General features: G+C 31.9%; 3 protein-coding genes and 2 long non-coding RNA genes across 12 annotated transcripts; 2 read left to right on the top strand and 3 right to left on the bottom strand.

The window, feature by feature from the left end:
• Nucleotides 1–5,865: 5,865 nt before the first annotated feature.
• Nucleotides 5,866–7,260, bottom strand: LOC121119823 (uncharacterized). Its single transcript, XR_005864852.2, has 3 exons — nt 7,009–7,260; nt 6,719–6,955; nt 5,866–6,510 (listed from the first exon to the last, which is right to left on the bottom strand). It is a non-coding gene; the product is annotated as an uncharacterized lncRNA (long non-coding RNA).
• Nucleotides 7,261–7,298: 38 nt separating this feature from the next.
• Nucleotides 7,299–11,925, top strand: LOC121119824 (tubulin beta-4 chain). 5 transcript variants are annotated; one of them, XM_040714628.2, is made up of 3 exons: nt 7,299–9,047; nt 9,098–9,482; nt 10,057–11,925. In XM_040714628.2, the coding sequence occupies exon 3, from the start codon at nt 10,274–10,276 to the stop codon at nt 11,609–11,611; it is 1,338 nt and encodes a 445-aa protein (XP_040570562.1). In that variant the 5' UTR covers nt 7,299–9,047; nt 9,098–9,482; nt 10,057–10,273; the 3' UTR covers nt 11,612–11,925. The 5 variants fall into 5 exon arrangements, with proteins under 5 accessions (XP_040570562.1, XP_040570560.1, XP_071745260.1 ...); XM_040714626.2 differs by having other exon boundaries at nt 8,576–9,047; nt 9,109–9,482; XM_071889159.1 differs by lacking the exon at nt 9,098–9,482 and having other exon boundaries at nt 8,576–8,671.
• A 5,256-nt stretch (nt 11,926–17,181) lies between these two features.
• Nucleotides 17,182–20,512, top strand: LOC121119825 (tubulin beta-4 chain). Of its 4 annotated transcripts, none has more exons than XM_071889160.1 (3): nt 17,406–17,667; nt 17,729–18,102; nt 18,678–20,512. In XM_071889160.1, exon 3 carries the CDS (start codon nt 18,895–18,897, stop codon nt 20,230–20,232), a length of 1,338 nt encoding a protein of 445 aa, XP_071745261.1. In that variant the 5' UTR covers nt 17,406–17,667; nt 17,729–18,102; nt 18,678–18,894; the 3' UTR covers nt 20,233–20,512. The 4 variants fall into 4 exon arrangements, with proteins under 4 accessions (XP_040570563.1, XP_071745261.1, XP_071745262.1 ...); XM_071889161.1 differs by having other exon boundaries at nt 17,428–17,667; nt 17,718–18,102; XM_040714629.2 differs by having other exon boundaries at nt 17,182–18,102.
• A 576-nt stretch (nt 20,513–21,088) lies between these two features.
• Nucleotides 21,089–21,597, bottom strand: LOC121119826 (uncharacterized). Its single transcript, XR_011780574.1, has 3 exons — nt 21,468–21,597; nt 21,281–21,398; nt 21,089–21,219 (listed from the first exon to the last, which is right to left on the bottom strand). It is a non-coding gene; the product is annotated as an uncharacterized lncRNA (long non-coding RNA).
• Nucleotides 21,598–25,137: 3,540 nt separating this feature from the next.
• Nucleotides 25,138–40,447, bottom strand: LOC121119827 (uncharacterized). Its single transcript, XM_040714630.2, has 8 exons — nt 40,249–40,447; nt 31,007–31,304; nt 29,794–29,901; nt 29,633–29,734; nt 28,697–28,796; nt 27,104–27,259; nt 25,502–25,739; nt 25,138–25,443 (listed from the first exon to the last, which is right to left on the bottom strand). Exons 1-8 carry the CDS (start codon nt 40,264–40,266, stop codon nt 25,210–25,212), a joined length of 1,254 nt encoding a protein of 417 aa, XP_040570564.1. The 5' UTR covers nt 40,267–40,447; the 3' UTR covers nt 25,138–25,209.
• Between the last annotated feature and the right edge of the window lie 20,882 nt (nt 40,448–61,329).

Here is a 61,329-nt window from a genome sequence, read left to right on the forward strand (position 1 = left end):
ATTATATAAAGCTACGAATATATTTTTATGTCAACAACAACTTTGTGTAACCTATTTAACGATCCTTAATTCAGAAAATTTAGATTTTTTTATAGATTTATAATCATTGTATATGAGTCTGGGACTATATCAGGGACTGCTAAAGAGTTGTCCTTGGACTATATAAAGAGGAACTTACAACCTCTTTTTGAGTCATAAAAGTTAAAACCTATAGAGCTTAGTAGGTACGACTTTGAATTCCATTACTCAGCAGAAAAAGGGAGGTGAGAGAAGTGAGGAGTTAGAAAGACATTTCATTCATGGTCATTTGGATGGATCTCTCTTACGTAGCAATCGGATTTATGGATCTGCATCCATCCACCCTTTCTCCGTTCCTAGGAATATCCAATTCAAACGCCTTTTGATACTTTCTTCAATGTTAGTGTCTGTTCAAAGCTAGATCCCTTGAAAAAGTGCTTAATTCGGTGGATCTCGTCTCCTTTAATAGAAGGATCGTTGATTGTGGAAGTGTTTCTTCATGTCAAAGTCTGTGATAGTGACTTCTGGTCTCGTTAATCATTGTCCTTATACATAAATTCTTCCAGATCTTCTACGGAATCATCGTATACTTCTTTATAAAGGAACGAAGGAGTTCCATAAAACGATAGAAAGATCCATTGAGGAACACAGAGACAGAGATATCTCATCCTTCATCTACAGTCCCTTCATTGAAAGTTCACTTGAAAGTCAACTCTGCTTAGTCTCCTACTCTAAGCAAACTATTTCATTAATATAAGTCGTTCAATGCCTTTGATGTATATATATATAAAATCCAAAAATCACTATTCGCAATCAGACTTATATCAATTCCATTTATAAGTTGGACTTTGTGATATACGGTCTATACCGATAATTATATAACCCGGACACTTCTATCTCACACTTGATTTCTTTATTACTACGGAGTCACTTTTGTCATTATAAAACAAGTGCAAGATGGTTCTAGACTCGTAAAGATAATGTGACTCGATATTTTAGTCTTACAAAGCATATTCTATTCTGATATTACATATAAACACTTATTTGGAACTAGAGAGTTCCACAATATATATACATATATAATAATAATAAGTCCCGAATGAATAAACTAATGTCAATCCATCCTACTCTATATAAAATGATTATGTTGAGTTTATTTTTCAGAATTGATAAATAATAGTTTTTATTGGTCATAATTGTATTCCTAAGTCATAGTATATTTTGAAGGGAATGAAGTTTTACATATTACATTTTAAATTTCAAATTAGATAAATGTTTGACCTAGTTTGATTTTAACTTCAAAGTCAATTACAGACTAGGAGCTCCATGATAAATATCCAATCTGTTTGAATTTTTTTCTGATTTGTATCTAAACAAGTTCAAACTAATTTCACATGAATTGGAGAACGGTAACTTGCGTTTAAACACGGGTTGACTTGTTTGATTAAAATTACTCTACAATGTCAAGTATATAACTTAAAATTTTATTTTGTACTCAAATTCAAATGTGTTCTTTCCATGAACAAAAATGGATGCGCTACTAAATTACGTTGTTAAAAAAAGTGTTAATTTAATTGGTGATACAAAACATCAAATAATGGGTTCGAAACTTTCTTCGAATGGACAAGTTTTTAAAGTTTTATTTCATAACATTTGTGAAGTGAATATGTATGTGCACCAAAGCGCTAGTTTGACTGTTCATGATTGTATTATCTTCTGGGAATAAGTAAGAATACCAAACAATTTTTTATTTATTGTGTGAATAAAATAGTTCAGCTGTATCAATCTTGGATATGCATACAAAAAAAAAATCTAAGAAATTAACGGACATCCTTAAACAGCGTCAGGACCAAATTATTAATAATTTGGAAAATTAATTAGACATAGGACATATTGATGCATACCCATTAATAGAACAAGATATGGTGTTCTTCAACAACAGAGAAAACCAGGTCTACCAGGTCACTTGGTTGGAGTAGATAAAGAACTTTTGGAAAAGAGGAAAGATCAAAATTACGTATAGTAGAAGATCAAAAACGATTAATGTAGTATACTTCGTCATCTAATTCATCCTCTAGAACGACTATTGTTCTAATGATTTGAATCTTGATTCTAGTGAATCTGGAAATTTTAATGATCTTCACCCTATAATTAAAAGCATAGAGTCAATAACCACCCGAAAAATGATTAAGAAAGATTTTATTACTCCAAATTGAGTAGTTGCATTAGATAGGAGTAAATTAAGTATGAGATAAACAGTCTTTATTCTTGAAGCAACTATTGATTATTTAGGATAGAATATTCGTGAATTTCCTATTAGTAAGTATTCTATCCAAAGAATACGGAGTTATTGAAGAAAAGATGTGGGAACAATATAAAAATTGATTTTAAAGACAGAGAACCAGATATTTAAGCTTTATTTTGGGATGGAAAATTACTGCCTGCTTTGAATAAGTGGAAGATAAATGAAGAATATTTACCAATTGTTTTTACATGTGGAAATAAAGAACAAATTATTTCTGTTCTAAGGTTGGATCATTCTACTGGAAAAGAACAGACTCGAGCGGTCCGGAAAGCAATCCTAGACTGGGAACTCAAAGAAAATGTGCAAGTTCCAAGCTTTCATACCACAGCTTCAAGTACTGGTTGTCTTAATGGTATAGTTATGATCCTGGAGCAAAAATTTGAAATAGAAATCCTTTTATTTGCTTGTTGTCATCATCTTCATGAATTGATTTTAAAAAGTGTATTTGAAGTGAAAATCAAACATGTAACAAGTCCAAATATTCTTTCCTTTCAAAAAATTAAAAGATAATTGGGAAAATATAGATTCCTTCAACATAGACTCATTTCAATCATTAGTAGTACAAAGTGCCCTTTCAGTTTCTGAAATTGAACATTTATTAGAATGTTATTACAGTGAGCAATCAAAAGAAATTGTGAGAGATGATTACATGGAGCAGATAGATCTATGTATTATATTTTTTGGTAAAAACAATGATAAAAAAATTAAAATTAGACCTGCCGATGCCATGCATCAAACTTTTGGATGGCCAGAGCAATATACTCTCTGAAAATATCCTTATTAAGTTCCCACCTTAAAATAAATAAAGACGGTAAAATAAGGTTATTATATATATGTTATTTATTGAAACAATATACGTTAAGCATTGGCTTCAATGTATTTTAGCAGTATAATCACCATATATTAATTTATACTTGTTAAAATCATTAAAAGCTTATGAAAAAATAGACAAAACAATTCCAAAAGCTGCTTTAAAGAAACTTAGTCATCATTTATGGTATTCGACTGATGAAGCTGCTAACCCTTTTATTCTTCGATGATGATGTCGATGAAGACACTAAAGAAAACATAGTCAAAAATTTGACTAATGAAAATATCACGGAACAATGCAAAAGATGCGTTGCATTTAAGGGAGCATTTGATGCTATTTTGTTTGGTACGTGAATGTTTTAAATCTAGTGATAACTTTATTTATTGTTTCATTAACAACTCATCTATTATTATATGAAATTTGATATCAGATAAAAAATATGTGACTTCATATCGGTCTAAAGCATGTCCCTGTTTTTTCCCGTTTCAAAATTGATGATTCTTTTCTCAGTCAAACTCCATCTTTATGGGATAGTAATTCGGCTTACATTGAAGTTTGGAAAAAAAATGTAAATACTTAGAGCCGTTAATGATACGGCTGAGGGAGCAGTTAAGTTGATGCAAGACTTTCATGGGTTAATTACAGCGGATGAAAAACAAAAACAAATTCTACTACGTTGCGTTTATGAACACAAGATATATCCTGACTGTAAAATAAAAACACTTAAAAGAAAATATATCCAATAATATTAATTTATTGCTTTATTTAGTAAAAGTATTCCTAATATATGTTATAGAGTCCTATTATTTATTAATTCTGAAAAATAAACTCAACATAATCACTTTATTTAGAATAAGGTACTGGAGAAAGTTGAAACATGTTCTACTGAAATCAAGGTGCTAGATAGTGTTATCCACTACCTTGACTAAAATACTTCAAATTAGATAAACCAAAGTTTCACACAACAACATCTATTAACTAATAACTAATTGATATTGTTGTCCTGGAAGTATTTCTTCACTAATTTAGAATTCTGTTTTGGATCATTATCCTACTGGTACGTCCAGTTGTGGCAAAGAGGCAGTTTTTCAGCAGACTCCTTCAATTTTTTCATCAAGGATCTTGTTGTAATCCTCCTTCTTCATGATATCTTGATCATTGACGAGGTTCCCTGTGTGTGCTACTGAAAGAGAAGCATCCCCATTGCATTATGCTATCACCACCATGCTTTATGGTGGCGGCAGGGTTCTTCGGCTTGTAGGCTGCTCCTTTCTTTCTCCAGACATACTGAACATACATCTCAAGCAATTCCATTTGAGTCTTAGTTGTTGTCTGAGGGTCCTTGTTAACCTCTTGGCATAATTTATTCTATTAAGATATCTTGAAATAACTTTAAAACAAAGATCAACACGTTACATACATTTTCATTTACATTATTGTTACGGGTATGAATAATTTTGAACATCGCATTTTTTGGTGTTCTATCGATAAAATACCCATGAAATCAAAAGTTCCTTGAAATTTGTATTGATGGCATTCTTTCACTTGTTGGTACATAAACAAACTTGACAAAAATGCATTAGTTTCATCACAAAAATTAAGAGGGGTACGAATAATTTTGGGGACAAGTGTATTTGGAACAATTGGATCAATGCTTATAAATTATATGATGTTTTTATTTTCCCATTCATGCTTATTATTTGATTTTCATTTAATATTCTTAAGTTTCTGGTATCAATTCATTTCTTTATTTATTAAATATATATACGTAATATTAACATAATGATGTATTCTCTTAATTAAAATAAATGTATTAAAGAATTTAGTGGCAGGGTGCTCACAATGATGTTTTTCGAAAATGAAAGTTTTTCGTAAAATCGATACCAGTGGGCGGCGTATGGTTGTAGGGATCTGAATGAGTTACATATCAGAGAATAGGATATGTACGTTGTTGACTTATATTCGTTTGTAAACATATCACCAGTGAGTAGCCTCTCTGAATAATAATGATAATTATCCGTTCAAAGAATATTCGCTACTAGAAAGAGAAAGACTTTCAGACGAAGTTTAGTGACTTGTTGACAAAAGTCCTTTAATTTTATTAGTCATTATTATTTGAGACTTTATGAATGTGATTTTAATTTTTATTAAGTGATAATGAAATTAAAAGTATTCTTGACTCGAAGTGGTTCTTCCAAAGATGAGTTGGACCATCCAAGAAGTTAGTTACAAGAATCTATTCTTTTCATAAAATAAGAAACATGTGAAGTCCTTGTCGCTAGTAGTCCTTGAATTGCAATTTTGATTTATATTCATTACAACTAATCCATTTATTAGTCAATGTTACAATTAAAAGGTTAGGCAACAAGAAAATGTTTGTTTTTTTCTTCGGAAAGAGTTTCTAGATGAGTATGGACTGCCTCTCCTCATGTCGATGCTAATGACAACTAATTTCAATCTTCGGAATCTGTTTCTTTAGTGAGCAAGGACTAACTCACCAGGATAACGAAGAGTTATCAATCCTTTGGATCAGGATCTTTCAAGATAATACGAATAGAGTCCATTCATGAATTAATCATTCTCTTGAAGTTGTCAAAGGGGACCAACATTTCTTCTCTTGAAAGTCAAGATGATTTTTACTACTATTTTTATCGGAGCCCTCTGACCTCTTATGCAAAGGAAATTTATAACTATGTTTTAATATTTTAAATTAAATACTTAGGACTGATACTTATCACTTCAATTTTTATTTCTTTATGTTAATATTTAATACATACATGATGATATCCATATGGTTCTTATTAATTGTTTTTATTAAGTTAGAAGTTTAAATACAATTACTTATTTTAGAATCCATTGGTTGTGGCTAATACCAAATTATTTGATTTAAGTTTTATCTAATCCCTTTTTGAATATTCTAATATTATTGAAAATTAGACAAAAATAGGGATTTTCATACTACCCATACAATTTTATAATTTAGGAAGACGAAGTGTATCAAGAAAGTGATTATGAGGATTACAACAGTTCTTTTAAATATTTGATTAGAAATTCAGAAGATCCAAGATCATTCTTGTATTTGAGAATTTCGACTTAAAGTCCTCTGCCATGTAGAGGTCTATGATGTCAATCTGCAAGAACAGATTAATTTCTTTAAATTGATAATACATAATGTTCAACCATGTTTTTCCGACTGCTTTTCTGACTGATGTATTTTAAACATAATAAAAATTTCAATATCATCCTTGTTTTGGTGTAACTTTATCAATGTGAGAAATAACTTGTCCTCTCTCTCATAGTTTAGATGATCAACCAAGAGAAAAATACAAACATTTCAAGTGACTGAAGTTACTCAGTCCTGTGTAGTAGGCGATCACTGAAATAAATTGAATTGTTTACAGTCAAATTCATGCTCGTCTGCAAAATAGGGCTTGAATATTTTAAATTAAAAAAATTGAATAATGTAAAAAAAAAAAATATGTTTTACCATTTTTATTTTGTCAAACCATAGATACTGATTTAAAATACAACTTAAATATCATTTTGCAGAATATCCCAGGATACATAGTATTTTATTCATCTACCTGATAGATTATTGACAACGTTTTGGATCGAGAACATAGGTCGAAAAAGTTGTTCTTTGTTACAAGTAGTTTGAACGTATTTATTCTTTTTGGTCAACGGATCTGATTGATCATCTTCGTTTTGTGTTGGAGTTAAATTACCCTCGTTGATGTTCTCAGTCAATACCTCCTCCCCTAACACATCCAATCAGGAGTCATTAGCATGCCATTGTCATCGATATGAATTATGTTACGATTCTATAATAAAGTATGGGTTTATAAATTAAAATTTCTTAGGAAGATTTAAAGACCTTAAACTTGCCCAATTTTGATCAAGGGTAAATATTCCTCGGCTAGATTTTTACCTACTTATGACTAAGGAAAAAGAAATTGGACTGCATCTCGTTTCAAATGTCAATATGTTTTTTCTCCCACGGAAGCTAGAGTTTAGCTTACAACATACAAATACCGCAGTATTGTAATTTATAAATATGAAATATTATTAATATAGCTAGAGAATACAATGGCGTCACACAACAGCTGACGTAATCTTAAGCAATACTAGCGTCCTTAAGCAATCCATATTGATATTAGCCCAAGCGACAGTGAGTTATACCCCTGATGGATAAAGTATATATTTTTTAGTTTGCTCGTGCCCTAATTAGAATTTTTTGTTTTTCTTCTATTTTTATATGATCTAACGTCGATAATTGCCTGATATTGATATGGTTCGAACATGTCACTAAACCACACTGATTCGAACATTAAACCAATGAAGCTGTTCCAATTTCATCCACACCTTGGACTTATCAATAAATTTAACGCAAAAATGTTTTAGACAAAAATTAAGTTAAGAGAATGTTTATAAATTAAGAAAGATAATAATTTACTGCAAAACTTACTCTGTCAGTAACAGGCATATATTTTGATTCAAAACGATATGAATAACTTAAAGCCTAGCTGTTAAGTTTTACACAAAAAAAAAAGAACATGTGTTCTTGTTTCAGAACCGAATAACAAGTATTTAGCACATTTCCTGGCAAATAATGGAAAAACATGACGGTTAAGTGATGGAAGTATTACCTTTCTAAGCTGATAATTATAACCCTAATAAGCTATTATTATTCTTCATATTGACAAAAAGGTACGAATAATAAGCTTGCTTTGATTGATTCTCATGAAAATGGCTGTTTTAAGCGAGGGTTTTACATTGAGTGGGACCTTAAATAAAGGTAAAATCTTAGGCTCCGATATGTTAAGTAAAAGCGTGAATCCTAGGGGAAGTATCCCTTAAAAACAGCACAGGCTGTAGTAATTAATGTTAAAAAATCACTAAAATGCTGCTCGTCAAAGCAAATACGGTTATTACTATTTAAAATAGTAATAACTTATTTGTTTATAAATTAATTTGGGCTTATAACCTTTATTGTTCTAGATTCTATTCATATGTTACTCGACTAGTTACTATTTTATAAGAATCCACTTATCATATAATAAGCAAAAAATAAAAGAAAATAAAAATAATACTAATCTTTTTGTATTCAATATATTTGATATAATAAAAAAAAACCATTTAAGCAAAATTAAAAGAAAGGCAAATTCAATCCTGTGTTGGAGGCTGAACCAAAAATTTTAAGCCCTGAAATTTTGCATACTGTTTTTCATCAGACCGTATCAACTTTCTATCACTAACGATGTATCAATTTCCAAATAAGTGGTTTTGCTCCCTCAAATCTGTCCACCCTACTAATAATCAACGAAGGGTATTTACATTCTATTTTTTTATATATTGAGGTTACGTGAATCTGCAACATAATTCTTTTACCTAGTTTTTATTTCTTACTTTTTATTTCAACGATCTTGTCTCCTTTCCTTTTTAGTCTCTTTATATACGACTAAGGATCAACAAGAAATTGTATTCATTTTTTGTATGTATTTTGAAAACGGATTATCAGTAGATAAATTATGCTTAAGGTATGTAAGGTATGAGTCATACATTCGAAATTATTGATACTGGTTACGTCATAATGACGTATCAAGTGAGACGAGGGAATGTACAGCTGCAAACAAAATACCAAAACCAAAATATTTTTGAGGAAGGTGACTCACCTAAGGTGAGAGCATAGAAATGTTAGAACTGCGTGGGAATATATTTAATTCATGGCCATCTGGATGTATCTTTCCTACTGATCAATCGTATGCATGAATTTGCATCCATCCATCCTTCCCTTCCTAGGAACTCTTATTTGACCACTTATTTATCCCATCCACACGCTCCCTGATACTCAATGTCACTCAGAGGATCTCCCGTCTTTGTGCTTCACTCGATGGATCTCATCTCCTTATCAAGGTCTGTGATAGTTGCTTTCGTTAATCATTGTCATAAATAAAATCATCCAGATCTTCTACAGAATCATCATATACTTCTACACATAAGAACTAAGAAATTCCCTAAAGGACAGAATAATCGATTGAAAGGAAGAAAGAGTTCTCATCCTCTATCCACAGTCCCTTCATTGAAATTCTTGAAAATCAACTCTGCTTCGTCTCTTACTCTAAGATCACTATTTCATTAATAAGAGTCGTTCAGTGTCCTTGATGTATATAACGCAGAAATCATTCATCTCAATCACATTTCTATCAATTCAATTTATAAGTTGGACCTCGTGATAAACTTTCTATGTGGATAATTATATAAGCTGGATACTTCAAGCTCACGCCTGATTGCATCATTACTACTGAGTCACTTGTCATTGGGAAAGATGTGGAACAGGATTTTAGACTGGTAAAGATTGCTTCTTTTTTCGCGATTTTTTGGTCTGCAAAGCATTTTCTATTCTGCTATTACATATAAATAGTTATTTGGAACTTTTATGTGATTATTCGTTTAGTAAAATATTTAACGGACCTCTTAACTTCAGTGGACTTCTGTTGGAATATCTGAATGGCATTGCAATTCCCAAACTTATTGAGTCAGGCATCCTCTTCTAAACAGCTTAATTACTTATAAACATATTGGAATATTATTCTTGCTGAGATCTAGGATCTCCATCGAAATAAATAAATTATTAAGTGTTTGCCACACTAGCTTCATTTTCAACAGGGCAATTACGTGCAACAAAATTACGAAAATATCGATTATTTCGCTTTAATATTTTTAAGTGGTATTTTTCCCTAAAATTTGTAAGGAAAAATATATATATGAAATGAATGAATTTAATGACAGGGATGGTAATTGATATGGTTCGAACTTGTGAGTAAACCACACTAATTCGAATATTAAGCCAATGAAACTGTTTCAATTTTTTTTTTGCACTTTCTCTTTTTTCTAATTTCTCTACGGTTTTTTTTTCTTGAAGGAAAAGAAGTGATAGTTGAATTTATTGAAAAAGGAGAGGTTTTTGTAAAAAGGTCCTACAAAAAGGAGGTATTGCAGTCAAAATGGACCGAAGGCCGGATAATAATAATAAAAAGGAAGAATATGTGGGTGAAAAATTAAAAATTGTGCGTACCACATTAGTGATCACACCTTTAAGAAGCTAAGGAGTTACTGGAGGTCGTAAGTATCAAATAAAAATGAGAGAGATAGTTCACATGCAAGCAGGCCAATGCGGGAACCAAATAGGAACAAAGTTTTGGGAAATCATATCGGATGAGCATGGCATTGATCCAACAGGAACTTATCATGGAACTTCGGACCTTCAGTTGGAGCGTACCAATGTATACTATAACGAAGCATCTGGTGGAATGTATGTTCCACGAGCAGTTCTTGTGGACTTAGAGCCAGGGACAATGGACTCTGTTCGTTCGAGTCCTTATGGGAAAATCTTTAGACCAGATAATTTTGTTTTTGGACAATCTGGTGCAGGTAACAATTGGGCCAAAGGACACTACACGGAAGGCGCTGAGTTAGTTGAATCTGTTTTGGATGTTGTTCGAAAGGAGTCAGAATCCTGTGACTGTCTTCAGGGATTTCAGTTGACCCATTCTTTGGGTGGGGGGACAGGATCTGGAATGGGTACACTATTAATCTCTAAAGTCCGTGAAGAATACCCTGACAGAATTATGAATACATATTCTGTTGTTCCTTCACCTAAAGTCTCTGATACTGTTGTTGAGCCTTATAATGCAACTTTATCCATACATCAGCTCGTAGAGAATACTGATGAGACTTTCTGTATCGATAATGAGGCTTTGTATGATATTTGCTTCCGCACATTGAAACTGACATCGCCAACATATGGGGATTTGAATCATTTGGTCTCACTGACAATGTCAGGTGTTACTACTTGTCTTAGGTTTCCTGGTCAACTTAATGCTGATCTAAGAAAGTTAGCTGTAAACATGGTACCATTTCCTCGTCTTCATTTTTTTATGCCAGGATTTGCGCCATTAACTTCTAGAGGAAGTCAACAATATAGAGCCCTTACTGTTCCAGAGCTTACACAGCAAATGTTTGATGCCAAAAATATGATGACAGCATGCGATCCTAGACATGGTAGGTACCTTACTGTTGCGGCTATATTTAGAGGGCGTATGTCAATGAAAGAAGTTGATGAACAAATGCTAAACATTCAAAACAAGAATACATCTTACTTTGTTGAATGGATTCCAAATAATGTTAAGACAGCCGTTTGTGACATTCCACCTCGTGGCCTCAAAATGGCTGCTACATTTATTGGAAATTCCACTGCGATTCAAGAAATATTTAAGCGAATATCTGACCAATTTACGGCCATGTTCCGTAGGAAAGCGTTTTTACATTGGTATACTGGTGAGGGTATGGATGAGATGGAGTTTACTGAAGCTGAAAGTAATATGAATGATTTGGTATCGGAATACCAGCAATATCAAGAAGCTACAGCTGAAGACGAAGGAGAGTTTGAGGAAGAAGAAGAGGAAGAAAATGCTTGATTACTCTTATTTTACAGTGTACTCAAGTATTTCTGTATATTAATGAATTATTTTAATATCATGTTTCATGCTTAAATTTCTATCTTATGTTTCTTTATTAATAGTTTAATATGTCATTAATGTGGAGCTTGCATCTATTCTTAGTAAATTTTTAATATTATCGGGCAATGTATTTGAAACCCCTTTTTATAATTTTAGGAAGGCAATGAAAGGCCCAATTATATGGATTTGTTTACAAAAGAATTAATAAATAAAATATTACTAAGCAATATTATAATTTAGTATCGAAAATATACTATGTGGGATATACGAAATATGTATATGTGTTATGCATTATAAAAGTCGGCTATAAATAATATTACGATGATAGTCTGGAATTACTTAAGGGATAAATAGCAGTTGATATGATAGACTTATTTGTCTATTACCAGATGATTTTGGGCTTCCCCTTTTTCATTTCTGAGGAAAAGTTGCGTGATACTATTAAAGTAACGACGTCCTGTCTTTGTGCTGAGTAATGTAAATCGAAGTTATGCCTAAACGTATCCAAAGGTTTGGTGAATCAAATAGTAGTTGTAAATCCCCATATATATAGTACCAGGTTTAATGCAAGAGGAGTACTTTAGTCTTAAGAGCGCTCTCTAATAAAAAGAAACAAAATTCATTTTCACAAACCAGCGTTTATATTTTATTCAACTCTTAAAATAGACTGAAAATACACATAAATTATGATTTATGATTAGAAATGGGAATGGTGTAAGAGCGCAAGGAGAAGGCAGGAGCAAGAAATATGGTATTACTGAATTAGACCATTGTTAATATCGGCTGCCTGTTATATGATTTTGATGGGAGAAAATGAATTGCTGCTACATTTAAAATAGGAGTAGTGCAGGAAAATATTATAGTTAATTACTTTTTTATTTGATGGAAAAAATTCACAAGAAAATACTTGAAGTTATTGTACAAGGAAAGGTTTTGTCATAAGGTTTTCAAAAAATAGATGGCACTAATGCAGTAAAGACTGACTCAAAGATAATAATTACAAGTATTTTCTTGTGAATTGTTTCCATCAAATAAAAAAGTCGTTAATTTTAATATTTTCCTGCACTTTTCCTATTTTAAATGTAGCAGCAATATAAATGCAATAAGTGAATTAAAGTCCAAAGCATCACAATAGTAATAAACAAAACCTCTAAAGCTCACCTTTTTTATTTGGTTCCTCAAGGAATTTTGTATATTACTATTGTGATGCTTTGGACTTTTAATAATGCACTTAAGTACATGTTATTGATTCGTAAAAGTTAAAGAAATATGTTTTTGAACAGCAAAAAATCTTCAAGAGTCCTTGTTTCTTCTCCATATCACGAGGCAGATAAGTATCTACTTCATTGTTCGAATTATTTTGTCAAATTTTAATCCAAAACAACGTATTCATTTCATTTTGTGTGGTGGAGGATATCCACGTCCTTGAAGAAGGACTTTTATGAGAGGAATATATATTTAAAAAAAACTGATGCTTCATTATTTGGAATGGGTATATCTGTCTCCAGATTTAATAGGACACGATTTCTTGTAATTTACATAATACAAGATATTGACCAAAGAGTATACTAGTCACTACAATATCTTAAATTTCAAGCACGCTGAGGTTTTCAAGGAAATTTTTTCACTCCCAGCATAAGCTTACTCGTATCATATAGGAGTTGAAATTACTCGCTAAAGAAAATACTCTGATATATAATATTAATAGAATATCGACGATGTTATGGATCCAGAAATGCTAGCTCAATTATTCTGCTATAAACAAAATCTTATATTTCTTACGTGAATCCATGTATGATATCAATATAATTTTGAATAATTAAGATTATATCTTCATTTATATTGTTTTCATATTTGACTTGGAAAAAGCAAGAAAATTTAAGACTAAAGCACATGAACTCATTACAAGAAGGCGAATAACATCTTCCATAGGAACCTTCAAATTTAATCTACAAATTTCCAATTAACTGATATGATAAAACTAGTCCAATGATTAGAGACCTTGTAAAAATTGATTAAAAGTTTATAATAAGGTAGAAAATATTCAAATTGGCAGTGTCACTTTATTGAAATTTATAAAATTCATAAATGAGCTTGATAGCTTCTGATTCTTTTATATACTTTCACATTGATAATAAATTTTTAAAGGCTAAAGTATATATTTGAAACTTCTTGTTGGTTGTGTTCTATAGTTATTGAATAATAGATATTTTGTATCTTTATTTTTATTAATAAAAGAAGACATAATTAATGCTTTCAATATGTTATTTAAATTTTTTATACTTACCTAGTTTTTAGTTATAAACGAAAATTAAGTTTTATGTTAAAGTCATAATGCTTTTGGAACGTTGTTCAAATCCAGTTTTTCTTTCAGTTTAGATATAAATGACAATTTTTAATGTTTTTTCGGTGTTGCGATTAATTATGACATGGTTTGAGATTCGACTATGGGTTCACTGCCAAAATTAGGAAAATAGAAAGTTTCAAATTCTTATAAGTAATACACGTTTTCTAAATTATAATTTTATGCAGAACTTAAATCTGGAGTCAAATATACAAAATATGGAATGGTTCTTTAGATATACTCATTTTTGTAAAGGTTTGTCTATATTGAGTTTCTGGTGCTGTGTATTTTTTTTTTTCTTCAGAAGTATTAAGTAGAATGACTCAAATTGGGGATCATTTTCATAGAGAAGTATATCTTGGGCATGATCGATTAACTTTTTATGAATATCGCTTATTCCGTATTTGTGTTGCTGCCTCTCATAATGCGAAATTTCGCATAAAATTTTAAATGGGTAAATCGTAAAAAAAAAAAAATCTGCAAATATTACAGACGATAGGAGAAAATTAAACACATCAGCCTAAAATATACTATTTCAGATACAAACGATCAAATTTTCAAGTATATAGCTCTTAAAATTTTAATGTATCATCCATTTTAATGCCGGACGGTATTTTTTTCAAACGTCAATAAAATTTGGATAATAGGCATGATATTTTTTTTAATGTTCCGGTTCAAGAAATAGTATATATTAGGTATCAATTTAAAGCTGATTAAATATCAAATAAAATGATATATCAATCAACCCTGTAGTCTTTTCCTATCAGTGGATATGTCTATTTAAAGCGAGGAATTTATCAAAAAGTATGAATTTTCGATTCCGTTTGTCACTTGATACATATTTTTTAAAAGTCCATTGCACAAAAGTTATGGAAGAAACAAGAAACAGTTTTTTTTAAGTCCTGGCCACTATCTATCATTTGAACATAAATAATGGTTATTTTAATGTACATTGTAGATTCTATAAGTCTACAAAATTGGAATTTCAAAATTTTTATTTTTTTAGGAAAATTGGTCACAAATTCAAATTTATTAACTAAACGACACAAATAAAGGATTGAAACTTTAAAAATCATAATCTACAGATATTTTTACACTATAAAATACTTATTAAACAATTATCAATGTTTATTTTCCACGCTAAATATTTTTTTCACACTTTTGCCAGTGAATCCGGGGTCGAATCTGGAACCACTTCTTGAGACCACTTCTTATACATGTATTTTGAAGATTGAATGACAGTAATAAAACATTCTTCAAGAAGATGGGTTATATATATTTGGATGAGTATATATATTCATCCCAACAATCTTTGTATTTGAAATGAAGTTAAACTATAAGTTTCTTTAGATAATTAATTAATTTTCCATTTGAAAAATATTACAACATTGGTGAGGTTTTTTTAATTTATTTAAAAAAAAAAAAATTTAAATACAATTTTTGAAATCAAATAAGCTATTTCCATACTGTTATAAAAAATTTTTATTAATGCGTTTAAAATATTTATACAGATTCTTATAGTCAGACCCATCACCAGACCTCAATCTTAGGGGGAAGGGGGGATTTATTATGTTTGCCCTTACCCATCACGGAATTCGTTATATTTATATTAATATAATAGTATTTTAATTAATTTTTCAAATCCAAAATATTCAAATATAAGACTTGGAGCTTAAAAATTATGTTTAAATACCTGTTTGAAAATTCAAATACAACTATTTATTAATATCATTCATCAGTATTTTTATGAAATAGGGTAGGGTGTTTTAATTCATTAAATTTTAGCCCAACTTTTTGGAAGCAAAAGGATCTTTTAAGGACTTTGGAAAAAAAAATCTGGTTTCTGAATCCCTTGACAAAGTCATGTTCACATGTTTATAGAAGTCAAAAACTACCTTTGGAGGCTAAAACCTTACAAACATAATTTTTTTTTTTAAATACAAACAAAAAATCGAATTAACAGGGCACTCTAAAAATTGGACACCTTAGTACACACGCTTAAATATAAGCTTAGAAGAAGTTTACCTTTTTTGTAACCTTTACCCTTTGATATTACCTTAAAACCGTACTTTATAAATTTAAAATTTTATATGTCTATTGCTTTAAGCATAAAAAGACTTAAATGATCACGTCATTTGCGAGTTTGTTCTTTATTACTTTGACAATAGATGAAAAAAAATACGTATTCATGGGTGAAAAAGTAATTTTGGGGTAGGGTTTAAAACACCATTTTGCATCCGAAAAGTTGGTCTGAAATTGAATTTGATTTTAAATAGTTATCCTTTGTTATTATTAACAGAAAAAGATTTGCCTCTGAGGCTTCGTTGAATATATAAATTTCCGCTCATCCATATATCTAGAAATTTATGCTTAAATACATTTTTCGTAAAAAAAAAGTACGAAATCATCCGGTATTTAGCCAAATAAGTCTATCATATCACCTGATATTTATTTCTTAGGTATTCCCATACTATCATTGTGATATTATTTCCCCACAACTTTTAAAATGAATCACATATATACGAGATATTATATAAGATATATATAAGAATGTTTTTTCATTTACTTTTAATTTCAAAAAAACTCCTCATTTAGTAGTATATAGAGAGACTGAAAAGGAAAGAGGTGACAAGATAGTTGAAATAAAAGAGCAAACAAAAACAATGTATATGAATGAAGTTCAGGATTCACGTAACCTCGATCAATAAATACCCTTCCTAGATGATTAGGCTTATGTATTTTTGTTTTAAAGTAATTTTTATAATTTTTTAGAGCATAATTATGATTGATTATCATCTATGGTTTCAATTAATATTTTATTTTTCTGGTTTATTTTAAAGATAAGTACATAACCCTGTCCAAAATGTTGCTTAGACGCTATATTAGATGAATATTAGGCACACGACACAGGATAAGATTAAACTGCGCAAGAGATAAAAATAGCGCATACACAGAATTTTAGACGAATCAGAATTAGAGATAAGAAAAATTATTATTCATGGCTATATATGACACCTCTTTCCTTTATAGCCTCTTTGTAAACGACTAAATTAAACTCTAAAAACTATCAAACTTATATTAAAACAAAAATATAAAATGCTATTCTTCTATAATCGACATAATTCTTTTACATAGTTTTTATTTTTTACTTTTTATTTCAACGATCTTATCTCCTTTCCTTTTTAGTCTCTTTATATACGACTAAGGATCAACAAGAAATTGTATTCATTTTTTGTATGTATTTTGAAAACGGATTATCAGTAGATTAATATTATTAGTTCGTTTATTTATCAAAAAGGATAAATTATGCTTAAGGTATGAGTCATACATTCGAAATTATTGATACTGGTTACGTCATAATGACGTATCAAGTGAGACGAGGGAATGTACAGCTGCAAACAAAATACCAAAACCAAAATATTTTTGAGGAAGGTGACTCACCTAAGGTGAGAGCATAGAAATGTTAGAACTGCGTGGGAATATATTTAATTCATGGCCATCTGGATGTATCTTTCCTACTGATCAATCGTATGCATGGATCTGCATCCATCCATCCTTCCCTTCCTAGAAACTCTTATTTATCCCATCCACACGCTCCCTGATACTCAATGTCACTCAGAGGATCTCCCGTCTTTGTGCTTCACTCGATGGATCTCATCTCCTTATCAAGGTCTGTGATAGTTGCTTTCGTTAATCATTGTCATAAATAAAATCATCCAGATCTTCTACAGAATCATCATATACTTCTACACATAAGAACTAAGAAATTCCCTAAAGGACAGAATAATCGATTGAAAGGAAGAAAGAGTTCTCATCCTCTATCCACAGTCCCTTCATTGAAATTCTTGAAAATCAACTCTGCTTCGTCTCTTACTCTAAGATCACTATTTCATTAATAAGAGTCGTTCAGTGTCCTTGATGTATATAACGCAGAAATCATTCATCTCAATCACATTTCTATCAATTCAATTTATAAGTTGGACCTCGTGATAAACTTTCTATGTGGATAATTATATAAGCTGGATACTTCAAGCTCACGCCTGATTGCATCATTACTACTGAGTCACTTGTCATTGGGAAAGATGTGGAACAGGATTTTAGACTGGTAAAGATTGCTTCTTTTTTCGCGATTTTTTGGTCTGCAAAGCATTTTCTATTCTGCTATTACATATAAATAGTTATTTGGAACTTTTATGTGATTATTTGTTTTGCTAAAATATTTAACGGACCTCTTAACTTCTGTTGGAATATCTGAATGGCATTGCAATTCCCAAACTTATTGAGTCAGGCATCCTCTTCTAAACAGCTTAATTACTTATAAACATATTGGAATATTACTCTTGCTGAGATCTAGGATCTCCATCGAAATAAATAAATTATTAAGTGTTTGCCACACTAGCTTCATTTTCAATAGGGTAATTACGTGCAACAAAATTACGAAAATATCGATTATTTCGCTTTAATATTTTTAAGTGGTATTTTTCCCTAAAATTTGTAAGGAAAAATATATATATGAAATGAATGAATTTAATGACAGGGATGGTAATTGACTTGGTAATCGATATGGTTCGAACTTGTGAGTAAACCACACTAATTCGAATATTTAACCAATGAAACTGTTTAAAAATTTTTTTGCACTTTCTCTATTTTCTAATTTCTCTACATTTTTTTTTCTTGAAGGAAAAGAAGTGATAGTTGAATTTATTGAAAAAGGAGAGTTTTTGTCAAAAGGTCCTAAAAAAAAGGAGGTATTGCAGTCAAAATGGACCGAAGGCCGTATAATAATAATAAAAAGGAAGAATATGTGGGTGAAAAATTAAAAATTGTACGTACCACATTAGTGATCACACCTTTAAGAAGCTAAGGAGTTACTGGAGGTCGTAAGTATCAAATAAAAATGAGAGAGATAGTTCACATGCAAGCAGGCCAATGCGGGAACCAAATAGGAACAAAGTTTTGGGAAATCATATCCGATGAGCATGGCATTGATCCAACAGGAACTTATCATGGAACTTCGGACCTTCAGTTGGAGCGTACCAATGTATACTATAACGAAGCATCTGGTGGAATGTATGTTCCACGAGCAGTGCTTGTGGACTTAGAGCCAGGGACAATGGACTCTGTTCGTTCGAGTCCTTATGGGAAAATCTTTAGACCAGATAATTTTGTTTTTGGACAATCTGGTGCAGGTAACAATTGGGCCAAAGGACACTACACGGAAGGCGCCGAGTTAGTTGAATCTGTTTTGGATGTTGTTCGAAAGGAGTCAGAATCCTGTGACTGTATTCAGGGATTTCAGTTGACCCATTCTTTGGGTGGGGGGACAGGATCTGGAATGGGTACACTATTAATCTCTAAAGTCCGTGAAGAATACCCTGACAGAATTATGAATACATATTCTGTTGTTCCTTCACCTAAAGTCTCTGATACTGTTGTTGAGCCTTATAATGCAACTTTATCCATACATCAGCTCGTAGAGAATACTGATGAGACTTTCTGTATCGATAATGAGGCTTTGTATGATATTTGCTTTCGCACATTGAAACTGACATCGCCAACATATGGAGATTTGAATCATTTGGTCTCACTGACAATGTCAGGTGTTACTACTTGTCTTAGGTTTCCTGGTCAACTTAATGCTGATCTAAGAAAGTTAGCTGTAAACATGGTACCATTTCCTCGTCTTCATTTTTTTATGCCAGGATTTGCGCCATTAACTTCTAGAGGAAGTCAACAATATAGAGCCCTTACTGTTCCAGAGCTTACACAGCAAATGTTTGATGCCAAAAATATGATGACAGCATGCGATCCTAGACATGGTAGGTACCTTACTGTTGCGGCTATATTTAGAGGGCGTATGTCAATGAAAGAAGTTGATGAACAAATGCTAAACATTCAAAACAAGAATACATCTTACTTTGTTGAATGGATTCCAAATAATGTTAAGACAGCCGTTTGTGACATTCCACCTCGTGGCCTCAAAATGGCTGCTACATTTATTGGAAATTCCACTGCGATTCAAGAAATATTTAAGCGAATATCTGACCAATTTACGGCCATGTTCCGTAGGAAAGCGTTTTTACATTGGTACACTGGTGAGGGTATGGATGAGATGGAGTTTACTGAAGCTGAAAGTAATATGAATGATTTGGTATCGGAATACCAGCAATATCAAGAAGCTACAGCTGAAGACGAAGGAGAGTTTGAGGAAGAAGAAGAGGAAGAAAATGCTTGATTACTCTTATTTTACAGTGTACTCAAGTATTTCTGTATATTAATGAATTATTTTAATATCAAGATTTTAATTTCATGTTTCATGCTTAAACTTCTATCTTATGTTTCTTTATTAATAGTTTAATATGTCATTAATGTGGAGCTTGCATCGATTCTTAGTAAATTTTTAATATTATTGGGCAATGTATTTGAAACCCCTTGTTATAATTTTAGCAAGGCAATGAAAGGCCCAATTATATGGATTTGTTTACAACAAAAGTTAATAAATAATATATTACTAAGCAATTTTATAATTTAGTATCAAAAAAATACTATGTAGGATATACGAAATATTTATATGTGTTATTCATTATAAAAGTCGGCTAGAAATAATATTACGATGATAGTCTGGAATTACTTAAGGGATAAATAGCAGTTGATATGATAGACCTATTTGTCCATTACCATAGGATTTTGGGCTTCCCCTGTTTCTTTTTTTGCAAAAACTTTTAGCACTTTTTAAATGCTTTTCCAAAAAGTTCGCGTATATTTTATTGATGAGGAACATGGCAACCATGTCTTGAAAGCCAAGAAAGAGGAATGGAATTATAAAACATGAAATTGTTTTCGAAGGAAAGCCTTCCTCAATTCCATATATTCTCCCTACTGCATATTCTACTCTTTTCCCACAATAGACTTCATCAATCATGAGACAAACTTTTCTTTCATTTTCAGACAAATTTCTAATCCGTGCACCCAAATAATTAATCGTTCACTCCTCTAATCCAGGGTAAATAGACAAGGAACTTGTCAAAAAATTTAAATGGCGTTCTCTTGGAATAGAGAGAAGATCTTCTCGTTGACAGTACAGAGTTGGCGTGGTTGTTTGCCAAATTGAGGTCATCGTTAGTATGTTTGATGAATACTGCCTTCGCTTGCTAGGTAAAAGACATAGGTGAATTTGTTCATTAAAAAGTGACAACTTTTTTTTGCTCTTTCTCTTCCAAATCTGGAATTATGTTTTCTATAATCTTCCCTGCAATTTTAAGCACTTCAAAATTATTTTGTACATCACGATCTAGGTTTGTTTAAAACGCAACAAAATTAAGGACTTCTGAAAGTGTTTCGAATGTTTTCTTTTTGAAAATATGACTGAATTCATTTTGATTCACTTTTTCTCCATTGGCCCTAAAATGATGTTAACGTTAATATAATATTAAATTAATTCAAAATCTCAAAAATATATTTAAGTTTTACCATGCAGTAAAGGGTAGATCCTCATTAATTTCAAGGCTTAGAGGAAGTTCATGAACGCCCAAGGTAGAAGTTTTCATCCTGATGAGAAAAAAACTTACATTCTTGTTGTATAATAAATATTTGGCAGTGTTGCTTCTATTAGTTTTTTGTAGATCAGCCAAACCAATAATCTTGTCATGTTCGAAGAATTCTTGAATCTTATGATTCATTTGCTTGATTTGACTGATGCCTGGCTGATGCAGTTGCTCTTTCAGATCAAATTTTATTTATCTTTGGTGATTAAACCTTGAAGGAATAACACTTTTATTAAGTTTATTGGATAATTTATTTCCATCTGTTATTGGGACGTTCTCATAACCATTTAAGTTGAAATGCTCGCTGCAGAGGACTGAATGTGATGATGGGGTCTAATTGTGACTATGAACACTTTTTACCATTTCTCTCTAAGAGTCGGATTTTTGGGGACCTATGGAATAAAAAATTGGTTTATCGACCAGCGGATTTTCTTTTTGTTTGGCGGTAACCACTCCTGCAACCAACAGCTACACATTTATTGGCCATCCTAATCCTTCACATTATCTAATATGAAAAAATTAATTGAATGGATTAATTCATTAATACATTCAAACTGTATAAATGAAATTGGTCGCTGCACCTAGCAGCTGATTTTTTCTACCTCTAATCCTTTTCTTTTAGTAGTAATTGATACAAGAATTGCTGGAACGGAACTTTGGTCGTTCCTTGTGTGGAGCAACAGTTAGGATATGCAGCCATCAATGCTAGGATTCTTTTTAAAAAAATTAGAGGGAAAAAATGTTTGTATCAATTATTTATTTTGAAGTTAGTAGAAGAATTAGCAGTCTTGGATATGGAGACTTCGAATAATACAAATATACCAATATTAATACCAATACCAAAAATGGAGAAATTTGTCAGATTATTCTGTCGGTCTCTCGGGCTGAAATTTTCTCCACTTCCAATTGAACGAGCAAGAAAAAATAACATATGGTATTACTGAATTTAGACCATTGTTAATATCGGCTGCCTGTTATATGATTTTGTGGGGAGAGAATGAATTACTGCTATAAAGAGAAGAACTTTCTACATTTAAAATAGCATTAATGCAGGAAAAATATTAAAATTAACCACTTTTGAAGTGAACAAAACAAGAAGAAAGAGCACACGCATCAATTGTTTTTCCTCTTGTAATTGCAATACTTAGTTTTTTCTTTACACACATCCCATCTTTCTTTATCTTATACATAAGAGACCAAAAAAAACAACAGAAATAATGATCTTGGAATACATTGCACACGCCTGAAATATTTCATTAATACGACTACATTATTATTTCTTATATAAAAAATATTTACATAATTGACATCAGGGAGCACCCTGTATACATGTTCTAGGATTTTTCGCCCTCATATATATATATTGGCAAAAATATATCTTCTCACATATAATTTAAGTTTTAAAATGGGTCTCCCTCCCTTTGAAGTAATTTGTAATGTTTTTTTGTATTCATTCCCCAAAATACCTTGCTAGCTAAAAGAGAGACTTCTTGATTTTCGACAGTGGACATTTTGAATAGGATTAAATTTTGTATAGGAAAGTGGGATTCTCAACCTTTTTAATTACCAGGATTGTGCTTGCCACTGAACTTTCAAATGCGGCCCAAACAATTATCAGCTTTTTACAATCAGTGCTGTTATGGGACAAATATGTATACGGGGTATGTTCAAACAGTAAGGTGGATTTTTTATTTTTTTTATGTTAATACATTAAAAAATAAGATATATTTATTCTTTAAAACTATATCATATGTTTAGTTTGTTTGTGAGAGGCAAAATGGTCAGAAGTATTTTGTGTGTTCTGCGATTTTTTACTATATGTCCTGGGTTCTTCCATTTGGACGAATGTCATTTGGCTTTGATATGATAACCATATACCCATAATTGCTCACCAGTTATGACGCTTTTGAGCAAATCAGGATCATCATTGGTATCTGTGAACAGCTCATTAGTGATGGGTATATGGCAAGGTCGTGCCAGATATTTGATGGGATCGAAAATTTTATCGATCTGTCAGAGTGTCTTGTCGTTGCGTGTGAAACTATGATCACATATATATACCCGGACGATGAAGACTTCAAATCTTTACTGGAGAACTTTTACAACTGGGATTGAGAAACTCTCTCTTGTGCCAAAAGAATAGTTGCTTCCATCAGAAAATTTGAAAACTGCGCATCTCTAATTTCTCTTGGAAACATTTTGCAGTCGTTGAAAGGTATCACAGTAGAGGCTGCAAAGGATAGATCTGGATTTTTTCCTTGGCTTGTCAAAAATCGATAATTTTTAAGGAACTGATAATTCCTCACATCAGCTGTATATTGATCCCCCCCACCCTCTAAAAAAATTAAAGCTATCAATCGAATAATGGCCTCCTAGAGAGACAAAATAATTGAGATTACAGCTTTACTTTACGTAAAGAACACATAGGTCTGCAACTTGACTTGGACAAGCAAGCATACTATTTACAATGTCAACAAGGCTATAAAGGAAGGTATTGACATCGAGACAAGCTTCAACAGGATGTTGCATCACCACACACAGTTTTGGTTACATATTCCTTTTTAGAGACCAACATTTCATTCTGGCCGAAAACAATATGAACACCATGCTCGCCTCATGTCAGCCTGTTCGACTTATCCCTTTGTCCACATGTCAAAACCAGAGTTTTCCGGACAAAAGCACTGAATCTCAAAGCCCTCAAGGTTTTTGTTGATGAGTATTGGAACTCCATGATCCGTAATTACATTACTATCACACCTCAGAGCTTATAGTGGCGCATTTGCGTTTTGTTGGTTTCCCTCTCCAAGTGTATCACACATCAAAGTCGAATGGGTTCAAATCTGGAAATTAAGGGGCCACATATCTTTGTCTTTTTACCTCTCGAGCCCCCTGGACTTCATAAACTCTGTCAGAAAGTTGTATGGGATCCTCTTATATGAGAACAATCCCCCCTTTCGATGGTCTGATGATCAAGCTGGACAGGAACTATGGTTCCCTCTTTAAAGTGCGCCCTAGATTTCTTCCTCTCCTGAAGAGGTCTTCCTTATCCTTCTTTATCGTGGTCACCTTGAAAACCAGGCTCCTGGAGTACATCAAAATGTCCATAATCCTTCAACTTCGGCATTTTGCTCACTCATGATAACGACATTACGAAATGTTTATTTTTGTTTATTTATGCACAAAAATGGCTGAACCAGAATATCAAAATAATCATTAAACCTTCTTATATTAATGAAAAAATTAACCTTAATGAACGATCCACGTTTTGCTGCCCAACACTGTATATTTAAATAGAGGTAGATGCTTACAACAGAATGCTCTAAAATGGAATTATCATAAATTATATATAAAAAAAGAAAAATACTAAATGCCTTTCCTTTTGTAACTTTTAAAGTAAGTTTTTTCTCTGAGGTAATTTTAAAAATTAGAAATGGCAACACATGGACCAGCATCCGGTCAAAGTTTTGCTAATGTAGTTTCTAAAATTAAAATGGTTGAAATTCCAAATTAAAATATCTAGTTTTTAAAAATAACCCCGCCAGTTACATAATATCATGTAAATCAATAACCCCTCACCCCAAAAGATACTCAAAACCTTTCCTTGGTCAGAATATGTATTTATATTTTTATGTACATGACGTATTAAAATGAAAATGATGTCATTATGGTCATAAGATGGAGGACAATGTAGCATTGGAGTAATGAATAGATGGATCGTTGTTCTCTATGGATGATGCTATGGGCAGAATTGCTGCTTCCTCGTTTTCTCTTTGAATTTGCCTCTCTAGAAGTTTACTTCCCAAGAAACTGAGTACGTAGAAAAAGATAAACCCAAGTAACAATATAGACACACATAGTATAATGTGGGTCTGTGTCATGGGAATGATGACAAGAGCAGAAACCTGTAGAAGATAATATTTATAATTTATTGTATTCAAAGTAGCAAGTTGAGAGTTTTACCAGAGCAATGGTGTCTAAAATATAAATAAGAGACGCAAGGATATGTCGATGAAAGTGTGAGGAAAGGATAGATCCCAAAGGAGCAAAGAAAGTGACTACGACCACACAGACGGCCATATAATTCTTTGCCTCAATCTCTGCACCGCCATCCATCATAAAGTTCCGCCAGAATGTACCCACTATTGAATTTGCGGCCATGAGTACCACGGAAGTTGGAGTTGAAATTTTTTCACTCACCCTGATGAAATAAAAATTATGTAAGTAATATTGGACAGTTCACTCGAATCCAAGGAACACTCAATACAATATACACGACCACTTTTGTTCCTAGTAAAAAGATGTGTTTTTTTTGCTGACTCTTTATCTCAGGTGCAATCAAAACAATGCTTACATGACGGTCAAGATTGTACAGATCATATTTTCTCGGAAATGAATGAGTCAGTTCGGATCACTAAATCTAAATACTAGGGGTTTGGATCCAGATCCGGAACCAAAATTATAGGGATGCATGTCTCGAAGCATTTTTCCAGAAGTTCAGACCTAAATAAAATTGGTTCAGGAATAAGAATATATTTTTACTGACTACTCATGCCGAAACAATAAATATCCCAACGTTATTACTATTAAAACATAACGATTAGTTATTATTAGAATGGCTGCGTTATATTAGGTCGATTTTTGGTGAAGCATTTTATTGAAAAATAAATTTCAACCATCCACAGATTTTGACATAAATTCATTTTTTATTCAAAAAAATGAATATTCTATAAAAAAAATTATTTTTTTTTAAAATTTACTGTTGGATTTTTTTTTTTTTTTTCAACAACTGAGGATTTTTTAAATAATTTTCCTAAAAATATCATATTTGAAATTTTTTGTCCAAACAAATTAACTTTTTTTAAAAATCTGTGAATTTTTGAAATTTATTTTCAAAAAAAATAACTTTTTCAGTATATCAATGGATTTTTGAAATTTTTTCCGAAAAATTTTCATTTTATATTAACAACTGAGAATTTTTGAAATTTTTTTCAAACAAAGCTAATATTTGTTTTTTACATAAACTTTGTCCGACAATTTAATATTTGAATTTTTTTTTGCAAAAAAAATTGAATTTTTTGAAATAGTTTATCAAAAAAATTCCAAAAAAATTAATGCTTGAAATTTATTTTGCACAAAAATTTACTTTTAGCGTTTTAAAAAAACAAACAAACTGTAAAATATGGCTTATTTTCTGTTTGCTGTTGTCCATTTTTGAGACTTACACAAATAATAATGACTCAAAAAAATCTAAGCTCTAAACCAATTGCAGTTATACAACTCGAGATACACATTACTAAAGCCATTTATTAGAAAAATAATGGATTTCTGTTTACTACACTTTTATATTTTTGTATTCATGATAGTTTTGATCAAAAAATATTAATTCCTTAAAACATGAATTCGATGATTAGTACAATTTAGTTGCATCTTTCATTTCATAACTACTTTTTCCTAACAAAAATGGCCCTTTGTTGGTCAAAAAAAAAAAAAGGAAGGTGAAAAAGAGTACGCGTTTCATGTATAGCATATTCCTTGAATGGGGAAGGTAATGAATGAACTTACCTGAAGAGCAACGAGAGTATGGAAAAGGAACATATGTCAACTCCACTTCCAGCGATTGCACTAAATATACCACCAAAGAAGCCAACCACGGTCAAAACACATGCTTGCCAAATCCCAAAGTTGGGAATGGCATTATAGGTTTTTCTTTTGTGATTTCTGAGAAAAAAAAAAAGTTTTATAATACACAGGGGAACAAATAGGGGGTGTGGAATTTTGTACAAATGAATTGAAGACAATAATCGAATTTATCTATGAGCGCAGAATCAAAAACTCAGCTCAGCCTTTCTCTCAGTCATCTGAATTCTGAAATATCTGGGATCATACTAATTCGGGACTATTATCCTTCAGAGTCATTTTTTACCCTTAAAACAATCCCAAATTAAAAGTAGGATTAATAAATCTTAGGTAAAAGTATTTTTTTATTTTATTATAAATTGTTTTGATTGATTCTGTATCTTATTCTGAATTCGATATATTTCTATTTTTAGGTTAAAATTTTTTTTAAAACGACACTATTCTTGATACCCTTATAACTTATTCATAATAGATAGTGATGAAGAAGATAATATCTAATATTATAAAAAATATTCAATGTATAATTTAAAAAAAAAGGATCTATTTAAAAAATATGCATCTCCAAGGATGTTGGTTACATTTTGTATTTTTTAAGTGATTCCATTTTTAAATATTACATTTCTCTATTCATTTTTTTTTTTTTTTCAAATGACAAATTGAAAAAAAAGTAAAGCTTAAATCATAGAAAAATATTCAATGAATAATTTAAAAAAAGATGTTTTGCAAAAATCTAAACAATATGCATCTCCAAGAATTTTTATTCCTTTTTGTAGTGATCCCATTTTTGATAAATGGCAAATAGTCAATGTTATCATCATATTTTTTACAATTTCAATACCCATTTCATGACGGTATGCCTTGTAAGAGGAAGATCGAGGCAATCTAAGGAAGATACTAACTTGATCATCCATCTGAAAAGCTGTTCCAATTCGAATTCCAACTTCCATGAGGGAAGATGGGAGTTGAATTATCGGAGGAAAACTACCAGACCTCATAATGGAGTAGAGTGGATTCCTTCCTCGGGAATGAGAGACCAGAATGGAAACAATAAAGCGATCCATTCACGATGAGTAGATAATTTTAATATTTCAAAATGGGATCACTTAAAAAATACAAAATGTCAACTAACTATCCCTATCAACCTTTTGGGTGGGCCACAAATTGCACTCAAATTTGCCAAAATTTCATCGTTACAACAAAAGAATGAGAAATTGAGATATGTGATAGGTGAAAAGTACCATATCGGGCCCAATATAAGTCTCTTAAATCAAATAAAGGTTCTTAACTATATTTAACAGTCTTGAGTATCATAACTCATACCAGTAATTTGAATACTAAACTTATAATTGATTCAAATATTTCAATGAAATATTGGGCTGTATGTGTATAGATTTGTAAAGAAAAATAATAAATTGAGATTTTCTCCTTTTGTCTTATTTTTGTTCCAGATGTTTTTTATGTTAGCACACCACATATATATACATTATCATAAAAATAATTGATGCAAAAACTCCTTACATGTTGAGTAGAAAAAGAGCAAAAGCAAAACTGAACCAAATACAGACAAACCCCAATTTCTTGACTGGAGGACTCAACATTGAATCAAAAACTTCTAAACCTGAAAATGTAAAAATCCAATTATTCATATAATTCAATTATATATACAGGGTGCGCCATAATGCACTACTGTAAAAACTTGAATATTCTCCTCTTTATAAAATAAATTCACCCCCCACATCATGTTGTAACAGGCAACTAATTATAACAAGTATCTTAATTCAGTATTACCATGGCTCTTGCTCTCACCTTAGCCTTGCGCTCTACGAAATGCCCATTCCTAGCTATGTAACACCTTCTACTTAGATTCAATTAGATTATTACACTCTAGATGGTCCATTGAAATCTGAATACTTATAAATTCAATAATTCATTAAGTTTGAGCGATTGAAATTAATTCATATTTCTATAAATTAAAGCATACACTTTAGTTTCAAAACAAAATAAGTTTAAGCTCTCTAGCATACGGAAAAGTCAAAAATATGAGCTTTGAACGTGATCGACGAATTTCCAAGCAGTTAGGCGTCTCCAGGACTCCCATCTACTATGACAGCAAGTCTGAACCGTTGGAGAGGAAGAAAGGCTCTGTCAAAAAGGCCAAACTAGATTTCGAGGAGTTGATCACACCCTGTAGAGTGATTCATAGTACTGGTTGACAAAAAGTATTGGTGTAGCCACTAGGCTTTAGTTTTGGTTCTGGGGTCTTTTGGAGAAATCTAAAAAGGTGCTAAGAAATGTCATTCAAAAGACCTTTTCCTGTTCAAGCGCTCTTAAATGATCGGAATAGATAAACAACGCTCATTTCCTACTCAATTTTCAAGCCTGTTATATTTAAACACTTCTTCAGGCTCCTTTCAAATGTTTGAGACCTTCCGACGATCTTTTTGCAGAACTTACCAAAAACCATTCCAAAAGAGGATCCCAGCGTGCAAAAAATAATGGAATGATATTCTAGTTTAATCTTCATCCAAAAAATCGTAAATGAAGCACATGTCATCCCTAAAAATAATAAGCATGTATTCATCATAGATTAATGGAGCAGGATGTCGTCTACTCACCGACTGACTGAATCATGAGCGAAAAGTCTCTTGCAACTTTTGGATCTATTTTTAACGCCAAAGTCATGACTGGGAAGGCAACTGCACCGCCTCCTTCAGATGTCATTCCTAAAATGCGATAATATTAAACTACTATTATATGCTGTCAATAGAGAACATAACAAGTCAGGGGCGTCCGCAGAATTATATATTTTTTCATCTGGAGCAAAAAAGTTTCAAGTAAAAAGTAAACACTCCTTTAAATTGGGGATGGAGGTGTACAGACCCTCCAGCCCAGGCCTCGTGGACGCTTGTGCAAGTACATTAGAATATTTTTTTACTTTGAAATATTGCGGGCGAACATTCTTTAAAAATGTTACCATTAAACTTTGTTGTTTTTAACGATAGACGTCAAATTTTAATCTAACAATATATGTCTGGTATTGTTTGAATCTATTCAAAGGTTACACTTTCAAAAAAAAAAAAAATTAATAATGGCACCTTGATTCTCAATTAAACAATTACACTTCTTTTGACTAAGATTCACCTAATGTAATTTAATAGAAGTCAACGTTTCGGACGAGGTTATGTATTTTACTTTAGATTTAACTAGAAACATAAACTATTAATTAAAACCTTAGTTCATAGTATTTGAATCATAATTATACTCTAAAAAATTATAAAAGTTATTTTAAAGAAAAAAATACATAAGCCTAATCATTTAGGAAGGGTATTTAAATTCTATATTTATTGATTGAGGTAACGTGAATCCTGAACTTAATTCATATACATTGTTTTTGTTTGCTTTTTTATTTTAATCATCTTGTCACCTCTTTTCTTTATAGTCTCTTAAGTTATAAGCATAGATGAAAATAATACTATGTGTAATGGAAATTATTATTTGAATCTCGAGGAGAGAACATTGTTATACATTATACGAGTTAACTATCAAGTGTAACCAGGGATGTGTTTACTCATGAGTAAAATACTTGAAATTTTTAATTCTTCTAATTATACTTTCCAAAAAAATTGATTTTCGGTAAATAGCTCTAAATTTTTAAAATATATTTCGGAAAAATATATTATTTGAAATCTATTTTGTTTTCCTACAAAATAAATTTCAAAAACAAAGACCCCCAAAAAAAAAAAAAAAATAATAATAATATATATATATAATCCTGCGGACCCCCTGCATTGTGTCATATTTCTTACAACTCTATGAATAACAATTTACCAGCTACCGTTGCTCCAAGTATCATGGTAAGAGTCATGATATATCGATCAGGGAAGAGGGAAAAATAGTCATGTTTTATGGCGAGACACCACCAAGTAATTTGACAGATGAAAAAAGGTATTGCAATCCCAATGACTCTGCGATGAAGGATCATCATTTTTTTCCGCCATGAATCATTTTCTTCCACAGATACTTTGACACTTTTATGAAGAGATTGTCCTTCCCACAGATATTTCCTCAGTAACATACTTATTCTTTTGGTCCAGGGACTATCCTTGTCAGATACCATATGATTATTCTGAAAGAAAGAAAGGTTATTATTAATATATATATATATATATATTTATGAATTTCCAACCAAATCAGACCACATCGACAAAATTATCCAACATAGTATTAAAATAAAAATAATTTCCATTCTTCCCGCTTGTAAAAACTTCAAAAAGAGATACAAATACTGACTTAAGACACGCTATGTTTCATTGGGCAATTTATTTTTTTGCTAGTATATATATATATATTTTTTTTTTTCATAAAAAAAATGGATTCCCCGCATCTTAAAGTTTTTTAAGGATATGCAATCCCAAAAATGCACCCAAAAATTAAAAATCCAAAAAACGAATTATTGTACTAACGACAAAAAGGAGAATGTTTAATAAATACGAATTAAAAAAGGGAATTAGGTCAATGAAGGAAGAAGGTGTTTAGCTAGTCAGTTTTAGTATATACCTTCAATTTTTTGTTAAGGTTGAAGAATGAACATGACAAGTTTTCATTTGAAAATATTGATCTAATTAAAAACCCATTTAATAGATAAATGTATTGCAATGCTCATTTGCACTAAAAAAACTCGCTCTAAAGTTCTAAATCTTGTAATTAGATATCGTGGGATCAAACCCCCTAATAATTGTGTTAAAAATACGTAAAGATGAGTATTTTGCCTTCATGTGCTGATGTATCGGTTACGATATGTCAAAAGTTCGTAATAAAATTGAAACTGTCGGGGTTTTGGGCTAACGCGATAGGGAATTCTTTGTGCAGAATTGTCAAAGAAAATAAAATTACCCCTCAATTTTAAATGTAGAAGAAAAGAAATTTTACAACTTAGGAATTAAATAATAAAGACAACAGGTGAGGAAAAGAAAATTCATTCTTCAGATCACCAACTTAAAAAAAACCGGGCCAGCTAAAATATACACATGATTTACATCACTAAATATGAGACACTCTAATATTGACATTTGACAATAAATGACATAATATTTCATCTTTGTTTATTCAACCAATTTTTTCAAAGATTTTTTAATTGCACAATTATTTGTGGATTAAACATATTTTGCAAATAAAGATTAAACGCATTTGTATAAAAATGTCTAATGTTCCATTAGTAAACATAGAATACAATCTGGAGAATTCAGTCGTAATAAGGATTCCCCATCCTCAATTTGTAGGAAGTACATCCTGAGCTGGGACAACATTGAATTAAGGAATAGCTTTGTCAAAATAAAATAGGAGTTGTAGTCGATGTAAAGCCTAATAAACACTTCGTACCCGCATTATCAGGGGCGTCCGTAAGGGTGGACTGGAGGAGCTTCAGCTTCTGTTGTGTCGGTCCTTATTTAGGATTGGGGACTGCAGTTCAGTCTGGTCCAATTCAGTCCAACTTGTCGTTCCTTAAAGAAGGAAAAATCGATCCCTCGTGATGTCAATGAGAGTGTTTTTCCTTTTTGAATTATTCCGTTACATAATAAAATAAATTTGATAACTACGTAACAATATAATATGGTCGTATTAGAGTATATTCTCATGAAAAGTACAATATTTTTTTGTAAAATAAGTGCAATAATCTTAATACATATTTAATATATCTTATTTGCCTTAATAAAGCATCGATATTTGTATGAAAAATTCCAAGGACCGATAGTCCTAAGAACCGGTCACAAGGACCGACGCTCTTAAGGACTTAAGGATTGACGGCCCTAAGACTTGACCGGACAAAATAAATAAGAGCCAACACAACACTAGCTATAACCCCAAAAATGAAGGATTTTTTGTCTATTAACTAAAATTTTTTTTTTGAAGATGAAAACATTTTTTCCACAGAAAAGGGTAAAATTTTTTTATTAACATTTTTTCTTTTAAAAAAGGTCATTCGGGCTAATTATGCAGCAAAGTTGCAGCTCAGTTCTAAATTTCTCACAATTTAGTATTCGGAGTCATTCAAAAGAACTCATAAAAAGCTACAATTTGATGTTTGTTTTGTTTTGGTACAATAAAAATGTCCGAGCAACAAGCATTGTCTTACAAGAAGATCTTCCCAGTACACATTTTACTGAAAAGGAAAAATTATTGCTTCTCAGCAGAATCAAGAGCTCAGGTCGAGGGAACCTTCTGTACCAAACATCCAGCTCAGGTCATGGTCCTCGGCGTTGTAGCATCCGACGGCAACGAGATGTCTCCCTACTTCTTCAAGGCCAACGAGAAAGTCAACAAAGATGTCTACTATAAGGTTCTCGGGTAGTTGTCTTCCCATGTTTGAAGAGCATGTTCCCCAGGGAAAACTATGTGCTCACCCAAAATGTGTCTGGTACACACGTACAAGAAGGTGCATCATTTCTGCAAGTAGAAAATGGCTGCCTTCCGGCCTGCAGAATTCTTGCCTTCGTCCTCACCTGACATGAAACCCCTGGAGTTTGCTGTTTGTTGCATCTTGGAGGGCAAGACAAACAAGACTTCTCACCCGAATATTTATGCCCTGAAGGCCGTGATTAAATTGAGGAGTGGAACAACTTGTCTTCGGACTTCATCAATGAAAGCTTTGCTTCTGTTCGTATTGAAGTCATCATTCAGAATGGAGGGGGACATATTAAATAAAACGTGTAGAAAATTGTTGAGTTGCCAACTTTTGCTTCAAAAGTTTGCCATAAAAATGGCAGAAAATAAAAATATGTAGAAGTGAAAACGGCCATTTTCTAATTATCGATTATGTATTTTTAACGTTTTTTGCAACCTTGACATTTGAGCTTAGTCTCTCAAAATTTAATGGGCTCTTACTGTGACTATATATAATCTTCGTTAGATCAAAATCGATCTCTAACTTTTCCTGTAATCCTGGTGACAAACAGAGGCAAAATATAATCTCTGTTCAACTTCTTTAGCAGATGTAAAAATATTGGCGATTTTGAAAAGCGTCCAACACCACAGTTACTACTTTAAAAACATTATCTTTTTCGAATAGGTCTAAATGCTCATTTTGGTATTCTACGGCATTAAATGGCAATAATAAAAGTTGTATTTTAAGATCTAAATTTTTGATTGTAATAATAGATGACTTTTAAGAGGAGTAGACGTTAATGAGTAAATCACTAAAATATGACGTGAAGAAGTCCCCCAAATGTGCCTCTCCATATATAAAATAGAAATTAATCTACAAAATAAATCTTTTGACTTGTTTATTTATTCTCATACGACGTAGATAATTTATAAAGAGCTCACTTTCAGGGAATTTCATTTTTGTAGCTAGAACACTACTGCCAACTACAATAATGGAAATAGTTTGATATCTATACCTGTTTGTTGATGCCACATCGGCAAAATAACTTATTTACATAACACATACAAATATTATTTCTTCAGGGACGTCCACGGGATTATATATGTTACCAGCAATATGTATATTTAGGCATTATATAGAATACCTGATGATGTATATAAAGCCCCCATAGTCACAGCCAAATTATATAATAAATTAATTTTTTTTATACTTTTCCTAGGTATTCTATGCAGTATCTAGGTAATACATATAATGACCAGTAACTGTTTAGCCAAAGTATTAAATGTTGACAAGATGGGATAAGAAAACTTTAGTATGTATGATGAATTAGAAATAATAAACCTTAAAGATAGATGTTATTGTCAGAAAAAAAGGATTGCAAAACTGAGACTGAAAATGGAAAAGTTGGAATAGCTCGCTCTAGTTATTATATTATTCGCAAAAAACTATTTCGACACTCTGATGTTATACACACATACATCTTTTGATTAAAAAATCTTGTTACATTCGGAGAAACTGACTTATAGATACAAAGCACTTATTGCAGCAGGAAAGACTAGAATGAAATTTTGAATTACACTGAACTTTCTTTTTTTATGCAAAGGTACCCATTATATTGGCATTTTGTATTGCAAATCTTTGCCCGCTTCCTGTAGATTGAGAAATAGGCGCTGATCGAAGAGGGATTTCACTGTCAGGGACATCTTCAATTTTCACCAAATTCTTTTTGAACACAGTGAATTTTTATCGGACATATAACTGTTAAGATTCTTTCTGTAGTTTTAAGTTTTTAAAATTAATCTTCCGTCAGGTTTATAACAACAGCTAAGAGGTTAAGCGATTAACTCCACCCTCTGCCCAATTCATATGCTTTAGTTCATGCCAGCTTCATGAGTATTCAATCGAAATATGTTGTTGATTAGAGGAAATAAGTTAAGACGTACAATGCAACAGTACCTATGCACTATGCTTGACTTTGTACTATTATTTACAGTATGATACTTATATGTATCATATACTCTGCCGACATGTGACCCCACCATTATATGTAATGCCTAAGTAATGTATAAACTGTCCTTTCGTATATAGTTTGCTGAGATCATCAGGGATTATATACATTACCTAGGTATATTGCCGGATTTTCATACATTGGCGGTAACATATAGAAGGATTTTCTGAATATTTTTTTAGTTTTCTCAATTAATTTGATCACTTTCAGTATGATTCTCTCTTTCCCCTTAGCCCGAGCAACTCTGGGTAATAATTAGCTAGAATATATATATATAAGAAAATGTGAGTGTGTGTACATGTCCTTTATACGTTTCCACACCGTTGATGGATCTTCTTGCTTCCATCGCGACATATATAGAACTTTTGTTTACAACATGTACACCAATCAAAGGCTTAGAATCTCAGCAATTCAAAAATAATCGGAACTTTAAGATTTAATCAACAACATCTATACAAAACTGTATTCTTAGAAGGTCTCATGACTTTTTCTACACCCAGTACAAGTACTATTTTAATATTATGAAAAATATGTGGAAAATAAGGCGTTTTACAAAATCCCTGTTAGAGCCGGCAATCTATAAAAAGTTCATTTACATTGTCAGGTTAAATGATTGTGAGTAATTTGATTGTTCATTAATTCATTGCAAGCAATATGATAATCGTGTGCATTTTCATTGAAATGTATATTGTATTCGGACAATCAAAATATTGTCATGTGAGACCCCATTTTATTTTGCAAATTATACCTTGGCCAGCATGTTGTGAAGGGGACACTTGGTTCTCAAGAGGGATCCAAACCTATCGCCACGGCTATTATGTGTATCTAATATTGTGTGGTACACCCCAGGGCATGGGTTGTGCAAAGTTGAAGCGCTGGTTGAAAAGGTAGATCAAAATCCATCATCACCACTTCTTGTGCATTAAGAGAATATAATACATCTCGTCCCACGTGTTGTGCAATAAAACTTCTGATCCAAAAACTGGGTCAAGCCCCACCGCTATTGCTTCCCTAAGCATCAAGGACCCCTAAAAAATCATTTAATATACCCGGTCAACAGATTGTTCAAGTAATCCGTAGGTCTCAGCCCCAGGTCCACCGCCACTGCTCTCCAGAGAATCAAAGACCCCTTTAAATATAATATAATACACTCCACCCACGGGTTGTGCAGGTGTACCGCTTGCATTTCATATCATCTTATAGTTTAATTGTCAGAATATACAATAAATTTTAACGAATGTGCAGAAAATGAAATCACTCAAGATCAAATTGCTTGCAATGAATTAATTTAGCAATCAAATTACTCACAACCATTTTACCTGACAATGTTAATGATTGTAAATCTATTGTAAATGTTATATATTGTCCGGGAATTTTACACATGACCGCTCTAACGCTGAGATTGAAATTTATAGTAAGGAGGAAAAAGTTTGAAGTATGTACCAGCGAGGGCCAAATTATTGTTAAACTAAGTAGAGTCAAACTTGGTCTAACGGCCACCTATTTTAAGCGTGTCGTCACACATTTTTCCAAATTTATAATTATTAGAAAATAGAAAACCTGGTTTAAGAATTCACATGCACTAAGTGCTAATTTATTCCATTTCATTGACTGAAACATAATACTAAACACCTGGACAAGAAAGGGTCAAGCACGCCTGCTACAAACGTGTTAGAAGATCTGAGAAATTACTTCAATGTCATTCACAGTTCATATGGCCATTTGTCATAATTTTATGAAGAAAAAAAAATCCACCCCTTTATTAGATTAAAATAACTCGATTGTATACCTATACCTAAAAAATAGGCCTGTGACAGGCTTGATATTGGAATTTAATAGATTCTTAAAAACTGTGATTTATGAATTTTATAGGTCTTAATTTTTATATAATTAATACTTTTTTTTTCTATAAAAATATGACAAATAGGCAGCAAATGGTATTTTGAACTTATGTATGAACCCTGTATATCTTTCTTGCCTAGCAAAATTTAAAAATTAATGAAGGTTGAACGATTGAAATTAATTGATATTTCAATATATATTAAAGCATAAGCAATTAGTTAGAGCACAAAATAAACTTGAGCTCTATAGCTTACGTACAAGTTGAGAAGAGGACACTTGAAAATGATCAACAAATTTCTATTCGCGTACTTCAAGCAGTTGGGGTCTCCAGGACCACCTTCTATGGCGCCAACAAGTCTAAAAAGTTAGAGAGGAACAAGGATCTCTCAAAAAGGTCTAACTGGACACGGAGGAGTTAACGAAAACAGCCCAGCCCAATCCTCTCTAGTCTGCCCCCCCCCTACAGCCTTGATGCCAACCCCTCTACTACACTTTTTGGGTGCATATCAAGAGGCCTTCAGTGTCCTTCATCGAGAAACCAAGGCTCTCAGAACCACTATCAGCCAGCACTGGTACGCCATGACAGAGGAATATATACGCAGTGGGTACTAGGCCTTCTGCCATCACCTGGAAGCCATCATTGCCGCTAAAGGGGCGCTACATTAATGATTAAGAGAGTTCAGATATTCATCTATTTATAGTATTAATTTTGTTGAAATTCTATTGTTGATTAATAAAATATATCTCATTGAAGTTTAAAATTCAAAGAATTCAGATTTTAATAAACAGCTCGATACTGGAATGGAATGAAAATAGTTATACTGAGCATATAATACTTAAAATGTGTGGTGCGTTAAAAAATCATTAGAAAATTTAAAAAAATGATAAATGTGGCGCGTCGACGCAAAGGCAAGCTAGAATGATTTTCATCAACATTGAGTATGGAAGACATAAATTGAATTATCGTCAGTTCTTATTAATAAATTTTTATTTTGAAGTAAAAAAAATACATTGGGATTTCTCCTTATTTTGTTTTATGTACAAGATTGTTTTCATATTGACGGACCACAGAGGCCTAATTTTTGCTTTTTACTAGAATTTTTTTTGGTGACGATGAAAAAATTGTACTCGAAAATAGGGGGGATTTTTTTTTTCTTCTTGAAAGAGTTATTTCCTAATTTTTTTTTTTTTTTGTAAATAGCTCAGGATTTTCGAAAAAAAATTCCCAGAAATTGAATACTTAATTTTTGAACATTTTTTTCAAAAAATTAAAGTTTTTGTGAAAAGCTTTGGAAATTAAACATTTAATTATTTTAATTGAATTTTGCAATTTTTTTGGAAAAAATTTAATTTTTGTATAAATAGCTGTGGGTTTTTGAATTTTACATAGAAAAAATTTAATTTTTGAAAAATTTTTCCCAAGTTTTTATTTTATTCTGAATAACTATGAATTTTTGAATTATTTTTCAAAAAATTCCAAAAACTAAGCACCCCATCCCAAAAAACAAAAAAAACAATACGTATACATATTATCCAAATAATAAACATATTTTCATCAATTATATGCTTTGTATTCAAATTAATGGGATAATTTGGTCTACTTAATAATGTTAATTATAGTTTATAACCTGCAGTTCATTTATGAGACAATATTTGGCCCCGATATATTATTTTAAATAAAACTTTTATACATTTTAAATTCGTTAATTGTAGCTATGAATTTTTGATACTTTAAATCGTGCAATTTACGGAACATCTAAAAGATTAATCAGATAAAATGATAAAATCGACAAATAAATTTTACAGTAAAAAAAATTTTGAAATCACAAAATTTACCCAAAAATTTTACTATTATAATTTTTTGGAAAATTAATTTGAAACATTACTTTTCTGACCAAGAAAAAGTATTTTAATTGCAAATTTGACAAATAAAGTTTTAACAAATGGGGCAAATGATAAAATTGACGAATTTCTTAGGGGGAAAACCTTTTTGAAAAATTGTATAGGTAAAAAATTATTCAAGACAGACAAAATTTAAACAAAGAATCTTACAATTATAATTTTTTTGAAGTCAAATTTGAATCAAGTGTATTTGACAAATAACCTTGGACAAAAAAAAAAAAAAATTTTTTTAAGGGAGACAAAGTTTGGAATATTTAAAGATAACCAATTTCACAATTATGACAACAAAAAACGTTTTCTCTTCAAAATTTGACATCAAGCTACAACTATGGTCAGGGGCGTTCGCAATTATTTTTATTACTTTTTTTTAAAGGGGGCTAAATTTTTGGGCTAAAATAATAGCTTTCTATAATAACTTGATTAAGACAAATTTAAAAAAAAATGTTTTATTTCAGAAATAAGTCAAAATAAAAAGTATTTTAAATGGCAAATTTGACAAATAAAATTATATAAAATGGCAAAAATGATAAAATTGACGGATTTCTTTGGCGAAAAAAAAATTGAAAAATTTATAAGCTAAAAAATTGTTAAAATTTAGCCTAATAATTTTATGAATATAATATTTTTATGACACATTTTAATAAAAGGCATTTTTGAGCAATTTAACAAAAAAAAAATGATTATTTTCTTTATCCGTTTCGCCATTTAAAATCTTTCCTGCAAAGGGATACTTTAGTTGATAAGGACAAAAATTCTTTGATTAGAAGGGAACTCAAGTCTTCCAGGAAGCCCACTACGGACGACGCCCCTGATGGTAGCCACGGGCCTGTATGTAATCCAGGCTCAATTTTGAGGGAAATCATTCTAGCTTGTTTGGTTTTTTTACGGCTCACATATAATTAATTAATGATACATAAAATGAGTGAAAAAACCTACCTCAACGTTTTGTGACATTTCAGAAACTATCAATGGTATTTTATTGACATATAAATCCTTTATTCTGGTTTAAATACTATGTACGAAGAATAGTTTAGTTAAGAGCTTGTAAATTTTGTAGCTAAACGATCAAATCTAATGAAAACAATGGAGAAGAAAGGAACTGATGTCCACCTATACTCGAAGTAAAAATAGAACTACTTTTAATTCTTGACAACTCCAAGTAATAAATCGCTCTCCTTTTTTATTATTATTATACTCAGGAATGAAGGGCGCTGGTCAGGAAGATACATCATGGTTACATTCCAAGCAGGAAGACAAGAAAAAAATTAAATATGTGGAGTCAACATAAAAACAATCTTGAAAAAAATAAAGAAAAGGAGAAAATACAATTTATTTCTTCGTCTATACACTCAGGTTAATATTTCATAGACATATTCGACTCACTTATAGGCTTATTACTCAAATTACTGGGATGATTTAATCTACCCAGGATTTTGAACTACACACCCTTATTTTGGCAATGGCTTTATCCATCAATCATCCTTTTAATATTGCGGATAGGAATTGAAATATGTGTGGTGCGTCAACATAGAAACAATATTGTAGAAAAAATCAAGAAAAAGAGAGAAAACCCCAATATAATATTTGACTCATATATACGTACATTAGAGTGTGTGCGTTGAACCAAACTTAACCTAAACTAAAATCCGAATTGATCTCAATATGAATTTAGATATTAATAGAAATACACTGCAATATCAATTTTTGTGTAGTCGGTATTCGAAGGGTTCCTTCCGATAAAAACTTTTCAACAAAATCGGATGAAAAAAATAATTCATAAAAGTGTGTAAAACAAAAAAAAAATCGATTGTTTGGCAAAGAAAACATGTTAATTTATTTCATTCATTTATGGCCTCATGAACCGTAGCATATATAGTAATACAATACGCAAACTACAGTGTAGGGAAGCAAAACACGGACAGAAAAAGGTTTAGTGATTTTTTCTCTCCGTCGTCCTGCTTACATAAACAGACTATACTAATCCTTTAGTCATTTCAGTATCATGAGCTAGTAACAAGCAAAAAAGCAAAAAGGGAGTGCATCTCAGATCTCTTAGATGCTGGAGTTGATGTGATGAAGATTAAGGACATTGTTAAGTGCTCTAGAAGCCTGGTTTTTAAGTTAGCCAATATGAAAAATAATGAAGAAGACCTGTCCAGAATGTCAGGAATATTTCGTGTCTTTTTCTAGACATGAGAATGTTATCCCTACTGTTTTATATAGTCGACGACCTCACATTTGGCCATGGATTTCAAATGCCACTTATTGGAGCCAATATCAAGTATTTTTGTTTTATCTTTATTGATATCAAGACAAGATATCTTTTTAAAACGTTTGTACAATTTCAGGCTAAGCTTTGCTTGTTTCTTCAGTTCCTGATCCGAAGCACCTTAAAAAAAATATAGTTGTCTTCTACATAAAATTGACATGAGACTTTCTTCCTTCCAAAATTGATGTTTTTTTACTCTGTCCAGTAATGGTAAACGTGCCAAATTAAAGAGGTATGAAGATAGAAGATCTCCATTGTGGGCACCCCTCTTGCAACTTATTGCTTTTGAGAAGACGCCATCTATGTAGAGAAAGGAGGGCACATTTTAAATAAAGCCTATTATCATGTTGTATATGTCATGGCTAAAGTTTTTTTTCAATTTGTCAAAAACCAGGCAGTGACTTCTTCTTGTATCAAAAGCCTTGCGGAAATCAACTGCTATTATTGCACAATATCCCCCCCCCCTCTTCGACTTCGCATTTTTAATAGTTCCATCTGTGTCCAGCGTATTATCGTAAATGTGTCGCGTAGGCATGAAACCCACTTGCTCTTCCGGAATTATTTTTGATAAGTCGGGCATCATCTTTTGTGTAATGGTACATGATATTAAAGGATTTGAATATTATTTTGTATTTATGCAATTCTTAATTTGATATTAAAGTGTTATTTGTAGTAAAACTAAATATATTAATCAATAACATAAATTTGAAATCCTTTCATGCGTGACGTTTTATAAATTAAACAACTTTATGTATTGAAATAAATTAAAGAAATGTACCAATTATATACAAACATTATTAAGGTAAAAAAGTAAATAACATATTGTGTTTAACTTAAAGGAAGATAAAGTAAGGTTGTTTTAGTGTTAACGGAACGCCAATGTAAATGATATCGGTCCTTAATATGATTGGACTTAAAAAAACGTTCCAAGTAGAAAATACCATTTATGTACATGGCATCCTTTTCATTTGAATGATAACAAAGTAAGTTTGAGTAGTCTAGGGATATAATTAAAAGGGATAGGCTATAAATGCGCGCGCCCAAGTTTCCCCCACCATGGATAGAAGAATTTTACTTGACTACTACAATGTACTTTGTGTGTAGTAAACTGGCAGCTTTAAAGCAATGTCTTTAATTGACAATTTCAATATTCCAAGTTGAACATCACTCTCTTTTTGTTAACATTGTTACTCTTAGGAATAAAGGGACGGACATCAATCATGGCTCAATGACCAAAATGAAGAAAACCTCAAAACCCTAACATATTAAATGTAAATAGTATCAATCCTAAATAGAGCGTCATCTTTGTTAACATCAATCGTTTTGAGGTCCTAAACAAACAAGTTTTCAGAGAATAAAAACCCTTTTTTCATTAAGATTAAGGAAAAATATTGAACCAATTTGAATGGCAAATTAGAACTATGCAAATAAAAAGACTTAAGCCTTTCGATGGCTCATTTTTTGACCTTTTATGAGTAGAAATTCCTCATTTTTGTAAGCTAATATTAAATAAATAAAGAAAAATTAGATTTTAGTTAAATTATGCAAAAGCTTTTGAAGATATTTTTCGAGGGAAAATCCACTTGCAAAACCCCCTTTCATTAGGCTCTCTTTTTAAAGGGGAAACTATGGTTATGATACAATTAGAGTTATGGTTACATGATAGGATATGTGAGGGAGCCAGATTCCAATGACAGCCAATTACAGGAAATATAAATTTGGGGCAAAATTGGCTGTTCAATAGTCACCCTTGAATCTTGCAACTAAGGAGAATAATTTTGCGCCAAATTTGATCTTCTCATCATCCATTTATGCAAAAGATTGAACGTATAATCAGTGGTGTTGATGGTAAGATGCCTTCATCTAACAAGATTCCTGAAGGTCTTGCCTACTTCAAATTTGCTCCAACTACTAATGTGAACGTTGAAAGGGTCTTTTATTTTGTTTAAAAACTAACAACACTGATGGAAGGGAAAAATTAAGGGGAAAAAATCTTTCTAATATCTTGATTTATCAATATAATATAGCAAAATGTATTAATAAATCGTGATAAATTAAAACAACGCTCATTACTTTAACTGACCAATATAAAACTGTGTTTTTCTTAAAATACAAATTGCTCCGTTTTGATATTTTGGTTGCTCTTTTTTTAGAAACTTTAGCACTCTTTTCTTTTCTAATTTTTGGGCAAAAAATCGCACACAAATTTTTATTAAATTTAGGATTGTATGTAAAGGAGTTTTCTTTTCCTTGACTCTTATAATTATTTTTTAACTCCTGAGTAAGGAACTTCTTTTCTTACAGGATTCAAAACCTGATTAAACATTTGTGTATGGTCATAAAAGACGGAGAGTAAACCTGACGATTTGTTATGGACTTATAATTGTAAGTCCTTGTTGGGCTCAAAGTAGAATTGAAAATCGACAATTGAGTAATTGCGAGACTATGTTCCCGGAGTAGGATTTTTTAAATTAATTCCTTGATCTGTTAGCGGCTTGCAGGTAATCTAATGAAATGGCATAATAGCTAACGTAATCGTCTATCAAACATTTTTGAAATTTGTTTCTTTTTTTTAGCATACCGGCAAGTCATATTTTCTAAGACTCTGTCGATCACCATTCACCTTGCATCACATTTGAGAGAATAAATAAGAAGATCCCAGTATTAAAGGGCATTTGGGGGACCCTAACCATTGTAGCAATGTTATTATTCCATAATATTTATTTCAATGAATATTAATATTTTTTTTTTTTTGGGATAAACATGTTATTATTATATAACGAAACAGGTCAAAGAGTAACAAATAAGTATTAAAAATAGTGATTGGACGATCTTAAAAAATCCTATCCAAATTTCGATGCGATTCTACAAAAAATTAGCGATGCCGATTTCAATTCTTTACTATTTTAAGTAATAATTTAAAAAGTAAAATTTTGCTGTCGGGGGCGTCCACAGGGTTATATTTTAAGGGGGCTTGGTTTTTGAATTTTTTTGAAAAAAATTCAAAAATTAAATTTCAAATATGAAATTTTTTGAAAAAAATTGAAAGATAGAATTGGATATTTAATTTTTTTAAGAAAATCACAATTATTAAAAAAAAAACTGTTTTTTGGAAAAAAATTTCATAAGTCCACTATTTTAATTCAATTTGAAAAATTAACTAATTTTTTGGAAAAAAAAAATTCCAATATTAAATTTTTTAGTAATAAGGAAAAAATCTTTAATTTGGGGAGTGCTAATTTTTTCCTAACATAAAAAAAGTAGTAAATAGTTAAATACATGTAATAAATACGAATCGGAATCTCTAATTAAGCATTATTTTCTCGATTCCGATTACAGACAACACCAGATCTCCGATTCCGATTAATCAATCCATCACTAATTCAAAACCCCTATGTATAAATATATCTACAGGACAAAAACCATTAAAAACCAGTCACACTTTTGTATATTATTCGTAATAAACAACTTCAAAATATAAATAAATAAATAATATTTCGAAATAAAGCCTGTTTTTGGGCTATAATTTTTATAAATTTATAAGTATAAGCTGGTTTACAATTAGGGTAACTAAATGAAGAGGAAATATTGCAACAGCAGTATGGAGCCTAGCCCACATTACAAATGAAGTACAGGAATATTGCAAATCAGCATTGCTTAAAATATATCATGCCACTATGTAATAATAAAAGAAATTGAAAATGAACGTTGTAATCCTGATCATTTGAATAATGTTTGGGAATAGAACAGCTAAGCTCTCATGGCGTTATATTAAATCAGCTGCAGGCAGCCTTGAGTGGAAGGAAATATACAAAAATCTCACCACGTATATAGCAAGTACTTATAGGGTTGATCTTCTATTGGTACACTTAATTTAAATTTTAATAGATTGACTCGTTGATTTTCTATACACTTGCTGAAAGATAGGTTTTGTGACTCAAAATAACTTCTATAAAGTTTCGACTAAAAAACACAAAGGAGTGAAATTTTTAAGCTTCTCTCATGAACATATTTCCCACGGCCACATCCAAGGAGCTCGGGTGCTGCTGTGTAACTGTTAATCGTGCCAGGGACATACTCACGGCCGCCATGGTCTTGGGTGTCGTGGCTTGCAAAGGCGAATTATGCCCTCCCATTTTTGTGGAGAGGGACGGGTGGCTCAATGCAAATGCTTTCCTCGAACTTTTGGATAAGAAATTGCTACCTTGTACAAAGAAACGTTCCGGAACAACTTCTTTTTTATTTGAAGACGAAGCTCCGTGTCATCACGCCCCTAAGACCTAGGCCATTCTGAGAGAAACTATACAGACTTTTGGGACCTCAACATGTGGGCACCCACCTCCCCCTCTCCAACCCCGTTGGACTACTCTATTTAGACGCAGCTGAAGGAGAGACTGTGTGCTACTCCTCAAACGAATGTCCAGTCCCTTGAGGCTTCCATAAAGAAGGAGTGGGCCAAGCTCGAGTCGGACTACCTTGTCAAGGTCTGCTAGGGATTTGGGCATTGTATTCAGGCCATTATTAGAGCGGAAGGCTAACTTATTGAATAAAAGTTGTGCCAACCACTATTTCCTGATTATTATTTTTTTTTAAATAAATGTCCTCAGAAAATATCTCGTTTAAATTTTACTCTTAAAAATTGAAAATAATAAAATATGTAACACTAAATAAGACCAACCTTGTATAGGCTTGAACTACTACGATGACCAACAAAGACTTACACTTGTAACTTCCGAAGACACACCCAATGTTAATCTCTATCTAACAAGAGCACAAGTAATTGTGCAGGGGTGTCCGCAAGTCTGGAGAGTCTGGAGAAGTCTGGAGAGGCTACAGCCTCTCCAGACTTCCCCCAAATTAAGGAATTTTTGATTCTTACGACCAAATTTAAATTTGAAATTTAATTAAATTTTTCAAAAAAAATTAATTGTCTGTGAATAACTCTAGATTTCTGAAATTTTTCTCTGAACTTCCAATATTTGTTCTTTTCTTTCGAAAATTTTTAAATTTTATTCGAAAAAAATTTCAGTTTTTGAGAATAGCCATGAATCTTTAAAACTGGACCCTGATAAGTAAAAGAAAACATCCCAGGCCCATTCCCTTCAAGTCTTTATGAGTTCATGCAAGAGATACTTGAGTTTCATAGCAGAGAAAAAAGTTGATGGAAAGAGCCTTATGAGGATAAAAGGGCCAATTTTGACACCGGCAATGAAGGAACGCCCCATCTTTTCCGTTGCGAGAGTCTTTTGAAGTTATTTTTACACTTTTCGCCCCCTAAACCCTCATGCCAACTCCCTCGACTACACTTTCTGGATTCATATCGAGAGAAAGACCTGCAGTCGTCATCACCTAACCACCGAGGCCCTCAAAGCCACTGTCAGTGAGCACTGGGACGCCATGACAGAGGACTACATATGCAGCAGGTGCCAGGCCTTCTTCCTGGAAGTCATCAATGCTCCTAAGGGCAGCTCAATTAATGATTAAGAGAGCTCAAATGCACATTTATTTATGGTATTCATTTTGTTGAAATTCTATTGTCAATAAATAAATTGGATATTGTTGAAGTTTAAAAATCAGCGTGTTCATATTTTATTAGATGTTATGGGCTATTTTGCGACTATGAATAGGGTTGTTAGTTTGATCTTACCTTATAAGTCTTTAAAGTCTAGACTACCTATAAAAAACACATCATATTCCTACGCTCTAACGTTTTTACTAGGTGAAAGTAGAGGTTGAATAACCGCTTCATGATGTCAGGGAGTACATTAACTGTACTTTTTGTAACCTCATCCACCTATACAGCCCCCCACACACATTTTTTTTCTCTACGCAGACTATGTGTATGGTTAAAAAAATTAGAGGTATAGTAATGTTTTTTTTTATATAGCAGGTAGGACCTTTATACATACATGTGTTGGTTAAATGATCCTTTTCTTTTGACAAACGCATATACTAAGGTGACCCTTAAAAAATTGTGATAGAACGGTTCAAAAAAAAAAAAAATCTCCATGCAGATTCCGAAGGGATTCTAGTGAAAATTCCGGATTCCGATTCTTTAATATTTTAAATAATACTTAAAAATACAATTTAACTATCAAAGGAAAGGGCTTTTCGTTTTTGTTCTTTTAAATTTATTTTGAAAAAAATTTGAAAAATTAAATTTTTTGAATAAAATTTCAAAAATTTAATTTTTAATATTAAATTTTTGAAAAAAAAAATTAAAATATAAATTAAAATATAAATTTATTTTAAAAAATCCAGAGCTATTCACAAAAAATTAAATTTTTTAGAAAAAAATTCAAAAGCATATGGCTATTCTCAAAAAATTTCAAAAATTCAAAAATTAAGTTTGTGATTTATAATTTTTGGAAAAAAAAATTTAAAAAATTGAACTTGCAATAAGAAAATGTTAGAAAAAAAAATCAAAAATTTAATTTTTTGTAGAAAAATTTCAGATATACAAAGTTATTTGCAGAAAATTAATTTTTTTTTATAAAATTGAAAAATTTAATTAAATAACAAATATTAAATTCTCTAGTAAAAAACAAAAATTCCATTATTTCTATTACGTACTTTAAAGTACTTGTTTGAAGGGTGAGTTTGTAGCTATAATACGATGAAGTCCTTTTTCATAGAAGCTTATAGAAATAGTAAAAAGATGGATGAACTGGTTAACAACATTACTTATTTATGATACTGCCTTATAAATCCCACTAGTTTCTAATAAATAGTTAAAGAGTAAATTTGATATTTCAAAATGCCATAATCGACGCTCCCATTAACGTCAACAGTTAGCAAAACGTAGGATTTTGTATGTTTGAAATTATCTTTTTATTTCTTGTTAATTCAGAAAAACTGAATTAGAATTTTGGATTTATCAAAAAAAAGTTTATTCTCCTAATAATCTTACCAATGTTTTGGTGTTTCTGCCACAGGAATAAACTGAGCTGAGTGATGAGACGATGAGCTAGATGCGATTGACAGAGCTGTAGATGTAAAAAAAAAAAAAAAGAATATTGGTCAACCTGCAGAATCGCAGAGTAATGTTCCGGAAGGGGGATATGAAGAAGATAAAACCTTTGCTGACGTTGGCGTCAGCAACAATCCTAAAAAGGATAATTATAGTAGTAAAAGCAACCAGAAAGTTTGCTAAACATCAGATAATTTGCCAAGATTAAATTTGTTTTTGAATGGAAACAGTCAAGCACCAAGAATCAGATAGGATCTAAAGTTGGACAATATGATTATAAATATATTCAGACACTTGAAAATATTCCAGTTGATTCAGACGAAATGAAACACCTCCTCGATTTTTTAAAACTCTACATTACAGACAAAATCTGCAGCAAAATTGTTGAGGAGACTAAAAAAATGGCTATGATGGATAATGACATGAATTTCGTAGATGTAAATATGATCAGGACTAGTCATGCCTGAGCTTATTTGAGTGGCTATATGACTGCCTCTTCCGAAAGGATTAACTGGGAGGCTAAAGAAGATACGGCCAATAACTTAGAAAAAAAGATGTATCCCACGATACAACCATGAAAAACTGATGAGATATACCCACTTCGAGAGCGATCAAGATACTGAAAATATCTTTTGGAAAGTACAGCCCTTGATAGACTGAATAAATGAAAAAGTAAAAAAAATATGTAGAGCGATCTGAATATATCTCAGTTGATGAATCAATTGTGAAATATACTGGACTTAATCCTTAAAAACAATTTTTGCGAGGAAAGACTGTACGTTTTGGCTTTCACATCTGGTGTGCATATACTCCAACTGGAGAGCTCCTCCATTGTTTGTTTTATGGAGGTAAAAACAAAAAGGAAATATAGTTATTTTTTTGATAATTTCTTTACTTCGCTAGATCTAACGAATTATTTCGGATCTAAAGGGTTTGGCATAGTCGGGACATTGGGATAAACTAGGCTCAATAATCTGAATCTCCCAACTAAAACTGAACTGAATTAGACGAGCAAAGGAGACATTAAATCCGTGCATATTGACAATGGTTTATGTGTCACTGCATGGAAGGATTCTGAATCTGTCCACATTGGATCGAACTATTTGGATTGTGAGCCCATTGATTTAGCAACCCGCTACAACAAAGATCATCGTAAGGATTTGTCAACAGTAAGTCTAATTCCAATATCGTTTACAATAAAAATATGGGTGGTGTTGACTTGTTCGATAATTCTGTTTCCAATTATAGGATTTCTTTGAGGAATAAAAAGTGGTATTGAGTGTTATACAATTGGTTTCTAAACGTGTAAATGGTACAGACCTGACGCTTTTACAGACAAGTTGGAAACATAAAAAAGATAAAGCCACAATGCTACAAGTAGAATTCATTTGGAGTTGTGTCTCAATGTTGGAATTGCTTCATGGACATGAGGGAAAAAGGCCTTCCATAAATACATAAGGATAATTCCCAGTTAGGAAAATTGACCGTATATTGTTCAAACTTCATGATGAATAATAAGACATTATATATTCATTTGTAATTCGGTTGTATTGGAGAAGAGTGTCTCTTGATAGATCTTTTTTTATCTATGGATTACTTTAGAATAACTAATCCATGTTTAAATTAAACGATGAAATAAAGTAATTAATTGAATCAAAATTGAGCAACAAACAAACGGATTGCGATAAAAAAAGGTTGAGTAACAAACAAACGGATAAGGATGTGCGATCTTCTCCGCCCACAAGTCGATTCTCTTAAAAGAAGATCTTCCCATAACACACTTTTCTGAACAGGAGAAATGATTGCTTATCAGCAGCAGAATCAAGAGCTCAGGTCGAAGGAACCTTCAGGACCAAACATTCAGCTCAAGTCATGGTTCTCGGGTTCATGGCTTCCTACGGTAACAAGATACCTCCTACTTCTTCAATGCCAACGAGAAAATCAACACGGCCGTATACTACAAGATCCACATGTCTTGCCATGGTTGAAGAGCATGTTCCCAAGTATTTTCAATGGAATGATGTTATTTTTTTAAAGAAAAGTAAACAACTACAATAACCTTGCTATGCTAAACAGCCGAACCAAAGTACCTTTGTCGTATTTGCAGGATCGTTTAGGATAAATCTGGACCCTCTTTAACTAGATCTTGTACAATAAGGAAAGCATTTAATTCTGTAATTTTATCGTGAAAGGTTAAGTCTTAGCTTTAAGTTAGTTGCCCAACTTTTAATTCAAAAGAAGTATTTACGATGTAGGAGAGCCGGAGGAACACTATCATCAAATTTAGATGCTCAGATACCCAGAGCACACACTATGAGGTTTACATCCGCTGGTAGGAGGAGGTGGGATATACAAGAAAAGCCCACAGTCCTGGAGTGATAAAAAACGCACTTCTATTTTCCTCGTAGGCTTGAACCGTTCCTTGAAGTCATCTCCAGGGACGCCGATTAATGTTCTTTCCAAAAAGTGTCAATTAAGCCGTGTAAGAGTCTCCAGGGCTATAAACACTGACTTGAGGATGAAGTCATACCACCTCTGCAATATACATATCTTTACAAACAAAGTTAAGAACCCCCATGGACGATAATTGCTGAACAATTTGAAGTCCCAGGGTAACTGAATCATATTTAGTTCGGATGAGAAGCAATGGAGATATCCCACAATATCCAGAACGACAAATGGTTGGCCACTGAGAGAGCTAATGGTCCTCACGACTTTAGAAACCAAGTTTCCAATAGATACTGTGAATTCTTGTCTGACATTGTGATACCTAGGATGAAAGCTGTGGCCAATGGTATCGAGTTTCTGCTTCAAAAAGACTCGAGCCCCTCTCACAAGTTCCATAAGATCCAAAACTTGATTAAAGAAGAGAAGGTGCCATTTTTGGACACCCAGACCTGGCCTTCTAACTTCCCCAAATGAATCCCATGGATTACATCTTTTAGGAGACGTTAAAAAGGAAGGTATCCGCCAATTCCCACAACAGCATCAACTACTTGCAGCCCTCCATCGTCAAATTCTGGGACAAAGTCTAACCCACAGACGTGGTAAAGGCCTGCAAATCTTAGGGACTCGTATCGAGCGAATAATTGGCCAATATGGCAAACATAATCAATGATTTTTTTTTCTTTTATATAATTATAACTTGTATATAAAATTTCAAACCTCAACTTGCTTCCTTTATTCATCAGGATGCAGTTAAAGATAGTCTGGATTTACCAGAAACACCTTATACATATTTATTAATCTATGAAAATAACTTTAGCTTTTGAAAAAGTCGCGAAACAAAGACCACGTAATCAATATTTGCAAGAGGGAATACTGACGTCATTAGGTTCAATTACTCCGATTTGAATTGACTTAGACGTGTCAAATCTAAACACAACAAGTCTTTATATGTCTGCTATTGTTTGAATCTATTTAAAGGTTATATTTTCAAATACAAATATTTAGTGATAGTTTGATTCTCGATTTTTTCAATTTTCACAGAAACACAACCATTAACTCACTCAAACGACTGTTATATAACAACTCCGCTTCCAAAATGGCTGAAACTTTGGTTAATAACGGTCAACAGATGCTAAATACATGTGACTAGTTTTTATTTACGAGTCCTGATATCTTTGCCTTGAGGCCGTATACTTTTCAGAGTACCCTCGTATTTGTAGAAGAGACAAAAAACTTTTTCTTTTAAATTTTAAAGTTAAAATTTCTGGAAAGACCATAAATTTATAATTTTATAAAATGTTTGGTTAATACAAACTTTTCTGTATTGCAGTAACTATAAAAAAACACTCCCAAAAATGGCCTCTATGTTTCTAGGGATACTATCTCGAAATTGACATTTGTTCTTCGCTACCTTGTTTTGAAGCTTGAACTCTATTTATTATCTATGATTTTGTGTCCATGTTTTTTTATATTTGGAAATAATGGATAAATATAAACGGCACCTTGTATCCCCTACTTAAAAGAATAAAAATGAAGTTCTATTAGAGTTATAAAAGATTATATCTACGAGTCCAAGTCCCGTTGATTCCTGACTTTAAGGTACATTTCTTATATTATAATATAACATGTTTTTGATATATCTTTAATAACTATGATTGTAAAGAGATTGTATACACTATACACAGTCGGGTGTTTCTTATTTTCTTTAAGTGCCCGGGTCACCAGATCAAAATCCGTTCATTTTCATAAAAAATACAATTAATAAAGTTAGAGAAAAATTAAACAATTTTCAGAGGTAGCTCAGCGATCTCAAATTATTGAAAATTGCTTCCTTTTTCTTTATCAATTATCGTGAAACTGGTTCAAGACTCAGCTTCTTATGGTTTATAATTTTTTCAAGATGACTTAATTTACTCAAAGAAATATTGATATTGTTTTGGGGAAGAAATATATAGTTAGAATTATAAGGCAAAATAGTTAAAAAGAAAACCAATACATCTAGAACGTGTTGGGTGTAGTGTTCTTGTATTTTCCACATTTTTCAAAAAGTCAAAACTCTTTGTTTTGGTTGTATGAGTCCTTAATTTGGGATGTAAAATCAGTTCCATATATCAGTCCTTCATAGCTGTCCCTAATTTCAAATTCCCCTGTATGAAGCATCATTGCTCATATGACCATATAGAGTGCTTTTGTTTAAAACTTAAATTTCCAATTAAAGTTCTATTTTGTTCAAACTTTGGCAATTGTGTTTTTTAATCAAAAGGAACGGATTTTGAGACGGAAATCCGGAAGTTTCAACTAAATGAAAATAAGAAACACCCTACTATACAGGTATTTTTATAAATATATTTTTTAAAGATATTACACAACTTTTTTAATCATAACAGTAATGATAAGTCTATGACGAAATATATTTTTATAACGCATACAACCTGGGTCGAAGGAAGATTTCCCACAGGAATATGGTCATCAGTAATTAATGGTCTGCAGGATCATTGCCATCTAATAAAGAAAACAATAGGTTGACCTTGAGCGAAAACATGCTATCTGGACAAAAGCTTCAACTGAGATATTTAACACTCAATATTTAGGTGACCATATCTTCCTCAATGTTGGAGTTTAGAGATTCCTTTTTTTTTCTAGGATCATTAAAATCATATTTAGTCACTAGATTCTCAAATTTTTAATAATTTATTCATATCACGAATAGAAAACTTATAAAATGCATTCATCATATAGTACATTTTTGAAGGTAAAATATCTTCAATTCAGTGCTAAATTATGCTATGTAGTTTAGATTGTATAATAATGTTTACATTTCTAGGCTAAATACTATTTTATTGTACTAAGCGATGACACAGTTTACCAAAAATACTGTTATACCGGGTGGTCCATTGAAATCTGAACACTTACTAATTGAATAATGAATGAAGGTTGAGTGATTGAATTTATATTTCTTAAATTTAAGTATAAACAATTAGTTATAAAACAAAACAAACCTGAGCTCTGTAGCTTACATATAGATGGGTAAAATGGCACTTGAACATGATTGACGAATTTCTATAAACACACTCCAAGCAATTGGGCGACTTCAGGACCACTATCTACGCCGTAAGGAAGCCCAAAACGTTGGAGATGGAGAAGGGCTTTGACAAAAATGCCAAACTGGACGCGGATAAGTTAAAGAAAACACCCCAGCCCCAATCCCTTCCAGTCTTTAAGGGCCTATACAAGAGATACCTGAGATTCACACCAGAGATCTATAAAAAAAGTTGATGGAAAGAGTATTTTGAAGGTGGAGAGGACAATTTTGACACCGGCAATGAAAAAAACTATCTTTTCCGTTCTAACACTCTTTTGAATGAGTCTTGTACTGTTTTTTATACTTTTCGCCCCCCCCCCTACAGCCCTGACGCCAAGCCCCTCGACTACACTTTTTGGATGCACGTCGAGGGAAAAGCATTTTGTGTCCTTCATCCAAAGACCGAAGCTCTCAAGGCCAATGTCAGCCATCACCAGGACGCCCTGACAGAAGTAGTAGTATAATTATCATCAGTTTTCTGCAATTGGCAATTTCCTAATGACAATGTTCCAGAGAGCAATTTTCCTCCAGATAATACTCTTCGCACAGTAAGATCATAGTATGTCCCATTATCCCTCGAACACGTATATTATGTAAGAAATAACTTTGTTAATAATATTATTACATAATTTTCTATTGATAACATGTTAAACGACATAAATAGAGGAATTATGTAGGGTTACCACATCTATGATTTGTGGTTACAAAATGAATTATTTACAATAACAATTATCCCTTTCAATGTAAAATAGTTATGTGATTTAAAATGTGTCTATTTTGGAGTAAAGAACCTGCCATGATAGATAAACATTTGGAAGTACTAAAATTACTAACGCGGTATTGCCTCTTTTCCATACATGGCACATTTAAAAAAAAAGAGAACCTCCTTCTTCTGAAAGGGAGAATGGATGAGGTTTGAAGATTATAATATACAATGTTCTTAGAAATAAATAATCTATTTGTTCGTATTGTACACGTATATATAGTGTCGAATGCATATACGACATAGACCTGTTCAAATTTTAACTTTTTTTTCAAAGCTTTTAATATTTGACTTTTTCCCCTACCTCAAAGTCTATCCAAACTAAATATACCAGTCATTTGGATTTTAGAGCACAGCTATGCCTCCCTCCTGGCCCTTGAAAATTTATTGTTGGTGCCTCTATAGAATTTTCTAAATAAAAACCACTTGATTTGTTGTATTCTTTTAACTATAGCTTCGGAATGGCCTAACGTATAACATTAATATGGCTATCAAATTAAAGCCAATAAACAGTGGTTCAATTAATATAGCTATCTTATAAACCCTTTATATGTGTCCATGGATAAATTGTCTGTAATATGCACATAAATAATATCTTCAATGTACTTTTCTTTGTTTTATGATCTGTGCATTTATCCATGTAGCAGCATCAAAGTAAATACATCCAATTACTCTGAACACTGAATTTTTTCAATGTTTTAGGTATGACGAATTAATTTATTGTGTACTCTGGTCTTAATTTTCTTTATATATGCCACGCATCATGCCAATTAACATTCAGTTTTCTTTTGGTTGCTCTACTTTATATTAATAGTATTGAACAACTAAGATATGTCATCTGGACAAGAACTCTGGAGCGGAAAATATAGAAAGCGAGACACAAAACAAAAGTTCACCTTTACTTTTCAAAAATGCTGTCCTCTAGAATAATATATCTCTCCACTATTTTCCTTAGCCTTTGGCACATTATCCTTATGGTCGAAGTTGACATTTTTGCAGTGTGCTCCTCCACAGACGTCCTTAGCCTGGTAAAATTTAGGTTTGGAGTAACACATACACAAGTCTTGTTTTCACAATGGCACTCCACATACCGAGTAGGTCATTAAAATCTGAACACCTGATTGTTAAAATTCAAAAAGATTTAATTTCTAAATTAATAAGAGAATTTCAACAAAATTAATACTATAAATAGATGTGTGTCTGAGATTTCTTAACCTTTATTGTACCCGTCCTTAACGACAATGATGACTTCCTGGCAGCGGCAGAAGCCCTGGCACCCGCTGCGGATGTAGTCCTCTGTCATAATGTCCCAGTGATGGCTGACAGTGGCCTTGATGGCCTTAGTATTTGGATGATGGGCACGGCAGACCTTCCCATTGACATTCACCCAAAAAGGTGTTGTCGAGGGGGTTAGCATAAGGACTGCTGGAAGGCCGAAAGCATTTAAAAAGACTCTTTCAAAACTCACTCAAAAGAGTTTTGCAACGGAGGTGATAGGTTATTTTTATTGTTGGTGTCAAAAGTGGTATTTTCGCCCTCACAAGGCACTTTCCACCCACTTTTTTGATAGCTCTCTGGACAGCCTGTTGTAAAACCCATAGATCTATAGAATAGGCCCAAATGGCCTTAAGGAGATTGGCCTGATCTGTTTTCTTTAACTCCGTCGGGTCCAGTTTGGCCTTTTTTTACAGAACCCTTCTTCTTTTCCAAAGTTTCGGACTAGCTGACGGTGTAAACGGTAGTCCTGTTAATGCCCAACTGCTTGGAGTGCACAAATGGAAATTCGTCAATCACGTTCATGTGTCATTTTCTCAACTTGTACGTAGGCTATAGAGCTCAAGGTCTTTTGTTTTGCAACTAATTGTTTATGCTTTAATATATCGAAATATGAATAAATTTTAATTACTTGGCCTTCATTATTTATTGAATTATTAAGTTTTCAGATTTCAATGTACCACCTGGTATATTAGTCAAGAGGATTAGGTATGGTGATGACGGAGGCCAAAGTTCCTTTGACTAAAATTCATCTAACCCTAAATTATATTTTTAAGTAGAATTGAGGTACCTTTGGTGCGTGGCATGGAGCTCTTGCTTGAGTCTATACCCAATTCCCAAAATTATATACATTATAAAGGTACTATAGATATCTTCAAATTAGAATTTTTACTTTAAAATCATACAAAATGATATGATTCCCATTTTTTTAAAGTCTAAATTTTCTAAATATTACGAGTTATTAATTTGATATTGGACTTTAGTTATCCTGCCTCAAAAGCCGGTTTTTTACTTACGATTTTCAAAAATGCAACCATAGTTATGTACAACTATTTATATTATAAGATTCAAGATAAGTCTATGATGAAATAAAAGGAGATCCCTGTCTCTAAAGGCTTGCATCGAGAAGGAGTGGATGAAGCTCAAGTCAGACTACATCGTGAAGCTCTGCAAGGGATTTAGGACTCGTATTGAGACAATTATTATATTTGAAGACTCACATATTGAATAAAAATTGTACTGAACACTATGTTCAGATGATTTGGTTATGTAAATGGCCTCCCAAAATATCACGTTTAAATTTTACTGTTGAAAGTAATAAAATGTGAACCACTCTATAAGATCAAGCCTCTACTACCCGTAGTACTCGGTATAATCCAGAGTTCCTAAGAACTCCGGATAAAAGATCAAAAGGGATTAAATAAAGACATATTTCCAGATTAATGTTGATCTTGTAGGTCATTTGGAGGATTTAGCATCCCAGTCTTATAGAGAAAAAAAAAGTTGGTACCTATCGATTTCAGGGGGAAAAAATTATATATCACTTAATATTACCGAGCCTTCATCCAGAAAATGTGAGGCTCAAGCTAATTTAGTTTTGAAAACTGTTATGTATTTCATATTTCCCTTCATGTTTTTATCTTCTTGTATATTCGTTTATGTATTGAAGTACTATGTTTTACGTATTATAAATAGTCTTGTATTTTGTAAATATATTAGAGTATAGTTAGAATACACATGATCTTATAAACAGTGTTACATTATTCCTCCACGTGAATTATTCTCCTCATGTCTCTTGGTCATCCCGGATCTCTCCACCCTATAAATAAGTTTGTGTCTCTCCCTCGTCAAGACGCAACAAAAACCATTCAAGACTGGGGCATAGATGAGACTATTAAAGCGATGTGCCATGACACAACAAATTGCAATCCTGGAGTTTGTATACGTCTAAAAAAAATTGTACAGGAACTTTCACCTTGTATATAGACACCATATTATAGAATAGCCTCAGTTTTTCAATGATGTTTGTGATCAAAATCAGAGGTTAAAATTTTCGATCTTTTTTTTTTTTTCTCCCGATCCTAAGGTTAATGATTAAAAAAAGAGGCTCAAGATACTTTTGAGCACCTAAAAGTTATTAATAATATAAGCGAGCGAGGATTGGGTCTAATTCAAGAGTAAACACAGTAGCTTATGAAAATTTGATGAATCACAGATACAAATCCTCCTCCATGCAGGTTGAAGTTTAACCGATTCTAGGAAATATAATCTTTAGACATACGAATAATCTTTAAAAATTTTAATTACCATTATTACTATTCTTCTTTTTTTTTTGTAACTTGGTAAAACTATATTTCCACTTATTATTTTATAAAAACATTAGTTTTAATTTTGAACATTTCAAATACAATATTCTGCAATATTATCTTAAAGTCCTTAGTCAATGGTGTTTATGTACATCTAAATTTTATATAACATAACTTGTACTTTTGCAGTTATGTAATTGATATCCGCTTGATATGGGCATGTATAAAGAATAAGAAAAATCTTTATGCACAAGATGCAACTTAAAATTGAAAAAATAAACCACTCAATAATCACTTGGTATATGCGTACACTCGAATAAAAAATGTGGAGATGTCTCCAGTGATTGTTTACAGAAGAAACATGTTCTCTCTTCCGATGTTTTACCATATAAACTACCCAAGGTTAGCAAGTTGGTAACTACTTTAAGGCCTCTTATTATCTACCCGACCAAGGCATTAAAGCCAATCCTATCTTTCTTCTTCTTTATTTGATCTAAAAATTGATTTTGTTTTGATTTGCCCACTTAAAGCATTCTCAGCCTTTTCATAAAATTAAAAAATCCATGCAAGTCATGTAAGTTATTAAACCAGAATTTTATTAACCCCAATTTTGTTGATATTGATTAAAATATGTTTAAAATAGATTTTAATGTTGGAAACAGCAAAAATAGTCTTTTCAAACTTCTTTTAGAGGATATGCAACTTTTTGATTAAACAAAAATGTATTTTTTTGGAAATATTTGCATTTTTTTATAATTTTGAATCAAAGTTATATTAATATAGGTTGATTAATATTTTTAATTTTAAGTCCTTTTTGTGCTTTGTCTATTTCCTTTATCTTAATTTAAGATCTACGCATTGATAAAAATGTAATATACGTTGTTTACCCATATATCACACTCAAACTCATTTTAAATTTTTTAGTACCAAAAGTTTGTTAAAAGTAATTAATGTTTCAGATAAGTTTTAATCGATAATCAGATTAGATTTTTTCAACTATAATTATCATAATCTATGTATATCTTGATGATGCCCAAATCTAATGTTATTATTATTAATTAGCGTTGTTTTGAGTCTATATCAACTGTATATTAAGAAATAATTTCGCTTCATATTTGGGTGAATGTTTATCCCAAGATAATTAACTATGTCAAAAAAAGGATGTTACTGGCATAGGGTTAAATTAGCATAAATGCCGGGGGGAAAATATCTTTATTCGATCATTCTTGAGCAAGTTAAGTTTACAACCCACTCTTTGCCTCAACTGTCAAAAACAACAACAAAAAAAATAGTTGTAATAGTAAAAATAAGAAAACAAAGGCTGGCCTTCTGTATTTCTGTTTCTTCCACCTGTTAATTATTATTTAAAGAATAGAATTAGTATACACAGTGAATTGATAACCTTATCAATGACGGAGTATGAAATGACACGATCATTTAAAAGTAGGTCGTTGATATATATAAAATAATTTATGTGCGTATGATGTACGTCCGTCCCTCTTAGAAAAATAATGATGAAAACGCATTTATTTCCAAAATGGAGATAGATACACACTTTAGATATAAATAAATGTGTTCTAGAATTTTGAGTTCCAGGGCATGTTTAATTCTGATCAGACCATATTTCCTAGCTCTGGAGGGTAAGTTTCATTTTTTGCAAAAACAAGATCCATTCCCCGTGTCTCAAAGTTTTTTTAACCTATGGGCTGTCGATTCGAAAATGTAAACTAAAAAAACAAAAAATATGCTACTAACAGAACGTATATTAAATACAAATTTAAAAAAAGGGAATTAAGCAAGTTAATCTTAGTATGCATATTCAATCTTCATTATGGTTGAAGAAGGAAATGGCAAGTTAGCGATAGCAATGACAATCACAGGTTCAAATATTTGAATAAATTACTTTATATTTTCCAAAAGCAGTAGTAATCATACAGTCAATTATATCTTGTATTTCAAGAGTGTCAAAAGGGGCAGGCTTGATTATATTTACATCAAATGGACAGAAACAAGAAAAAATGTTGCGCACAAGGAGGTTTTACAATAGAAATTTACATATTATATAATTATAGCTTTTGAAAATCGTTTCAGTTTAGAATTTTAACATAAAAGAGATGAATATAATCTTCTTATTTGTTTCATGGACCAACTTTAAAATAGCGTGTTCCTGATAGTATATATAAATATATATATTAATATAAAAGTCCAAATACTATACAATATCCTTTTTGAACTCATAATGCATGGAGTCAAGAGCGCACGGAGAAGGAGGAGCCAGACATTTGATTGATACACCTGAATTATGACTCTTGCTAATAGCAAGTCCCAGATACAAGATTTTGGTGAGAGAAAATGAATACCTGGTCTAAAGAGGAGAATATTCTACATATAAAATAGCATTATTGCATGGAAAATATTAAAAATATGTTTAAAATCATAAATATGATTTTATAATACATTTTTAAATCGATTTACACCAAATTTCTTCTTTTAGAAGGAGATGTTAAGACAGCCATGGCTTATTTGAAATTACGAACAAAAAAGAAGAAAGAGCTTCTTTTTTAATCCCTATACTAAGTTTTTTTCCTTTACACACATCCATCCTTAATGTATGGCTATAGATTTGTAGCTTGTAATGAAAAACCCTTCTTCAAAAATTATGAAGGAAAAACGGTTTTTGCGTGTGCTTTTTTTTAAAACTTGTCGTGGGTGTGTCTGTAATAATATAAATAGTTTTTTTTTTTTTTTGTTACATGGTTGATATTATTTAGTGGTACTCTAGTGGTCCAAGGTAGAAATTTCTTATCCTGAAGTTCGATGAAAGCATCCACATTGAGCCGCTCTTTCTTCTCCACAAAAGTAGGAGGGAAGATTTTGCCTGTGCTGAGAACAACGCCCTAGACC

The sequence above is a fragment of the Lepeophtheirus salmonis genome, chromosome 6 (genome assembly GCF_016086655.4).
Source record: "Lepeophtheirus salmonis chromosome 6, UVic_Lsal_1.4, whole genome shotgun sequence".
In the NCBI taxonomy this organism is placed as follows: domain Eukaryota; kingdom Metazoa; phylum Arthropoda; class Copepoda; order Siphonostomatoida; family Caligidae; genus Lepeophtheirus; species Lepeophtheirus salmonis.

What these genes read in the sequence shown, in the direction of transcription:
- LOC121119825 (XM_040714629.2), top strand. Translation starts at nt 18,895, where the DNA reads ATGAGAGAGATAGTTCACATGCAAGCAGGCCAATGCGGGAACCAAATA.
- LOC121119824 (XM_040714628.2), top strand. Translation starts at nt 10,274, where the DNA reads ATGAGAGAGATAGTTCACATGCAAGCAGGCCAATGCGGGAACCAAATA.
- LOC121119827 (XM_040714630.2), bottom strand. An exon ending in GCTCTTTTTCTACTCAACAT is followed by an intron (nt 27,260 to 28,696) that starts GTAAGGAGTTTT and finishes TTTTTTTCTCAG; the next exon opens with AAATCACAAAAGAAAAACCT. An exon ending in ATACTCTCGTTGCTCTTCAG is followed by an intron (nt 25,740 to 27,103) that starts GTAAGTTCATTC and finishes TTATTTCATCAG; the next exon opens with GGTGAGTGAAAAAATTTCAA.